This window comes from Ailuropoda melanoleuca, chromosome 15 (genome assembly GCF_002007445.2).
Source record: "Ailuropoda melanoleuca isolate Jingjing chromosome 15, ASM200744v2, whole genome shotgun sequence".
In the NCBI taxonomy this organism is placed as follows: Eukaryota; Metazoa; Chordata; class Mammalia; order Carnivora; family Ursidae; genus Ailuropoda; species Ailuropoda melanoleuca.
The window spans coordinates 68,169,627-68,241,715 of record NC_048232.1 but is presented as its reverse complement, the minus strand read 5'-3'; the positions used below and the strand labels follow the sequence as shown (position 1 = coordinate 68,241,715).

At 37.7% G+C, this 72,089-nt stretch overlaps 1 protein-coding gene, 1 long non-coding RNA gene and 2 other non-coding genes across 8 annotated transcripts in view; all 4 read right to left on the bottom strand.

Annotated features, from left to right (window-relative positions):
- Positions 1–490, bottom strand: part of LOC117796354 — a 5,883-nt gene extending 5,393 nt beyond the window's left edge. The window contains exons 1-2 of the long non-coding RNA XR_004620774.1: positions 260–490; positions 1–174 (exon numbers count right to left, since the gene is read on the bottom strand). The exon at positions 1–174 is cut by the window's left edge and continues 94 nt beyond it. This is a non-coding gene — a long non-coding RNA (uncharacterized LOC117796354). The remainder of the gene's footprint in view (positions 175–259) is intronic.
- A 23,226-nt stretch (positions 491–23,716) lies between these two features.
- TMPO (thymopoietin) lies at positions 23,717–52,873 on the bottom strand. Of its 5 annotated transcripts, none has more exons than XM_034644474.1 (8): positions 52,204–52,792; positions 45,552–45,678; positions 43,018–43,176; positions 37,170–37,267; positions 36,919–37,134; positions 28,956–29,066; positions 27,894–27,982; positions 23,717–27,099 (listed from the first exon to the last, which is right to left on the bottom strand). In XM_034644474.1, exons 1-8 carry the CDS (start codon positions 52,480–52,482, stop codon positions 26,814–26,816), a joined length of 1,365 nt encoding a protein of 454 aa, XP_034500365.1. In that variant the 5' UTR covers positions 52,483–52,792; the 3' UTR covers positions 23,717–26,813. The 5 variants fall into 5 exon arrangements, with proteins under 5 accessions (XP_034500365.1, XP_034500366.1, XP_034500363.1 ...); XM_034644475.1 differs by lacking the exon at positions 36,919–37,134 and adding an exon at positions 29,488–29,583 and having other exon boundaries at positions 52,204–52,789; XM_034644472.1 differs by lacking the exon at positions 36,919–37,134 and having other exon boundaries at positions 52,204–52,788.
- A 9,462-nt stretch (positions 52,874–62,335) lies between these two features.
- Positions 62,336–62,407, bottom strand: TRNAW-CCA. The gene has a single exon. It is a non-coding gene; the product is annotated as a tRNA-Trp (tRNA).
- A 636-nt stretch (positions 62,408–63,043) lies between these two features.
- TRNAD-GUC lies at positions 63,044–63,115 on the bottom strand. The gene has a single exon. It is a non-coding gene; the product is annotated as a tRNA-Asp (tRNA).
- Between the last annotated feature and the right edge of the window lie 8,974 nt (positions 63,116–72,089).

The following is a 72,089-nucleotide window of genomic DNA, read 5'->3' as shown; positions in this document are numbered from 1 at the left end:
GCTTTTAAGGGAGGCCCGGTCATCACAAGTTAGAAGTTCCCAAATATGGTTTCTCATCAAAGCACCTGGGGAGCTTTTTAGACACAGATGTTCTCAGGCCTCAAAAGATTCTGCTTACTAAGTTTGATGAGGACTCCTGGAATCTGCCATTTTTTAAAGATCCCTGGGTGATTCCTGTAAAGGAATTCAAAGCATGAGCCCATAGAACAAGTCTGACACAAGTTTCCTATCTGTAAATTGAGACAACATCCTGACTTACCTGGTTTGCCATGGATGTGAAGTGCTCAGTTACTAGAACGGAATCCTGGCTGATCTGGTTTGCTTCCAGCTGACAATTCACATTGTTATTGCACCTGCAAGAATAAGGTGCAAGGCTGTGGTGTGTACCGTCGGTACGCCATACGAAACAGGGCAACTGCTTGAGTATGAAAGGGGACAGGGGAAGATCAGCCACTCAAAGATGGACATAGTCACAGATTTGGTAACAATACAGGCAATTTTTAAAAAGATTTTGTTTATTTATTTGACAGAGAGAGGGGCAGTGAGAGAGGGAACACAAGCAGGGGGAGTGGGAGAGGGAGAAGCAGGCTTCTTGCCGAGCAGGGAGCCCGACGTGGGGCTCCCAGAACACTGGGATCCTGACCTGAGCTAAAGGCAGACGCTTAACAACTGAGCCACCCAGGCGCCCACAATACAGGCAATTTTAGGGAGAAATATATACACCCAGAAAACAGCAAGTATGAGAAGTAATGAATATAAAATGAAGGGATTAGGTTTTACTAAAAGGAGTAGAAATAGTTCCATTCAGCCTTAGAGATGTAGGACAGAGTATATACCTAAGTTTCTGTTTATGCCCTGGGTCATTATGAACTAAAATGTAATTTGTTGTAATTCAAACCTCATGTCACTTATGATATTTTGTTGTACCTGACTAAGGGGCCTACTCACAAATGAATACAGTGCAATTGCAGTCAACCCTGAATGAAATTAAAACTTGCATACATAATGAAACTTCAGAGAAAATTCTTGAATTCTGCTATTATATCTCTAAACTTGGAAGGTAGTCATTTGGGAAGGAATAGCTTTAGGGAATCAAAAGCATTCTTTAGAGAGCAGTAACTTCAAATGTTAGTAGAATTAACTGACTTTATTCTTATGAAAGGAACTGAATGTTGCTGATTGCTACACAATTACAAGTAACCTACTAACACTAGCAATTTCTCCAATTTTCTATAATTTGTGCTGTTTTAAAACAGGTGGAAAAGAAACATATTTTTCTTTTGATTTTAAGAATGCCAATTTGAAAAATATTTAGGGGCACCTGGGAGGCTCAATTGGTTAAGAATCTGCGTTGGGCTCGGGTCATGATCCCGGGGTTCTGGGATAGAGCCCTGCCTCCGGCTGCCTGCTCAGTGGGGAGTCTGCTTCTCCCTCTCCCTCTGCCTTCCACTCCCCCTGCTTGTGCTAGCTCTCTCTCTTCCTCTCTGTCAAATAAGTAAATAAATAAAATCTCCCCCCCAAGACTTTATTTATTTGTCAGAGAGAGAGAAAGAGAGAGTGTGTACAAACAGAAGGAGTGGCAGGCAGAAGGAGAGGGCGAAGCAGACTCCCTGCTGAGCAGGGAGCCCGATGTGGGACTTGATCTCAGAATCCTGGGACCTTGACCTGAGCTGAGGGCAGACGCTTAACTGACCGAGCCACCCAGGCATCCCGAATAAATAAAATCTTTAAAAAAATATTCTTCTTTTTTTTAATATTCTTCTAAAAAAGAAAAAGAAAAATATTTAAAGCATCTATAATTTAAATTACAAAGTAGGAAAAAATCAAAATAGTGTTTTGTCAACTATTTAATTTACTCGCCCAAGGAAATTTATAGGTCAGAATAACTTGTTCCTGGGCGTTTGAATGATCAGACTAGCTGTCTGAATTAAATAATCAGTATTATTAAAAATAAATAAATAGGGGTGCCTGGGTGGTTCTGTTGGTTAAGCGGCCAGCTCTTGATTTCAGCTCTGGTCATGATCTCAGGTTTTTGAGACCCAGCCCTGCATGGGTCTCTGTGCTCAAGGCGGAGTCCGCTTGTCTCTATCTCTGTGCCCTCCTCCCTACCCTTCCGCCCCGCTCACACACTTGCTTACATGCTCTCTCAAATAAATAAATAAAAGTCTTAAAAAAATAATCAATATTATTTACTTCATTATTTAAGTGGTATGGCTGAAGCTTGGGACCAATTTTTTATTTTTTAAAAAAATATGATAAAACACCTTAAGTCTGTGTAAATGGAAATGTAATTACTCTTAAAAAAATTTTTTTTAACTTATTTTTTTTAGTAATCTCTACACCCAATGTGTGGCTCAAACTAATGACCCTGAGATCAAGAGCTGATTGTTCTTCTGACTGAGCCAGCCAGGGGCCCTGGAAATGTGATTATCTTAGAACGAAACTGCTATACATTCTTTGGACATTCGTGGAGTCCAGGATTCCTTACACTGTGTTCTTGCACATGAACAATATTATTTGCTCCAATATCACTAGTGTCTTTTTTTTTTTAAAGATTTTTATTTATTTATTTATTAGAGAGAGAGTGCGCGCGCGCAGGAGCACAAGGTGGGGAGGGGGATGGCCAGAGGGAGAAGGACAAACAGACTCATTGCTGAGCAGGGAGCCCTACCATGCGGGGCTCCATCCCAGGACCCCAGGATCATGACCTGAGTGGAAGGCAGACACTTAACTGACTGAGCCACCCAGGAACCCTTTACTACTGTCTCTCAAACAAATTGTACCCAACCCGAATTTTCTTTATATATTACTGCTTTCATAATTTTCATTACATGAACACATCTCCTTCTGAGTTATGTCAACAAGCTTCAGTCTTAAACATTAAGAACTTCTTATACCCTATTTTGCTATGTCCCAATTTGTTGGCTACTTGTAGATATTGTTTTTCTGTTAAGACAATCTCCTAGTTAGGTCCAATCTTTCAGAAATATCTAAGAATCCTCCCTTCTTGCCCATTTGTCAATCTATATTGAAACTGCTCAATGTAACAATAATCTAGACAACTTAAAGGTTTTTGGAATACCATTTACTCTAAGAAATATAACTAAAAAAAAAAAATAAAAACAAAGAAAGGTAACATCACCTATATTAAAGAATTGTTGAAACATTTGAGATTTTGCCTTAACATAATGGATTCAAGGGTAATTTTAAAAAGTCATAGGCATGTTTTGACTGTTAAAATATGTAAGGTAGCATGATTGTTATAATATGTAAATATAGGGCACCTGGCTGGCTCAGCTGATAGAGCATGTTACTCTTGATCTCAGGGTGGTGAGTTCAAGCCCCACATTGAGCACAGAGCCTACTTCAAACAAAACAAAGAACAAAAGAAAAAAACAACCATAAATATGTCTAGGAAAAATAGAAGTATCTTAGTACACTAATTTTGAAAAATGATACAATGGCTAGATTAGTCTAGGCTATCTTTTTTTTCTAATAAGATTTTATTTCTTTAGTTGAGAGAGAGGGTGAGAGAGCACAGGGTGGTGGCAGGAGGGGGGAGGGGTGGGGAGGGAGAGAGGGAGAAGCAGAAGCTGAGCAGGGGTTCTGACTCAGGCTCCACGCCACGACCTTGAGATCATGACCTGAGCCAGAGGCAGATTCTTCTGAGCCACCTAGGTGCCCCTAGGCTATCTTTTAAAATTATCTAATATCTAGGGTACTGTGAGTATTTCCAAAGTTCTGTCTTTGGCCTCTCTTCTTTTACATTCTCTTCCCAAGACTCTCCTTTACTCCCATGGGATTAGCTTTCATTATTTATGGGAAAATTCTCAATATTTTATTCTTCATACTTTCTGGCTTTGTGTACTTGTTCACTTTTTTAAATTTTGAAGTAATTTTACAGAAAAGATGCATGACTAGTACAAAGAACTTCTATATACCCTTCACTCAGTTTCCCCAATTGTTAACATTTTGCTACATACACATATATAATACACTTATATGTATAGATATATAGATCATGAATATGCACATAAATATACATGCATACATGTATGCACATGCAAAGACATATTTTTCCTGAACCAATTGAGAGTTAGGTTAAATACATGATCCCTCATTACTCCTAAATACTTCAGTGTTCATTTCCTAAAAGACAAAGCACAGCCATTGAAATCAGGATATGAGCATTGGTATAATACTATCATCCAATCCATAGGTCCTATATCCAAATTTCCCAATAACATCATTTATAGCTTATAAAAAAGAAATCAAAACAAACCAAAAATATTTTTTCTTCTAGTCCAGTATCCAGTCCAAGAGCACATTCTATGTAATTTTCAGGTCTCTTTAAGCATCTTCCATCATTTATAACCTGGGCATTTTTGAAGAGTATAAGACACTTATTTTGAAGTACAAGACAGACAATTTGGATTTCTCTGGTGTTTTCTCATGATTAGATCTAGAGTATGCATTTAGGGCAGGAATATCATGGATGTGGTCCTTTGTTTTTTTCAGAGTATCATACCAGAAGGCACATAATGTTGATTTGTCTAATTACTGGTGAGATGAAATTAAATATGTTATTCTGGGGTGCCTTGATGGCTCAGTCATTTAAGCATCCGACCCTTTTTTTTTTTTTAAGATTTTATTTATTTATTTGACAGAGAGAGAGACAGCCAGCGAGAGAGGGAACGCAAGCAGGGGAGTGGGAGAGGAAGAAGCAGGCTCCCAGCAGAGGAGCCTGATGTGGGGCTCGATCCCAGGACTCTGGGATCACGCCCTGAGCCGAAGGCAGATGTCTAACGACTGAGCCACCCAGGCGCCCCATAAGCATCCGACTCTTAATTTCAGCTCAGGTCACGGTCTTGGGCTGTGGGATCCAGCCGTGCCTCAGGCTCCGTACTCGGCAGGGAGTCTACTGGAGATTCTCTCTCCTCCCTCTGCCCCTCCCCCCACTCACGCACTCTCTTTTTCTCTCTCTCTCAAATAAATAAATAAGTATTTTTTTAAAAGATTTTATTCCTTAAGTAATCTCTACACCCAACATAGGGCTTGAACTCACAACCCTGAGATTAAGAGTTGTGTGTTCCATCGACTGAGCGGGTCAGGTGCCCCTGGGGAGGTGAACTTTGATCACTTGGTCAAGGTGGTGTTTGTCACGTTTTTTCATTGTAAAGTTACTCTTTTTAGCTGTAACTAATAAGTAATTAGCATCTATCGTTGATTGTTGCCTGAATCAATTATTATTGAGATAATTGCCAAATGGCAATTTTCTAACTCCATGGGTCCTACATTTATTATTCTACAGTAAGGAAGTGCTTTACTTTCTCTTCATTTATTTAGTTCATTCTTCCTTCGGACTAATGGATTCCTACTTTATTCAATGAGTTATAATCTAATACAAACATTCTTTCTTTTGATTCTTATTTTAACACAGATTTGGCCAGTAGAAACCTCTTTAAACTGATCCTGCATTCTTTTGATAAGTCCCCATCAGTTTTTGAGCACTTTGTAACTTTCTGGTACAGCAGATGTTTCAGACTCATCTTATTTATTTATTTATTTATTTATAATGTTTTTTACTATTTTTTTTAGTTTTTTTTTTTTTAAAGATTTTATTTATTTATTTGACAGAGATAGAGACAGCCAGCGAGAGAGGGAACACAAGCAGGGGGAGTGGGAGAGGAAGAAGCAGGCTCATAGCAGAGGAGCCCGATGTGGGGCTCGATCCCGTAACGCCGGGATCACGCCCTGAGCCAAAGGCAGACGCTCAACCGCTGTGCCACCCAGGTGCCCCTATTTTTTTAAGTTTTTATTTGAATTCCAGTTAGTTAAAATACAGTGTAATATTAGTTTCAGGTGTACAATAGAGTGATTCAGCACTTCCATACAACACCTTGTGCTCATCACAAGTACACACTTTAATGCCCATCACCTATTTCATCCATCCCCCCCCCCAAGTTCCCCCAGACTCATCTACTTTCTCTCCGCCAGCTCTGGAATCAGCCATTTCTCAGAAGAGCTCTGGTTCTCTTTAGGGGAGAATAGCATTTGATCTGAGAGCAAAAGGTGCTTATTGCTCTGGGGTATTATTGCTTCTAGGCTCTCCCAGCATAGATACATACATACACATACACATCTATCTCTCTCTCTTCTTTTAAAACCATGAGTTCAACTAACACCTCCAATTCCAAATTAGAATACCGCAGGACTCATTCTAGCTTTTTTTCCTGTCCACGTTTGTAACTCCTTTCTCTGACAGAGATAAAATTGGTTTTCATTATCTTCGATATACTGCCCGCTGCCCCCTTGGCATCAACCTTACAGATCCTACTGGCCCTGGCTACCTGACGTGAAGAAAAGAAACCAATAAACCAGAGGAGAGAAACCAATCAATATTTTTTGCAGAAAAGAAAGAGAAGGAGAAGAGAAAAAGGAATCGAAAGTAGCTCTTGCTATTTCAACATAGCAGATTAACGTCTTATCAGTACAACACAATAAAAGTTTGCCTCTTGCTCCTATAAAGTTTAGTGCTGATCAGGTGGTTCTCCAGAGAGTTCTCCTCCCAGGGGTGACTCAGGGATCCAAGCTGCTTTCATCGTATGGTTCTGCCATCTCAACACGTGACCACTCTAGGTTTGGCCAAAGGGGAAGAGATGATTGGGGAAGGCACACCCACATTCACCTGCCTCAGAGTGAAAGCGACACATCCCTTCTGCTCGTGTTCCTTGAGTGAGAATTAATCTCATGACACCACCCAGATGCATAGGACTGAGAAAGGGAGAGGAACATATGGATGGACCAGTAACAGTCTCGTTCTTAACCAATGTAGACACATTTGAATAGATTCTGTTTTTATCTAGATGACAGTGTAGCTTCCTGATAAACATTCTAGGAAGGTAACAAGGAGGTTGACCAGGAAACAATGAGTAGACCTATTATGTACAGCCCTTAGATATACACTAGTAAAATGCAGTTGTCATCTATGAAAAATGACTAGGTGTTGGATTAGTTTATTTAAAGCCACTTTTGGGATGCCTGGGTGGCTCAGCTGGTTAAGCGTCTGCCTTCGGCTCAGGTCATGATCCCAGGGTCCTGGGGTCGAGTCCCACATGGGGCTCCCTGCTCTGCGGGGAGCCTGCTTCTCCCTCTGCCTGCTGTTCCCCCTGCTTGTGCTCTCTCTCTCTGACAAATAAAATCTTAAAACAAACAAACAGTAGTCCAAGGTACAGCTCTGTGCTTCCTCCTTTAATTATAATCACTTTTTTTAAATTCTGAGATAAGGGGCACCTGGGCGGCTCAGGGGGTTAAAGGGTCTGCCTTAGGCTCAGGTCATGATCTCCAGGTCCTGGGATGGTGGTCCACATCGGGCTCCCTGCTCAACAGGGGGAGTCTACTTCTCCCTTTCCCTCCCTCTGCTCGTGCTTTCTCTCTCTTTCTCTCTCGCTCACTCTCTCAAATAAAATCTTAAAAATATAAAATTCTAAAATAATTTCAAATTTAAAAGATGTAAGAATAAAGAATTCTCATATATACTTCGTCCAGATTTACCAGTTTTTAACATTTTGCTGCAACCACTTTAAGTTTCTTTGAAATCTATCCATCCACCTATCGATCAGTGCACCTGTCATCCATTCATCTATATAATTTGAACCATTTGAGAGTAAGTTGCAGACTTATGTTTTACCCCTAAATACTTCAGAATGTCTTTCTTTCTTCCTTTCTTTCTTGTTCTCTCCCTCCCCTTCCTTCCTTTCTTTCATTCGGATTTTATTTATTTATTTGCCAGAGAGAGAGAGAGAAAGAGAACAATCAGGGGGAGCAGCAGGCAGAGAGAGAAGCAGACTCCAGGCCGTGCAAAGAGCCCAACAGAGGGCTCAATCCTGGGACCCTGGGATCATGACCTGAGCCGAAGGCAGATGCTTAATGGACTGAGCCACCCAGGTGCCCCTCTTAACATTTTCTTAAATATTTTATTTATTTATGAAAGAGAGAGAGAGGGAGAGTGCACATGTGAGTGGGAGGAGGAGTAGAGGGGAAGAGAATCTCAAGCAGACTCCATGCTGAGCATGGAGCCTGACGCAGGGCTTGATCTCATGACCCTGAGACAATGACCTGCATGGAAATCAAGAGTTGGCGCTTAACTGACAGCCACCCAGGCGCCCCTTAACATTTTTTTTTTCTAGTTGACCATTCTACTCTAAGAACAAGCTTTCCATTATTTATTTATTTATTTATTTATTTATTTATTTATTTATTTATTTTATTAGCAGTGTAGTCTCTGGATTCTATTGCAGTGGGCTCTGGTTATAATATGTCACTGTTATTTTGATGTTCACTTTAGCTGGGACAACCCCTCCAAGCTGGCTTTTGTGTTCTTTTAACACGTCCCATCGCTTTTTGAGCACATCCTTACTTTCTGATGCAAGATATTCCTGGCTCACCTGTTCTTTCCATACCCTGGTCCTGGAATTAGTCATTTCTCCTTGCATCCTACTTATTTTGGGCATTCTGAACTGCAGAACTGAGTTAGTCCCATTCACTAAGGCTTGGGGGGGATCCCCCTCCCTTACATTATCTAGAAGCTCACACAAGGAAGGGTCTGTTTTGCTCATCAGTGCATTCTCAGCACCTGGTGTCAGCTGTGCATATGAAACGTTCCATGAATATTTGCTGAACAGTTTACACGCTGCCAAGCCTGCTGAGAGAAATTTATTGGAGATACGGTTTCAATTTTAAGTTCAAGGATCACCTCAAAGTAGTTATGTTCTTTGCATTCATTTGTTATGGCTGCTTGTCATGCTACAGATTCATAGCTTAAAATAGACTATGTGTCCTACCATTTACCTTGATGTTTTTATATTGTATTATAATTTTTTAGAAGGCAGCAGTTAAATCTATAAAAACTTTCACTGTCCCTTTTTCAACACAGTCCTATGTTTAAGATTTTCTAGATAGCTAGGAGTGATTTCAGTAAATGTCCTTCTTTTTACGGAGAGTGAGGCAGTATGGACATTCTATAAAGACTGAGGTGTTGGGGTGCCTGGGTGGCTCTGTTGGTTGAGCTTCTGACTCTTGATTTCAGCTCTGGTCATCATCTCAGGGTCTTGAGATCAAGCCCTGCATTGGGCTCCATGCTGGGTGTGGAGCATACTTGAGATTCTCTCTCTCCCTCTCTCTCTTCCCCCACACCCCCACCCACTCACATTCTCTCTCTCTCTCTCTCTCTCTCTCTCTCAAAAAAAAAAAAAAAGACTGAGGTGTTCATTGATAAACTGAAATTACAGTCATTCTTTAAGGAAAAAAAAAAACACACTATTTATTTTAACCGAATGTTTAATATGGAAATTGGGTAAACAGGTGCTGGAGAACTGGAAAGGCACAGAGAGAACGCTGAAGTCACACAGATAAGAATTACAGAAAGCAGTAACTACCCCTAGTGCTGGAGAAACACATGGAAGAGGGAGGGGTTATCGGAACTTAGTAGCGAGGAGGAGGGGCCTTCTGGAACTGGGAGCCAAACTTCTGAGAAGGCTCGGGCCTGGCTGTTGCTGGTGTCCCTGAGGGGACTCAGTGAGGCTCGTTCGGGAAATGCTAGGAAATAACTGTTGCTGTCAGAGTGAAGGAGTGAAGATGTGAAGGATTCCATTCTGTTCTAGCACTCCCTATTGGTGGAACCTAAACGAGTTTGTTGCTTGTCTCAGCCCTATTACCGTAGAGAATAGAGAAGGGGATTTGGAGCCAAGAGACAAATCACTTAAAACCAGCATAGCAATTACAGAAGCTCTGTTTTTAAAGCAATCTGTTATGTCGATACACTTGGACTCTGAAATACTACGCTATAGACAGAACATTTGAATGTATATTTGATGGATTTTACATATACATGTATATGACTGAACCACCCAGGCGCCCCTCAATTTGATGTATTTTTAAACTCAATTCTTTGTGTTCAATGTTTGTTAAAGTTATGTCAAGATTTATATCATTGGAGAAGCCTGGGTGACTCAGTCAGTTAAGCATCTGACTCTTGATTTTGGCTGAAGTCATGATTTCAGGATCCCGGGACCAAGCCCTACATGGGGCTCCCTGCTCAGCGGGGAGTCATCTTCTCCCTCTCACTCTCCTCTGTGTGTGCGCTCTCTCTCTCAAATAAATAAATAAATAAAATATTGGGGCACCTGGGTGGCTCAGTCAGTTAAGGGTCTGCCTTCGGCCTAGGTCATGATCTTGGGGTCCTGGGATCAAGTCCCGTGTCGGGCTCCCTGCTCTGTGGGGAGCCGATTTCTCCCTCCCTCTGCTGTTCCCCCTGCTTGTGCTCTCTCCCTCTCTCTCAAGTAAAATAAATAAAATCTTTAAAAAAAATTATCTTGTCAGTGGAGGGTAAATTAACCTAAACTGATTTAAAAACCTTGATAGTCAAGTTATATTATATTGGAAATTATAAGTCAAAATTAAGGTTGCTTATTTCCTATTTACTGACTTTCTATTACTCTACCTTTATGCTAATTTTAGTGTAATGACATGAACATAATGATTGGACTCTAATAGCTTTTTTCTTTTTTTAAAGTAGACTCCTGGCCCAGCGTGGAGCCCAATATGGGGCTCGAATTCACGACCGTGAGATCAAGACCTGAGCTGAGATCAAGGGCTGGACACCCAACTGACTGAGCCACCCAGGCACTACTGGAGCCTAATAGCTTAAAAACAAAAACAAAAACGAACAAAAAAAAAATAAATAAATTGCAGGCCACATGTGGGGCTCGAACTCACGACCCCAAGATCAAGACATGCACACGCTACCGACTGAGCCAGCCAGGAATCCTCTAATAGCATTTTTGATCCAGCATGCAATAATAGCAACTTAACATTTTTTTAAAAGATCTTATTTTTAAGTAATCTCTATACTCAACACGGGGCTCAAAGTTACAACCCAGAAACGCTGAGTTGCATGCTCTACCAACTGAGTTGGCCAAGAACCCCTAGTGATTCAACATTTTAAGTGTTATTTACAAGTGACAGACTCTCTTAGTAAAGTTCTCCAATAGTAAGAAATACACATTTTCCCTGCTACCTGAAAATTCCCCTTAGGTCACTTCACTTCTACAAAAGAACTACATTAGTACCTGTTTTTCACTAACCAAAAGAAATCAAAAGAGGATTTTTGTTTTTACGAAATGCTGAGTGCTTCTTTATTTTATGCCATATTGGCTTATGAAAGGTTTCATAGGAATACTGTACTTTTGGATGGGGTGGTTGTCGGGGGAGGGGGAAGCTAGATTACAAACTACAGTGAGTTCCACAGCGACATCTAGTGGACCCTTTTTGTAAAATTGCTTAGACTCGGTATTTCTGATAGTAGGCTGCGGACATATGACTCGTCACTATTTTTTAAAATTCTTAGGTAAACAGTTTAACCAAAGTCTGCTTACTGATACTTAGATTACGGTATAAAATGTGGTATTGTTTGGGGTTCTCAAGGTACTTATCTATTTAGTATGATTAAAAGATCCAAATAGCTTCAAAATGACTCATTTACAAAAACAAAACAATCCATGAAGTGACTCTTTACTGATAATGTCATATAACTTTTTCCTGTTACACTGATTTGGAATAGTCTTAAGAAAAGTGTCACTACTACTATGATACCCTAGAAACAAATACTTTAGTGTTATGTCGCCAAACCAATTAAACTGAACAAAACGCCCTTGAAGCCCTTCTGGCCGCTTCACCAAAGAAAAACTTGAATTTACTCTGTTCTCTGATTATGACAGCCCTCATTTTATTAATCAAAGCTATCCACCAAATCCTCACTTAACTAACTGCAAACTGAGTGTTTGCAGTTACTTGATTGTGCCTGGTTTGACATTCCTTTGTTGCTATCACAAGTAAAAAGATAACCCTTTGGTCAGCTTTGGGTTCAAAACTTCCGTTTTGATTAGTAGCTCTGTGGCCTCTTGGAAATTACTTAATCCATTTGCACTTTAGTTTTCTTAGTGGCAAAATGAGAATTTTTTTTTTTAAGATTTTATTTATTTACTTGACAGAGATAGAGACAGCCAGCAAGAGAGGGAACACAAGCAGGGGGGAGTGGGAGAGGAAGAAGCAGGCTCCTAGCGGAGGAGCCTGATGTGGGGCTCAATCCCACAACACCAGGATCACGCCCTTAGTCGAAGGCAGACGCTTAACCGCTGTGCCACCCAGGCGCCCCGCAAAATGAGAATTTAATCTGCTTCCTAGAGATGAGCAAGTAGTGATGATAGTAAGCATTCTTATTTAGTTCCTAAAATAACTATTTAGCAACTATTTAAAAATTCCCTTTGTTTTATTGTTTTTGTTTTTTGAATAAAGCGATTGTCTTTTTTTTTTTTTTTAAGATTTTTTATTTATTTATGTGAGAGACAGCCAGCGAGAGAGGAACACAGCAGGGGAGTGGGAGAGGAAGAAGGAGGCTCCCAGCGGAGGAGCCTGATGTGGGACTCAATCCCAGAACGCTGGGATCACGCCCTGAGCCGAAGGCAGACGCTTAATGACTGCACCACCCAGGCGCCTCATAGCGATAGTCTTTTGTTTTGTTGTTAAGTGGAATATATCACTGTAGGTTTTTGATAGCTAACCTTTATCAATTAAAAACCGTCCCTTCTATTGTTAGGTTGCAAAGTTTTTGTTTTTTTAAATAATGAGTGGGCCCTGAATTTTTTTAAAGTTTAAATTTAATTAATTAACATATAATGTATTATTGGTGAGTGGGCACTGAATTTTATTGAATGGTTGTCCTGCATCTTTTGAGATGATTACATAGTTGAAATTATAAGGAGCAATATGTTAAAAAAGACACAGGATTATGAGTACATGATTTTTTGACCATAATAAAAATAACTCACAAAACCAGATGAAGCTTGAAAACAGAGTGTGTCATTTGCGATTAGAAAAAAAACTGCATAATTAATACAAAATAACTATGAGAATATTTAAATAACATTTTCTATGTTTGCCCCATTCATTTTACTCAGGACACAATTTCGAAATTCATAGACTCAGACACAACTGACTTAGTTTTTTTTAGAATTCTTAAAAATAAACAGAATATTTGCCGACTTAACCATTTTTAAGCATACAGTTCAGTAATGTTAAGTATATTCACCTTGTTGTGCAATACAGCTTCAAAACTGTCTTATCCTGTAAAGCTCTATTCCCGTTAAACAATTCCTCATTACTCCCTCCCCGCAGACATCCACTTTCTGTTTCTATGAAATTTGGCTACTTCAGATACCTCATATAAGTGGAATTACACAGTATTTGTCTTTTTGTGACTGGCTTACTTCACTTTGCACCATGTCCTCAGGTTTCATCCATGTAACAGGATTTCTGGACTTTTCAAGGTGAAATAATATTCCATTGTGTGAACATCACATTTTGTTTATTCATCTGTCAGTGGACATCTGGGTTTTAAAATTATTAAGTTTTTAATTTTAATTCCAGTATCGTTAACACAGTGTTGTGTTTGTTTCAGGTGTACAATATAGTGATTCAACAATTCTAAACTTTACTCAGTGTTCCTCGTTAAGTGTACTCTTTAATCCCATCCCTGTTCCCACCTCCCCTCCTGTAACCATCAGTTTGTTCTAGAGTCTGTTTCTTGGTTTGTCTTTTTCCTTTGTTCGTTTTGTTTCTTAAATTCCACACGTGTGAAATCATTTGTTGTCTTTCTGATTATTTCATTTAGCATTGTACTCTCTAGATCCATCCATGTTGTTGAAAATGGCAAGATTTCAGTCTTTTTTATGGCTGAACAATATTCCAATTTTTGTGTGTATATATACCTCATCTTCTTTATCCATTAATCTATGGACACTTGGGCTGCTTCCGTATCCTGGCTATTGTAAATAATGCTGCTATAAACATAGCACAAATCCTTTCAAATTAGTTTTTGTATTCTTCAGGTAAATACCCACTAGTGTGATATGGGATCATATGCTAGCTCTATTTTGAACTTTTTGAGGAACCTCCGTACTGTCTTCCACAGTGGCTGTACCAGTTTGCATTCCCAGCAACAGTGCATGAGGGTTCCTTTTTCTCCACATCTGCACCAACACTTGTTTTGCATAGTGTTTGTTTGATAGTGGTCATTCTGATGGGTATGAGCTATTATCTCATTAGATTTGCATTTTCTGTAATGAGTAGTGATACTGAGCTGCTTTTCATAGGCTTCCCGGCCATTTGTACATCTTCTTCGGAGAACTATCTATTCAAGCCCTTTGTTCATTTTTTAAAATTTTATTTCTTTCTTTGACAGAGAGAGCACAAGCAGGGGGAGCAGCAGAGGGAGAGGGAGAAGCAGACACCACTCTGAGCAGGGAGCCTGATGCAGGGCTCGATCCCAGGACTCTGGGATCATGACCTGAGCAGAAGGCAGTTGCTTAACCGACTGAGCCACCCAGGCGCCCCTGCTCATTTTTTAATTGGGCTACTTGGGGGTTTTTTGTTGCTGTCGAGTTGTAGGAGTTTTTAAAAACATATATTTTGGATACTAACTTATTAGATGTATGATTTGCAAATATTCTCTCCCATTCTCTAGGTTGCATTGAGTAGTACTGCTCATTCTTTGGGTGCACTTGTATTCATGTAAGTCATGTACGTCAGCTTGTTTCTCAAAGTTGTACCAACCTAGTCTCACTAGTAGCCCATGGATATTCCCATTATACTCCATATGCTGTTTTGGTGTAATGCCAATTTTTGGCAGGTTGGTGAATGTGTAATAGCTTCTGTGGTTTTGCTTTACATGAGCCTAATTACTTACCAATGAGGCCAAATACCATTTTATGTTTATTAGTGATATGTGCACTCCCTGTTAAAGTCTTTTGCTCCAAATTTTTGGCAAAAGATTGTCTTTTTATTTATTTGTAGGAATTCTTTATGTTCTGGATTGTCTTTTGTCACCTATATATGTCATAAATATTTTCTCTCATGTTCTGTTTTCTCTCTTTTTGAGGTCTTTTGATGAAATGAAGGTCTTGATTTTAATGTAGTCAAAATTATGTTTTTTTGTTTATGGTTAAAGTCCACATATATATAGGAAATTTGGGCATATTGCTTTGTGAAATGACTTTTGCCCATTTTTCTATTGGTTGCTTTTTTTTTTTTTTTTTGGTTTTGTTTTGTTTTTGAGAGAGAGAGAGAATCTTAAGCAGGCTCCATGCCCAGCACGGTGTCTGACAAGGGGCTCGATTTCAGGACCCTGAGATCATGACCTGAGCCGAAATCGAGAGTCAGCTGCTTAACTCACTGAGTCACACATGTGCCCTGGTTGCTTTTTTTTTTTTTAAATATAGATTTTTACAAATTCTTCACATATTCCAAATACGAGCCCTTTGTCAGACACACATATAGCAAATATCTTCTCTCACTCTTTGGCTTGCCTTTGCACCTCTTTAAATGATGTCTTTTGGTGAATAGAAGTTTTTAATTTTACTAGAGTTCAGTTCATCAATTATTTTATGGTTGGTGCTTTTTGTGTCTTATTTAAGAAAGCTTTACCTACTCAGAGTTCATAAAGATATTATTCTCCTATATTTTATTTCCTGTATTTAAAAAAAATCTTTATTGCTTTTTCTTTCCAATTTTAAGGATAATCCATCTGGAATTTTTATATGATTGTGAGGCAGGGATTAAGCTTAATTTTTTTTCATGTGATATTCAGTTGACCCACACCAAGACCATCCTTTCTGCACTACACAGCAATACAGTCTTCATCATCTACCAGGTGACTCTGTTCAACCTGTCTGTGAGCTCTCTTGGCTTATTTGTCCATTGTTGGTACAAAACCAGAGTCTAAATTTTCACAGCTTTGTATCAGGTCATGTTATTTAGCAGTGTTATTGTTCAGCTTTGTTCTTCTATAAAATTGCCATAGCTATTTTGTCATCTAAATTAGAATTGGCTAAATCAAAATTGTGTGTCAATTTTTGTATCAAAAATCTGCTGGGGTTTTGATTGGGATTACATCGAATCTGTGAGTTGGGGAAGAATTAACATCTCTATGTTAACTTTTGATCTATGAGCATGATATTTATTTGATTTCCTTTAACTTCTCTTAAAATTAGTAGTTTCCAATGAAAGGTCTTTCGCATTATTTGTTAGATTTACTTCCGTCTCTTTGATGCTTTTTGTATCGTAATAAGTGGCATTTTTTCAAAATTTCATTTTCTATTTTTTTTGGTTGTTTATGTACACCATACACAACTGATCTCAGTGCAATACCCTTATATTTGGAGGCCTTGGTAAATAAACCTATTAATTCTAATTATTTATCTGTAGGTTCTTTTGGTTTTTCTACATATACAATCATGTCATCTGTGAATACTGATAGTTTTATTCCTTTCCAGCTTTTCCTTTTTATTTATTCTGCCTTCTTGTTATTTAAGCACTCCAGTACCACGCTGAATAAAAATGCTGATGGTGTAGACTGCCTTACTCTTGATTTTAAATGTAAAGCTTTTAAAATAGTAGCAGGGTATGTTTGCTCTAATCACTGACGATACCTCACGAATGTTCAGTTGTATCTTTAGTATCATTCAGGTCAAAAAATTTTCTAGCAGGGGCGCCTGGGTGGCACAGCAGTTAAGCGTCTGCCTTCGGCTCAGGGCATGATCCCGGCGTTATGGGATCGGGCCCCACGTCAGGCTCCTCCGCTATGAGCCTGCTTCTTCCTCTCCCACTCCCCCTGCTTGTGTTCCCTCTCTCGCTGGCTGTCTCTATCTCTNTTAAAAAAAAAAAAAAAAAAAAAAAAAAAAAAAATCTTTAAAAAAAAATTTTTTTTCTAGCATGTATTGTATCCTTCTTTGATTCAGTTATTTGAAGGTGCAGTGTTTAATTCCCAATAACAGGTTTTCTTAATACTGTTCTTTATTGATTTCTAGCTCAAATGCACTGTCGTCAGAGAACATGCTGTAAAATATTTCAGTCTATTTATATTGGAGGTTTGAGAGCACCTGGGTGGCTCAGTTGGTTAAGCTGTCAGCTCAGGTCATGATCTCAGGGTCCTAGGATTGACGCATTGGGCTCCTTGCTCAGCAGGGAGTGTACTTCTACTCTCCCTCTGCCCCTTGCCTCGTGCTGTCTCAAATAAATAAATAATCTTAAAAAAATATATTTGGAGGTTTTGCTTTATGGCCCAGCATATGGTCAATTTTGATTAATGTTCCAGTTCCAGTTGAACATGTGATAGGCAGAATTTTGCCTACAAACACCTTCATCTTCCTGGTGTTGACTTGTGGATATGTTACATTATATGACAAAGGGACTTTGAAGATGTAATTATTAAAATAGATTATCCTCAATTATCCAAATGGGCCTACTATCATCACATGAGCCCTTAAAAGCAGAAGAGCAAGGCAGAAAGTCAAAATGTGAGGACTCTTCAGCCTTTGTCGGCTTGAAGATAGGGGCCAGGTGCAACGTGTAAGAAATTGAATTCCTCCACAATCTCGAAGGCATTTGGATGTGGATTCTTCTCGAGAGCCTCTCCTACTGAATCTTTGATTTTGGTGTTCTGAGACCCTAAGCAGCGAACTCAGCTGTGCCCAGACTTCTGACTCATGGAAACTGTGAAATAATAAATGGCTATTTTTTTCAAAATAATCTCTACATCCAGGGGTGCCTGGGTGGCTCAGTTGGTTAAACATCTGCCTTCAGCTCAGGTTGTGATCCCGGGGTCCTGGGATCGAGTCTCACATTGGGCTCCCTGCTCAGCAGGGAGTCTGCTTGTCCCTCTCCTTCTGCCCCCCGGCCCTGCTTGTGCTCTCTCTCAAGTTAATAAAATTTAAAAAAAGAAGATTATTTCCATTTTCTTCTAGAAGCTTGATTTAGCTTTCACATTTAGGTCAATGATCCATCACAAATTATTTTTTGTGCATAGGAGGAGTTAGGGGTTAATTTTTTCCTATTATATAGAAATCTTTCTCTGGCACTACTTTTTATTTTTTTAACTTGGCAATGCTTAGTTTGTTTTTACTGAACTAGCATAATGGGGGTGTAGGATCAGCCATATGAAATTCAGAAACAAAAATACACCGCATTTCTGGGTCTGTACTTATGAATATTTACAACTGCTCTAACAGAAGTGTTAAAAGGTTTTGCGATGTGCTAAACATAATACCATGTGGTTCTGTTGATGCTTGGGTGAGAAAAGTTTTTTCTGTATCTCAAATTCCACTGGGAAACTTCCTTCTAGGGATTTTTTTGTAGTTGACACACAATGTTACATTAGTTTCAGGTGTCCAACCCAAGTCTGTACGTATGCCATGCTAACTCAAGTGTAGCTACCATCTGTTATCATACAACACTATTACAATATCACTATATTCCCTATATTTGTTTTTAAAAAATCATCCCTTCATGGACGGAACTGCATGAACAAATTATGAATTAACTCATATATTTCTGCTTCAATTGCTATATCTGTATTACAGCATAATTATCATGTTACTCAAAATTATGTTACTCTTTCAGTTCCCTAGTTAATAACTTTGACTGGTTAATAATTTTTTTTAAAGTAATCTCTCTCCCCAACGTGGGGCTCAAAGTCACGACCCCAAGAGCAAGAGTCATGCTCTACCGAATGAGTCAGCCAAGCATCCGATTAATTAATTCTTTAAATTATTTCTGTTCAAATAACTGGTGTCATCTCTGCCTCCTGGTTAGAATCTGGCAGACTGACAAAGGGCTAGTATCCAGAACATTTAAGAATGATGAATTAATACAAAAGTTGTCACCAGTACATAAGCAGACCCTATAACCCAACAGACAGAAATACATATATACACACCAAAAGACACAAAAAGATGTTCGTAGCATTTTTTTGTTAATAGCCAAAACCTTGGAACAACACAAATGCCCATTAAAAGTTAAAAGGAAATAGGGACACCCAGATGGCTCAGTTAGTTAAGTGTCTGCCTTTGGCTCGAGTCATGATCCCAGAGTCCTGGGATCGAGTTCCGCATTGGGTTCCCTCTTCAGCGGGGAGTCTGCTTCTTCCTCCCTCTACCCCTCCCCTTTTACATGCTCTCACTCTCAAATATATAAATCTCTCTACATAAGAAAAGTTAAACATAAAAATAAAATATACTAAAAATACAACATAGCAATGACAATAAACAATCTACCACTACAAGTGAAAGCCACTCAAAGGAGTATATAAAATGTATGACTTTATTTACAAAGCAACAAAAGAAAAAAACCCATGTGCTATTAATGCAGTGGTTACTGCAGGTGGGGAGTTGTGGAGGGGTAGAAACTAGAAAGGAGTCTGGGAGATTGGTAATACTGTCTCTCAAACGGTGGGGCTATATAGTCTCATTTTAGGCACAAATCAAAATCCTTCCTTAACACACCGCCAACTCTTCAAACCACTGCCCTATTCTTAGAGCTGTCTATACTTCTGTCCCTGCCATAACACTGAAATTCTCACCAAAGTCATCTGATGGTAAATTTAGTAGACATCATTTCTCTCTCCACATTTACGCAGCAGAACTAGGGAGCACTCTTCTTAAAATGCTCTCTTCAGTGACACTGCATTCCCCTGGTCTCTACCTCATCCATTCCTTAAATACGGACATTCATCCTTAGCTCTTTCCCATTTCCAAATCTGTGGATGGTATTATATATTCCCATCACTTGGAATTTATAGATTTCTTATGGACTCCCAACTATTCCCAGTTTCTCTCCTAAGCTTCAGATCCTAACTGCCAACAGATGATCTCCATTTGGATTTATTCACATAGTATCTGAGTGCTTACTATGTGCTAAGTATTGTGTTAGGTGCTAGAATTTCTCATAGGGATATCGAATTCAATGTATTCAAACCCAAAGTCTATCTTCTTTCTCCCATATTTAGTCTTCCTTTAGAATTCTTTCAGTGACTGGCACTACCTTCCACTAGGCCAATGAAGACTTTTATGTAATTTTGTAGTTATCCCTCTCTGACCATCTTATTAATCAGTCTGTTGAACTTATCTCTGAAGGATAAATCTACTTATCTCCCCAGTCTCATTGCTGTTCATTTACATTTAATTTTGTAATGAATTTTTGGAATGATGAACAGATGAAAGCAAATAATGTTCACATGAACCCCAATCATCCCTTCCTCCTGGTACCCAATCTTTTATAGAACCTTCTCCATTTTAATAGTTACCAGTATCTGTAAGACCAATACATAAAGCAAAGTGATAGTGTGTCACTTCCAAGATTAGGTTATGTAAATGCTGTGTCTTCAGGGGCGCCTGGGTGGCACAGCGGTTGAGCGTCTGCCTTCGGCTCAGGGCGTGATCCCGGTGTTATGGGATCGAGCCCCCACATCAGGCTCCTCCGCTATGAGCCTGCTTCTTCCTCTCCTACTCCCCCTGCTTGTGTTCCCTCTCTCGCTGGCTGTGTCTATCTCTGTCAAATAAATAAATAAAATCTTTAAAAAAAAAAATGCTCTGTCTTCAACCATGGGTGAACTTTCTCTCTTGGACTGCTCTGGGAGAAGCCAGCTGCCACGTCATGAGGGGACTCAGGTAACCTATGACGTCTCTCCCCAATAGCTGCAGGAACTCAGTAAGGAACCTCAAAGGCCTACCAACTATACTGGGGGCTTGAATAAGATTCTGCCCTAGTCAAGCTTTTAGACGATACTGCAGCCCTGGCTGACAGTTTATCTACAAAGTCAAGAGACCTAGAGTCACAACCACACACACAGCCAAGTCACTCCCCGATTTCTGACCCATAGAAACAGCAATAATTAAGTTGCTAAGTCTTGATTACATACCAACAGATAACTTATTTCTTCTAATTAAACCATAGCTGTGATAAACTATCATTTCTGTTACTAGGACAAATAAAACAGGTATACTTTACACTGCCTCACAATTTCAAATTATGACAATCACAAGATCAGTATGTTAAATTCTCAGCTATAAAGTCCATAGTGGTCTAGGATATTAGTGTTTGATTAGAATTGTATTTTCATAATTTATTCCCAACAAGCTCTGACAAATTTTTGGTTCTTTGACTTAGAGGGTTAAACATTATTAATTTGTCTCAATAAGGTAAAGAAAATTGGCAACAATATTTAAATTGCTGAAAAACCTATATCGCTGTTAATGGAACAATTTTTTTTTAAAACTACTTCTCGTAAGAATGCCCAAGACAAGTTCAAAGATATTTCTAAAACTGCATCCTGCACTGCCGCAAATTATTCCTGGCCACAGACATCATCAAATAATATTTGTTCAAGTGGGTGGTAAAATTTTACAAGCAATTTCAAAACATCGTGAATATAGCATAAATGCCACCAAACGTCAACTAATGATTCTATACCAGAACACAATGGAATCAATCCGTTGGAGTCACCCTGTACTTAAGACTCGGGGTCTCCTCTGCTTCCTTCCCAAATCTTTGGTGGGAGGATGGAAGATCAATTCTGAAAAGCAGTCAGTGACTGCTAATTCAAGGTGACAGCCTGACCACATAGCCTCTTCCTGTTGAGACTCTATTACTGAAAAGGGAATATGTTTACCACAATGACAGAATGGGAGAGAAGTGAGATGTCAAAGACAATGTATTTCAAAAAACAGTATGAAGATGGAAAAGAGATTAAGAAACAGAAAATCCTTAACAAAAAAGGTAAGAATATGCAATGGGAAAAAGACAGTCTCTTCAACAAATGGTGCTGGGAAACTGGATAGCTACATAGAAAAGAATAAAACTGGACCACTTTCTTACATTGTATACAAAATAAACTCAAAATGGATTAAGAACCTAAATGTGAAACCTGAAACCATAAAAATCCTAGAAGAGGATTATTATTATTATCTGACATCAGCCATAGCAACATTTTTTCTAGAATGTCTCTTGAGGCAGGGGAAACAAAAGCAAAAATAAACTATTGGGAGTACAAAAAAAAAAGGCTTCTGCATAGCAAAGGAAACAATCAACAAAACTAAAAGACAACCTACTGAATGGAAGAAGATATTTGCCAATGACATATCCAATAACGGGTTAGTATCCAAAATAAAGAACTTATGCAACTAAATACCAAAAATTAAAGAAAATCCAATTAAAAATGGGCAGAAGACATGAACAGACATCTCTCCAAAGGAGACCTAGACAGCCAACAGATGCATGAAAATGTTTAAAAAGAGGAAATTAATCACTCATCAAAATGCAAATGCAAATCAAAACCACAATGAGATATCACTGCACACCTGCCAGAATGGTTAAATTAAAAATTCATTTAAGTATTGGCAAGGATGTGGAGGAAAAGGAACCCTCATGCACTGCTGGTGGGAATGCAACTGGTATAGCCACTGTGGAGAAAAGTATGGAAATTCTTCCAAAATTTAAAAATAGAACTACACTATGATCCAGTAATTCCACTACTGGGCATTTACCCAAAGAATAGGAAAACACTAATTTGAAAGGATATATGCACCCCATGTTTATTGAAGCATTATGGAAACAATCCAAGTGTCTGTCGATAGATGAATGGATAAAGATGTGGTGTATACATATACACAGGGGAATATTACTCCAATTATAGGAAAGAATGAAATCTTGCCATTTGTGACAATATGGATGGATCTAGAGTATAATGCTAAGTGAAATAAGTCAATCAAAGACAAATACCACATGTAGGTGCCTGGGTGGCTCAGTCAGTTATACGTCCAACTCTTGATCTTGGCTTAGGTCTTGATCTCACGGTTGTGAGTTTGAGAACAGCACAGCGCTCCACGCTAGGTGTGGAGCCTACTTAAAAAAAAAAAAAAAAAGACAAATACCATATGATTTCATTTATATGTGGAATTTGAGGAAAAAAACAAGTGAACAAAGACAAACCAAAAATTAGACTCTTACCTATGGAGAACAGATTAAGAGTACAATTATCTTTTTTTTTTCTTCAGATTTTATTTATTTGATGGAGAGAGAGACAGCCAGAGAGAGAGGGAACACAAGCAGGGGGAGTGGAAGAGGAAGAAGCAGGCTCCCAGCGGAAGAGCCTGATGTGGGGCTTGATCCCATAACACCGGGATCATGCCCTGAGCCGACGGAGGACNTTGATGGAGAGAGAGACAGCCAGAGAGAGAGGGAACACAAGCAGGGGGAGTGGAAGAGGAAGAAGCAGGCAGCGGAAGAGCCTGATGTGGGGCTTGATCCCATAACACCAGGATCATGCCCTGAGCCGACGGCAGATGCCCAACGACTGAGCCACCCAGGCGCCCCAAGAGTACACTTATCTTAATGAACACTGAATAATGTATAGAATTGTTGAATCACTACATTGTACAACTGAAACTAATATAACACTGTATGTTAACTATACTGGAATTAAAAAAAAGAAAACGAAACTTTATTAAAGAGGAAAATTAGGGTGTGCAAATAAAAATCAGGAAATAACGTATTTGAGAAAATTAATATAATCACAAGAATTATTTTGAAATCTTTGTTTCATTTATTATTTTTAAAGTTTGTGTTTATTTATTTATTTATTTATTGTAATCTCTACACCCAACATGGGGCTCTAGTTCACAACCTCAGTATCAAAGAGTCCCATGTTCCACCAGGTGAACCAGCCAGACGCCCCTGAAATCACTGTTTTAAATTTTTAAATTTAAGGAGAAAAAGTGATAGTATTTATGCATTTAAAAGTTGGTACATAATTCAAGATAGGACGGGGTGATACTGATCAAGGTATTTTAATGTACTATGATTATGCCGCCAAACTAAATAGAACTTTCAGCAAAATCTGGATTTTGAACAGAGATCCTATTATTTATAAAGAATACTTGGTCTTTAGTATAAACAATATTACACCATAATTATGTGATACATCACTACAACAGCAATCATATTACAATAAATGAATGTATCAAAATAACACGTACACATTAAATTTATACAATGTATTATGTCAAATTTATTAAAAAAAAAAAACCTTAAATGGCTACAGAGAAAGATTAAAACTAGAAGCGGATCTTAAAGAACCCCTAATGAAATTGGAACCTGGAGGCACCAACACTGGACGGAGAAAGGCTGAACAAGAGAACGGGTATAGAGTACACATGTGGGACACTGGTCTTTCATGTCCCTTCTGCCGTATCACACATATATAACCAGACCCATCATTTCCCAGCTGTGCAAACTTCAACAAGTTTCTTAACCCCTCTGAGCATTAATTTCCTTATTTGTAATAAGACAGTAAGAAAATACCTACTTCATAGGATTTTCTCAAGGATTAAGTCAGTCAATACATGTCAAGGGCCCAGAGCAGCATCTAACACATGGTAAGCATGCAATAAGCATGGTAAGCCTTTGCTGCTATGTGCTTCTAATTAATTACAGGATACGTATTACTTTAAGAACCACTAATTTAAATAAACTCACCTTTGGGGAACACATGAATGATGGAAAGAGAAAGCACATTCATCTTACGAACACCGTTCCATGATAATATACCTTGGCAACATCTTTGCTTAATCTCAAAGCAAGACTAACAATGAGTGTCAGAGATAAGTACTAAGACAGTAAAACTGGGGAAAAAAGGAAAGGGAGACTGAAAAAAGTATATTATATTGTACTATATTACTGTATTGTAGAATGGGAGAGGTGCCTTTGAAAGCTTTCCTCTATCATTATGAGTATAATGGCTGTACACTGCTTATCCATGAACAAACGAGGAACTGATTATGAAATGATTAGAAGCAAAACATAAAGGAGTAGACTGACATGAGAACTAAAACTCAACAATCCATACAAATCACCTAAGAAATGTCACTGGGTGTCTTATGATTTGTGCTATTTTGAAAGTATTTATTACAATGACAAAACTAGAGGTTAATTACATTTTTATTATTGAATTATATTGTAAAGTCTACATCTACAATTTAATCAGGAAGAAATGCTTTGCATTTACATCAAGGACACATTTATTCTAGTGGAATAAAACAGACACAGACAAAAGACAAAGTACACATTAAAAGAAAAAAAAAAGAATACATGTTTCAACTGGTCCTTTTTTTTTTTTTTTACAATTTTGGACCATACCTTTCTATTAGAAAATTGATCTTACATACATATAAGTTCAATTTATCTTCCCATATTTTTAAACATTAAATGTAGCTTCTTATAATTTCTAATAAAAAAGACAAGACTGAAAACTATATGGGAAGCAAAGTTTAAAAACAAGGAAAAAGTAGACTGCTATTACCGTACTGCAGAAAAGAGTAAAACGTGCCCCCTCTGTGGCTCATCTCAAAGAAACACTTTTACTCAGGCAAGCATTTCTGATCTAGGAGTAAGTTTCCCACTCCCCCATGGGACGAGACCTACAAAAGTTTCTGATCAATTGCAAAGTAAGTGAATAATGTCTACAAAATATTTCAAAGCTAAACATCAGAATACAGCTAATGAAATCAAAATTGCGTGCTGGTCTAAATATACATATTAAGTTTTTGCTTTTTAAAAAGTATCTTTTTATTTCAGATGATATTTAAAATAACATATTTTTAGTGTGCTTTATGGTCAAGGACTGTAAAGCTGAAATTCAAATGTGTAAGTTTAAATTTTTGTTTTACTTGATTCTACTAAAATTTCAATTACCTACTACTTTACTTAACCAAGTTATACATGAGGTAAGTTTTAGCTAAAAAATAAAATAAATCAACCACAAAGATAAGTTAACCATTTCAAGAGTATACAAAAATCATAATGCCCACTTCATATTCAGAGTTTATAAATTTATGTAATCACTACTTGGTATCTAAGAAAAGTTTATGTAATTTTAAAGTAAATACTTTTTGTACTTTTAAATCAAATTCTGTTGGAAAATATAGCCCCCCCCCCAAAAAAAACCTGGCAAATTTTGGTAACAGAAGACAATGAAAAAATGAATCCAAATGGAACCTCAGACCAGTGTTTAAAGTTTCTAACTTCTAAAACAGACACATACTCATTGAAAAAATATTTTGGTAGCAAACTGGATTGACAGAATAAATGTTTTGTTGTAAATAAAAAGTACAAGTTTCCAATTACAGCCTTATAGCTAGCGAAAGTTTCTAAAAACATGTACAGCCAGCTAACGATTCTCTAAAACATGTATATGTCGCACTGAAGATCCCTGCTAAAATACCAATAGCATTTAAATGGGTCTTACTGAAGTAGGACATTCATGATACTAGAAATCTTTTAAAAAGTCAGTACAATAGGACTACAATAATATTACTATTAATAAAAGTTACAGAAGAGATTATTGCTGTATGTTCCCCCATAAACACATCAAACCACCAGTGGCAGTTACAAAAAGTACAACCCAAGTTATTTTTTTCCTTACCAGATTTCATGTTTCACATATCTCTAAAGTTTTTATACAGCAGAGAATAATTCTTAAAATCTTTTCTGTAAGAATTCAAAGTATTTAAACATGTAGCTTCACATTATACTACCATGTTTCGCCCTTGTTTTCCAAATACACAAAAACAATATACATTTTTCTCAAAAGTGAAATAAGATGTCCACATTAAAAAAATAAAGCCTACAAAAAAGTTCCATAGCTAAAAAAGATTATTCATATGGCACGAAGTGATCTCCTATTAGTCCAAAGCCCAAAACATTTAAATGAAGTCCATTTATATAACCGGTTTGCTTTAGAATGGAATACTACATTTACTGAGGTGAAATCACATTATTTTTAGTTCTTGAGTCAACAAGTGTACATGTTTTTTATACATTATTAGAAAAAATAGGAGACCAAATTGAGTGTGCCAAAGAGATTTCATTCAGACGGATTTTCCAGAGTCATTAAGAAGAAAATGAATGAATGGATTTCCTTGGTTGGTTTCCATAGCTTGATAGACCAAAAACAAAAAAATGGCCACAACAACAAACAGCAAAATTTTTATCCACATGGGAATAGAGCGTCCCTTTTTCGTCTTTTCTGACTTGACATCTGCCAAGGGAACATACTTAGGAATATATTTAGATGAAAAAGATTCCTCCATCCTGAAATCACTGAGTTCTAATGGCCGGCCTGCAGCCCCTTTGATTGGTCTGCGGCAACTAGCACTGTTGGGAGTGAAAACGGGGAAAAAAAATTTAGATAAAAGTTATGATTTCAATATATAATGTAAAATATAACATGTCATTACCACTCCTAATTTCAAACACATTCCTTGAGATAATAGTAGAAAATTGTCACATGTAAATAGTAAGGTCAGCCAGCCTATTTAAAATCTCTACACATTTGTCATTTAAAATGTTGGATGCTCATTCTATTAGAAAATAATATTCAGAACATTGATAAATATTCACTAAACTTGTCTTCTTTTCAGGGCCAGTATATTTAGGAAACAGGATGAAAAAAATAAGGTAGTTTGGTCATGACTCTTTCAGTCAGGAAACAATTCAGCTGTCACCTAAACAGTCTTTTCAATTAGAAAAGGGAACCCTTCAGGGAAAACAAGTATTTCCTTCTCATTATGTTTTTGTTTAGAGAAAAATAAGAATTAGATAGCAGGCAAATTATTTATTTATAACATTTCAACTTATCAAAGTTAACTCTGAATCTGACTCAACTTTCAAGAATATGAACTAGTGACTTAGAAGAATTAAACTGCTCTCAAAAGAACAGTTTAATTCTGAGAACACATTAAAATTCTTATTATATGCTAAGTACACTTCAATTAAAAATTAAAAAATTAAAATTCCTGTATACGCCTATTGACTAATCATGTTGTACATACTAAACAGATACAATTTTCACGTGTCAATTACACCTTAATAAAAGTGGGAATAAATAAGTAAATAAATAAAAAGCCCTAGTAGAATACACTAATTCTCGTTTTAATGTATCTGAATACCTAATTCCTGTTGGTGTAGATGCTTCAAAGGGAAACATTTCCTTAAGAATATCCCTTTCTATTCTTCTTTCTTCTGTTTTTTCTCCCACCTAATAAGAAACAAACAACCACAAGTTAACATTTAGTATAAATGTGCAATTAAAACATAATTTTAAAAAGAATCTGCCCCAACTTTTACCACTGCCCTTTCTAAATTCATCATTACCAAAAAGTATCCATACACTTCCAAAGCTCTCTTCCAATTTCCTCAATGTGGAGATACGTTAATGTGGTAATGGGGTCAGGGGGATTGCCACACATTCAAGCAAGTTTAAGAAACCCCTCCCAAAACTAAAATTCAGTACAGCAAATATGGCAGAAAAAGTTCCCCCACTGGATTTTCCCATGCTTTTCATTAATATCAAGAATACACTGTTTCTTCTGTTAAGAATTTTGTCAATAAAATGATGAAATATGGAAGATATCAAATTAACATGGATCTTTAACAAATTTTAGTTTATCTTTTAACTACAGAGTTAATTCAATCTTCCTAACTTAAAAAACCAAAAAATGATTTTTTAAACAACTCTGATTGTTTTGCTGTTTACCATTATGCTCAGATCAAAACAACCTTTGGTAAAAATTCATTAAAATTATAATGCATCATGCAGTTAGTACTTTAAAGCTTAATTATACAGGAGTTAAGTCAAGCATCATACAAAGTCACATTAAAGTCCCATTATTTGACCTTTTGGTCAAAGACTGTACAGCCTCCCCAAAAGCCCAGTAACACTTTCAACCCACAAAGAGAACATATTAGAAGCAGCACACAAATAAATACTCCCTTGAAAAGCGGAACTTAAGAGGCACACAGTAGCAAGCAGATAGTATTAGCATATCACATACTACATTAGTTACTTTCAACTGTCACTAATAAAAGTATGTCTTTAAAATAATACACATACACACACACACCCCACCCAGTTAAGAAAGCTCTGCTCCCTCCCACTGCAAAAAACAAATATAAAAAATTTCCTCTTTAAAAGATCAATGATAGCATCGATCTAAATTTTATGCATTTACTTCAGCTCTTGTCAATGGTTTCTTTGGTGTTCTTCTGGGTATGTCTGAGAATTCAGTGATTGGCAGAATAGGAGCTGCATGCTTGAAATTTCCAGTCACCCTATTGACAACCTGCCAAGATTCAAATTATTCAGACTCAGAATTATCCAAACATAACAAAGACATGTAAAAAGAAAAAAAGATACTCTATTTCTATAATATTTGAAAACTTTCCCTTAATAAAAATATAGGCAAAAGAACCTGGAAATGAACATATTCAGTGCTTCTCATGTGAAGCCTTAGCAACTCTTTAAATATTTTAGCAAAAAAGTTTCCTTAGAATACTCAGAAGTAGGATTCTTGTACAAATTTATATATGTAAATTGGCTACATTGAAAAATTCTAAAATTCAGAATTATATGGGGAAAATGAGTTTAAAATATAATGTTTAAAACGTAAGTTTGAGATCTGCCAAAATTTACCACCTCCCCAATTCTAGTTAAAGGGTAATTTACAAAGAACACCACTTGTATAGTTTATGAAACATATTTACTAAGGTTTCGTTGCTTGAAGCCATTATAGTTTCAGCTATGGGAGTACTCTCTGAAATTATTGCACCATCTATACGAAAATGTTCTGAAGTTTCCACCTGTTAGTTTGAAAACAAAACAAAAACAATAAATATAAAATAACCACTAAAACCCTACCAATCTGAAAACCCAATTCTAAGCAATAAGCCTTGCATCACCCTTTTCCTTGGAGTTCTTCTTGACCCTCTTGTGGATTCCCTAGTTAATGCCTGCAGAGGTCCGCCTTTTGAAGATCCACTGGTCCATTCAGTCTCAGTTATTCCAGCTTGAGAATAGCTCTATTCAAGCATCGACACATTAAAAAAGTCATATTCTAACATTAAACACCTTAATAATGGCCATTAGCTAGCACACCAGAAGTCACGAAAAATCTCCAAATGCCAGCATTTGCAAACAATGCCATGCCCTCAAAGTATTTCTTAAATGTATTGACTGAACCAGTAGGCAGGCATCGGAAAACACTTAAACTATGGTAAAATACACAGGAGCTCACAAATTGTAATAAAAGCAAGAAGAAAAAAAGGACATAATTTATCACCAGCTCCTTCTGTGACTTGCTGTTTGCTATTTGGCTCTCGTATCACAACTGCATCTCTTTGGCTGTCTAAACAAAAAGCAGGCTGATCATGACTTATAAGAAAGTCATTTATTATAACAAGTCAGTTTCCTTTAAAAACAAAATTTTATGATTGTTAGCACAAATTAAATGTTATCCTTTTCAAGTAGTTATGATTATTTAAATAGGTTCAGTTTAAATTATAATCTACACACAGCTATCTGAACTTAAAAGTTCCCAGGTGTCAACCTTTTCTTAGAAATAAACATTGAGCAACAAAAACCTGATGGTCACCTCTCTCACAAACAGGTGAGCCTATAACGTCAATGCCAAAGCCAAGTGCTTACCCACTCCTCACTACAAAAGGATAGAAATAGTGATGGGTCACTGGTATCTTCCAGTCCCAGATTCCTGTCTCCCTGAAAAGGCAACTGATTTTTCCTCATTTAAAAAAAAAAAAATTTAGTAGCTCTTACATAATTGTTTGAAAACCACTAGACTAGTACTTCTCAAACTGTAATATGCATTATCAATCACCTGGAGCTTTTGTTAAAATACAGATTCTGATTCAGCAGCTCTGGGGTAGGGCCTGAGATTCTCCATTCCAAGTAGCAAGTTATCACCAGAAAAATTAGCCAGAGACTATCCACCAATGATTAGTATTATACTAGAGTGTGCATATATTGTCACTTCTGCTTTCAAGCTAATATTTTATCTAAATAACTGATCTTTTTGTATTCAAGTGAGTGCCTATTAATTTTAATACATATTTATTTTACTCTTACCCTGGGACAAGAGTGCTTATCCAATAAGAATGCTTATTTCACAGGAAACATTACTACCAGAACCCCACAAGGTACAAACATGGTCTCATATCTAATTTTGTATTTACCTATATCTGGGATTAACACTATAAGAGTTTCTCTTCAACTCACAATTGGAAACTCTGGGTTCCTTTTCCTTCTATCTATTAAGAAATATTTGCTGAATGCAAATTTAAGGTTAGTCAAAAGACAAATCTGTTAAGCTACATACAAATATGACAAATGTTCATTAATAATTAAATTCCTGATTATTTGAATAGAAAGGAACAACAGTTTTAATCTGAGGTTCTCAATCCTGGCAGCACAACAGCAACTGGGGAGCTTCTGAGAAATATCAAATGCCTGCAACCCTACCTTAGTCCAATTAAGTCAGAATCTCTTCTAGAAGGGCCTTGGGCATAGTTAATTTTTACAATTCCTGAGGGGATTCTAAAGTGCAGTCAGGGTTGAGAACACCTGGTTTAAGATATTATAACTGAATTGTGATGCATCTCAAAGTCAAGTATTTTCTTTTCTTTTTTTTTAAAGATTTTATTTATTTATTTGACAGAGATAGAGACAGCCAGTGAGAGAGGGAACACAAGCCAGGGGGAGTGGGAGAGGAAGAAGCAGGCTCATAGCAGAGGAGCCTGATGTGGGGCGAACCCATAACGCCGGGATCACGCCCTGAGCCGAAGGCAGACGCTTAACCGCTGTGCCACCCAGGCGCCCCAAAGTCAAGTATTTTCTTAAAACTACTTTCAATTCTGCTTCCTCTTTCATAGTTAATTGCTCAGCCAGTAAAATTAATTAGAAACAGTATTTTAAAAATATTCTGGTTTGACAGTATATCTGGTATTTTTAGTGTATACTAAGTATTTTAAAACACTTCAAAGAATTAAAAACTACATTTCTTTTTTTAAAAAGATTTTACTTATTTGAGAGAGAGAGAGAGTGTGCGCAAGAAGGGGGCAGAACGAGAGGGAGAAGCAGACTCCCTGCTGAGGAAGACCCTGGGATCATGACTTGAGCTGAAGACACACGCCAAACCGAGCCACCCAGGCATTCCTAAAAACTACATTTCTTTCTTTCTTTTTTTTAAAGATGTTATTTATTTGAGAGAGAGAACACGAGCAAGAGAGAGCACAAGCAGGGGGAGCAGCAGAGGGACAGGGGGAACCAGGCTCCCCACTGAGCAGGGAGCCCAATGAGGGGCTTGATCCCAGGACCCTAGGATCATGACCTGAGTTGAAGGCAGACACTTAACCGGCTGAGCCACCCAGACACCCCTATATTTCTTGAAAGGGGAATAAAACTGATATAATATAAAGACCAGATATTTTATCTCTGTCCATGAAGGTGGGGGTGAGGGGAAATATTGCTCTTCCTTAAAACTGGTTATCTACCAAATTCCAGGATTTTCCATTTGTTGTATTTTGAACTGAAATAATCATCAAAAATTTTACCAACATCTACTGAAACTATTATGGTTAATAAAAAAATAACATTAACATTTCTATTAGTCATGTTCGACATTAAAGTCAAGTTCCATTTAAAGATTCTTTTATTTTCTTCTGTGGAAGGAAATACAAAAAACACACTGGGTGCCTGTGGGAATAGCTGGGAAGGGGCAGGAAAGAAACTTTTCACTATAAATCATTTATACTTCCTTTTGTCCAGGTTTACTAAATTCTCTGATTAAGAACTGTCGACTAGTTTCATTAGTTCTTTCACAATTATCTAATTCAGAAATAATCATCTTCACAGAAAACTGACAACTCTTCACACACCAGAAAAGATATTTTGAAGATTTTTTTCTACCAGACTCCACTATAAACAAGTGAAAATTATTGACTGAAAGAAATTCCTTGCTATGTAAAATTAGTAATTAATGTGATTGCTATCTACTCTGTGTCCAAAATTCTAATCACAGCGCCATCTATTTTCAGCAAGATGTTCTGCAGCAACTCCTTAATTTATTAGGAAGCCAACAGAAGAAACAAAAACCTTCTCGCATTGCCTTTCAATAAGCTATCAGGCAAAAAAAGACAGTAGGCAGTTGAGGCATAAGAGAATGCAGGAACTGCCCTATTAAAGGAGGCTATAGACCTGTCAGTAAAAACACAAGTTCTAAACAAAAAGTTTACACAAAACTAAGTTATAAAAAAAAATAGTATAATTAAAAGCCACCTCACTCTGAAGAACTACCAATTTAGTAATCTGGTTAACTCATATTAATTTTTTCCCGCCAAAAAGTGTCCTATTCCTCCATTAGAGAAATGTACTTTCATACATTGCTGGTGGGAATGCAAAATGCTTCAACTCTAATGCAGGGGATTGGATAACATCTAGCAAAATTACCCAGTAATTTCAGTTCTAGATTTCCCCAAGATAAATCGGCTAAAATATGAAATGATACATGTAAAGGGCTGTTCATCAATTCATCTTTGCATTATCTAAACAGTATAACTGAAAATAATCAAACTATCCACCAAAAGGAAAGTAGCTGAATAAAACACAGTACATCCATAAAATGCAATGACACGAGGTGGTACAGAGAAATGAGGAAGATGGCTATACTGTATTCTGATATGGAGTGACCTCCTTGTTTAGATTACCAGAAAGGGAGAAATGTACAAAGTTCACTGCCTTTTATGTAAGGAGGGGAGCAAAAATAAGTGTACAAATCTATGTATTTACTTATTGTTTTCAAAAAGAAAATATTAACCCAAACTTAATACAAACAGTTACTATAAATGGAAGGAACAAAGATAAAAAGCAGATTTCTGACTCCATCTTATTTTGCCTAAATAAAACTATATACATATTCTCAATAATTAAAAAAGTTATGAAAGGAAAAAAATTCACTGAAGTGATTTTAAGCACAGTATTTTGATTTTGTGCTCAAAAGACAAGAAAAACTGCAAAAAACCCCCCAAACTGCCATTTAGCAGCCTTACGATTAGGAGTACTGTATTATTTAGAAACATCTATATAGTGATAACTATAAAAGTCACATTACTTTAAGAACCAAGATATTCAGCATAAAAGAGATAAAGGTAGGACACCCAGAAGTTAAGTAGCTTGCATTCATAAATTTGATGAACTCATGATTTTCCCTTTCTAAAAAATAAGTACTCCTAGCTCTACTTAGTAAAAATGCCTAGAAGCAATGACAACCTAGCAGAAATGCATAACCCAGGACTCTGACTGTAGGTAGCCTCCAAATAATATTTTCAATGCAAAGGATTAGGGTTCTGGGAAAATGGCTGATGTGGTAAAAGGCAGGCAATATACACAGGCCTGGGACATCTTACTGTGGCAGAAAACAAGAAACTATCAAAGACAAACAGGTCAATAAAACGACACAGGAACCAACACAGAATGACACAGGAACCCAATGGCTAAAGATGGCACAATTTGAAAAATGGAAGAAGAATGATGAGTGTAACTGATCATAAATTAAATATATAAAAACCATATTAGTTAAAAAAGATTTTATTGATCACCTTTCAAAGTCACTAGGCTTTAACTTGAAAGTGGGCAAATTATGCTGGCTCTCCCGTGTGAATTTTATTTCAAGGTAACTATGCAGGTCATGAGGGAAAAGTTCTTTATAAAAGAATTCCAGTTGTAACGGAATGAGAGAATGAGAAAAATCACTACCTTACGACCTCAAACAAAATAGTGGATCTAAGCAATAATCATAAATGGCGGTCATTTACATCACCATTAAATGAAAGGGTGATGCGGAACTTTAAAACGGATGGATCATGCTTTCGATATCTGAACCTATTACTAATTTAGCATCATTTGCCTCCTGAAATGATGCAATATGAAAGCCAGGACACCATTTATGAAGTATTCGTGTCAAAGAAACTGAACCTGAATCTAACCATAGATCTAACCTTCCTCTAGGTCTATGCTGTTCAATATGGTAACTACTAGCCACATGTGGCTATTTAAATTTAAGTAACATTAAAATTTTAGTTTCTCTACCACACAAGCCACATTCTAAGTATTCAATAGCCACATGTGGCTAATGGCTACCACAATGGACAGGAGATATAAAAAACATTTCCATCGTCACAGAAAGGTCTACTACATAGTTCTACCACAGGTCTAACTCCAGTCTACAGAAAATACAGATTTAAATGACGCTTGAAGAAGCAATCTGCCAAATCCAGAATGTGGGAAATTCTGGAGAGAAGTGACCTGGTTTCTTCACCAAATTAATGGAGGGGAAACTTACAGTGGAGATAGCTACGGGCTTATGAGATAAAAACAAAAAAAATACCAAACAGTATGTATAGTTTGCTTAGATCCTGATTTGAGTACTTTAATCATAAAAGAGGTATTTCTGAAACTGGAGAAATTTGAACAGATTAGACATGATAGAATTATTAATTTTATTAGGTGTGATAGTAGCACTATTATTATATATGTTTATATGAAACAGCTCCTATCTTTTACAGATATAACTGAAATACTGACATTTTAATGCGTGAAATGATGTCAAAGATTCACTTTAATATATTCCCCAGCAAAAAGCAAAATAACAAAACCAAAAGGAACTTAAAAAGCTGGAGGGTATGGGTGAAGATGAAACAAAACTAGTAAAATGTTTAAACTTGTGAGGCTCTGTGACTAAGGGTCACTAAACTCTTCCCTCTGATTTTCTTGATGTTTTAAATTTTGTGTAAGGCCATCATCATCTCCAAAATCTACCATTTATTTTGTCCCTCAGTTTGGATTCCCCAACTCAATTAATAACATCTTTAATATCATCCTTCATCCCATCTTTAGCCCATTATCTGACCAGTCCAGCATTCTTGATGGCACTATACCATCCTGCTTTCATACTGTGGACTAAAATTCTCCATACTTGTCTATTTCATTGTCCTTCGCAGGATTTTCCTAGTTTCTCTTGCTCTATTATTTCCTTATTCTTCAGTATGACCCTGTAGCTCTTCCCTAGTAATACTAGATTAAAGGGCAATATCTTTATTCCAGTATTTGGTTCTATATCAAACAAAATCTTTCACTGAGTGCTCTATACATTCTCCATAATCATCAAGTTTATTTCTAACAAATAATTCTGAAATTCAACTTATTAAGTACATCAAACCAAGACAGACATGGCTTAAGAAATCAGGAACTTCCTCTAAGGATGTTAAAATGACAAAGAGAAGATGGAAAAGATAAATAACCAAAAAGACAAACCTTTCCAGCTAGACAAAATAAGGGTAAGGAAAATGACTCCAGGGGTAGCTATCTTGTAAAGGTCAGCTAATCAATGCTACATTAGTCAATAATTTGTTCTCTGTGAATTAGTTAATTTATACCTGTGCTTATTAGTTCTCCCTTAGTTTCCTACATTTTCCTTTCGAAAAACTGTATCCTGCCTCACCCACAATGAAAAAGATAAATTTTCACCTCAGATAAGGAAATAAAAGTGTGGTCTTAGGAACAGACTAGCTTCAGAGTTGAGGAAAAGCCACAGAAGATAAGCAAAAGTAAAAGCGAAGTTAGAAATCTAGACAAAGATTAAATATGAAATCCTCTCCTTCCTTTAAGAAAAAATATGCTTAGGCATTTATTTCAACCTTTTAAAATATTTCCCTTAAAAGGCAGTATGACTGGCTTTGAACCATGCTTAGCACAGAATCAAACACATATGAGACATTAAACACTTGCTTTTGCAGTAAGCACAGGTTACACTACTGACAAAAAACATGAAGTTTAGATTCCTAATGCCATTTAATGAACAATGGAATGAACACTTGACTGAGTACGCTGGAATTTAACCAAAGGCTAGGACACAAGCAAATTAGTGTTGTCAGATTACTTATACCTGAACACAGTGATCATAAAACTAAAGATACCTGATTGTGTTNTTATATGGGGAAAATGAGTTTAAAATATAATGTTTAAAACGTAAGTTTGAGATCTGCCAAAATTTACCACCTCCCCAATTCTAGTTAAAGGGTAATTTACAAAGAACACCACTTGTATAGTTTATGAAACATATTTACTAAGGTTTCGTTGCTTGAAGCCATTATAGTTTCAGCTATGGGAGTACTCTCTGAAATTACTGGACCATCTATACGAAAATGTTCTGAAGTTTCCACCCTTTTCCTTGGAGTTCTTCTTGACCCTCTTGTAGATTCCCTAGTTAATGCCTGCAGAGGTCCGCCTTTTGAAGATCCACTTGTCCATTCAGTCTCAGTTATTCCAGCTTGAGAATAGCTCTGATTGTGCNCAGTGATCATAAAACTAAAGATACCTGATTGTGTTCAACTCTTCTTTGCTTGAGTGTTACTGGAGTCTTTGCTCTGCCCTTTAGTGGTTCTCTCTTCTCAAGCTTGAGCTCTATTTTAGAGTCTGGAAATAACATCGGAGAAACATTACTATTTGAAATACAGAATAAACTACAATGTCATTTTAACGTTACCCTGGAACCTTGGTTTTAGGCACATTCTTACGTAAAACAAGTTTGTCTATCGGTTATTACCTCAATAGACCATGACTCTTCAACTGTAATTTCTGTCTTTTAAAAACTTTACTTTCCCATTCTTATTTTATTCCATTTTTATCTCCCCCACTCCTTAATCTGATCACTGCTTCTTTCCATTTATTCTTTCCTTTTTCTGGAACTAATAGCCTAAAACATAAAGTGAATTCAAATTGCCCATGGGGGCTTTTCACAAAACTACTTGGATGTGGGAAAAGGACATTAAAACGTTGTTAATATTCTTTTGTCCATACAGTGCATTACTACTATATAAACAAAGGTTAGTTATTAAAATTCGAAATATGGAAGAAAAAAAGCTATAGGGAATTTTAAGACTGAAAACACCTGTATGGTATCAAGCCTCTAGTAACAAGTGCAGTGACTTTGATACTTTAGTGCAGTTTAAAAGTCCTCACTTCTGTTTTGACAGGATTATAAAAAAAAAAAAAACCCTTGGTACAACTGAGGAGGTAAGGAAGAATCCTGTTCACAGAAAATAACACTCACAGGTCACTTGCCTTCCTCCTCTCCATAATAAAAATAGCATTTCTTTGAAGAGAAGCTAGTGCATATATATTAATTAGTGTATCACCATGATGCCAAACAACTCAAATATATCTTTTTATTGTCTTCAATATTCCACATTCTCCTAGCCTTGATTTTTATCACCATTTGAAGAGCTAGCTTTTTTTTTTTATTTAAGTAATCTATACCCAACGTGGGGATTGAACTCATGACCCCAAGAGTCGCATGCTCTACTGACTGAGCCAGCCAGACGCCCCTGAAGAGCCAGATTTTTAAAGACTTGTAAAAGTTTTAATTTTTGTGGACATTTATCATAGTATAACAAAATGAATGTCTGTTGTGACTACTAAAACTCGTATTACCAAAAATTCAAGTTAGATTACTTTCCTACCAGAGATAGAAATGGAGTCAATTCTTAAAAAGCTTAGTTTTTCGTGAAATTGATGCACTGGTGCTAAAAAGTAGTCAGGACAGTTAGGTTTTGCTAACTATCTAGTCTAGTACTAGTCAGTCCAGAGTCTACTTGCAATTTTCCCCAAACAGTGATTTTTACCATGTTAGTTCAAATAGCTCAATTTTACTTAGGATTAAGGTATCACCTCCACCCCCAACTCCTGAAATGTCTATTAATAAATGTATTGATATACTTATGCTTCGGACAATCCTTAGCATTATATATAAACCTTATGTTTTATTAACTCAAAATCTAAGAATAAGAAATCACAAAGTAAGGAACCCAGTAGTAATTGAGCAGAAATTGACTAAACAAATAAGGTATCTGGTTATACATTAATTCCTCTCAAATTTAAATTCCAACAGCCAATAAAAACATAGTCTTTAACAGAAGAAAAACTATACAGTGATAATTAGAATATTTTCAAATATACCACTGGAATCTAAGCAAGTTTCAATAAAGAAATGGAAAAGGGATGTTTATGCACAAATACCTAACTTGTTGCAACTCCAAGAATAAAACACACATAAAACATGTTTCTGGAGACCACACAAAACTGTTCAAATTACAACTTTATTGAATTTGCAGAAGCATTCTACAGTAATACATTAAAAAAAGTCACACAGCACTTAGTAGGTACATGTATACATGTACATTCCAGAAGACAAATAACAAATAAAATTACTCCCAGGAAGCTGCAAAGATGAACATGTATAGTAAGAATATAATAATGGCCAGGAGGACCAAAGGGACTGTATTTTGCTGATACTTAATACTACTGTTTTCCATAATAGGAGTATTACTACAATAGACTCATCTTACAATCTACAAATAGACTCATCTTACAATCATAGAAATGAAAACACAGAATAATATACTGCTTTATACAAAGGAATATAGTATGATTTCTTATGAATTTTTAAAAAACTAGTAACTTAAATTTGCTTTTAGAATTTAGATTAAACCTAATCATCCATAAACCACAGCATAACTTGAAAGTATTAAAAAAAAAAAAAGCCCCACTTTTCCAGTGTCTAGTTCATCTGACAAACTACAGTGATAGTGAGAATGCATTATTCCAGAATTATATGGTTTAGAGCAGATTCTGTAAGGTGTGGTCCATGAACTGTTTGCTACTAGTCCTTGAAGAAATGAGACACTTGCACCAGAATGTAAATTGGCACATGGTTTTATCAATAAAATTTTGCCACAAAAATAAACCCTGTCATTGATCTAAAATCTCTAGATCCAAATTCTGGTGCATACTTATCTTGTCTGTGGATCAGTTAACTGTCTGTAGACTGGCACTTTGAATTGCATTGATCTAGAATATTATGAAGGAATATAGAAGTAAAAAACAAAAGTGAGAATAAAAGAAAACAATGTAGACAAGTTCTAGAAAGTGAAAAGATATTTAGTAATATTTCAATCAGTGAAGACTCCACTTATATTCTAGTTAATAACATTTTCTTAGTTTTAGAGAATTATAAAATCTTAATAGGAGAGAGTGAACTGTATGAGGCAAAAATGTGACCTAGAAATCTTTAAATTATTTCTATCAGGCCTTTTCTATCTGTGCAACTTAAAAAATAAAAAAAGGCAGTTCTATGTAGTCAATTACTTTTATACTATAATTTGATGGGTAGAAGCTTGACTGTGAAAATAGCACTATCTGGAGACTAAAAAGATCTACAAAGAAAATTCTGGCATAAAAGCACTTGAAATTCTTAGGGAAGCTGCTAAGCTCCCCATATTGAAGATCAAATAGGTGTCTTTATTCTTAACTTCATTAGCGTTTATTTCCACGCTTTTTAGTTACTTTGCACACTTCTCCTCCAAATAATGTTCCACCTTTAAAGGGAGTAACCACCAGCTTATTCTTAGAAGCTGGATTAATTTTACAATCCTTCAGCCAGAGATAGCGGCGACCTAAAGTGGAAGATCCCATGCTATGGGCAGCCATCTTTACTTCATCAAATGCAGCTTCACAAAGAAATGAGGCTGCATCATATGTTTTGCTCAGAATCCCAAGTGCCTGGTGCATATGACTAGGGTCTGAGCTAAGAATTTGTGCAACCTGACTAATGTCTGCCTGCAGAGCCTTAACTACAAAGGCAGTATGGGTTGCAATTTGCAATGCTGATGCTGCAGCTTCATACGTTCTACAAAGTACTAAGTCTAACTGTTTATCACAGGACTCTGTGGAAGCTGCCTGAATACCTACTGGTGGAGTGGCTTCAGAAATAAACTCCAGTATTTCATCATCTACTTTTGGAACTGATAATATCTGTGTTGCCTCTCTGGAGGAAATTGGATACTTGCATGCCAGTGAAGGCAGCTGCCTGTCAATCTGCTGCCACTCCTCTTCAATTACTTTTAAAATAGATTCATGGAAGGGAAAAGATAGTTCTGAGGCATCTATTTTCTCATGTTGTGATTGCTTAGACATTTCTATGCCTAAGGTAGTGAGTGAGTGAGAGACAACAGTTTTGGCAAAAGATGACATCAGTTCAGATCCAGGTGTATTTTGTAATGTCACAAAGGAACCTGAATCCTTTTCCTCTACTGACTTTTCACTGAGCCTAGGGAATTTTCGTGGAGGAGACAGGGATTCAGTGTCTTGATAATCAGATTGATCAATTCTCTTCCATCTGTTTTCTACATCCAGTGGGGGTGTAGAGTTTGAAGTCCCAGGCAAACTACCTACTCCACCCTGGACCAACAAAGAATTGACATAATCTCTGATCGCCTGAGCAAGTGGTGGAGAAATTACTTGTGATCTCTCAAACTCTTCTAGTGCTTTCCTTTCACTGGAGAGAACTGACTGATCTGAAACACGGGACCTCTCAGTACACAATGGTTGAATTCCACTTTTCTCTCCACGATAAATATTTTCTACTATATCTTTATAGCAAGTAGTGGTGGTTTCTTTAATCAGTGAAGGAGAAGCTGCAGCAGAGACCAACATGGCAGCGAGTTCATGCTGAGAAGATGCCGAAGAACTTTTCTCTAAACATCTATCATGGCTAGACTTGGAGGAAGTAAACAAATTCCCTCCAGAGGCTAACTTCTGCAACTGTTCCCTGCCAGGCAAGGTTGTGGCAATTAGAGGTTCCCTAGGTGGGTCTCCCTTAGAAGTATGAACTTTCTTAGCTGCCTGTAGTTCAGTCCTGCCCAAAGGAGGACGGGTGGAGATTTCAGGAAAAGAAATACCCTGAAAAAATCCACCAGAGGGAGTAGTTGGAAGTTCAGAAAAAGGAACAAAATCCCTAGTGGACTTCACTTTCTCGTGTTCTTTCTTCTTTCCTGTAGAGGCAAAAGAGGCAGGAAGTTTAAGCATTACTTGTGTTTAAGCTGATTTTATTCTTTGCCTCCTTGCTAACATAGTGCTGTTGAAGGAAAACACTACATTTTGTATTCTGAACAACCAATTCGACACACTGTGCCCTGGCAGGCAATGCTTACGAAGATATAAGCAATTTGGGTCAAATTAAATAATCATGAAACTGACAAACAAGTCATATAAATTAAAACTTTATAAACATCAAGTTGTTCTTATTACAGAAAGGTCCTTAATTTCATGTACTAGTTTCAAAAAATACTTAAAATATTATGGTCAAATTTTCTTAAAATAAGTCTACTAAAAATATGTCAAAATATTTGCTTCATAGCTGCCTTGAAATCACATTACCTAGCAAAAACTATAAATTTAAATATCAATACAGAACAGAGAATATATGCCATATTATAAATACTACCACTATATATTAATTATAATAATAAACTGGACACATGTAATTTATCAGTAGAATGAGGTCTCAAAAGGATAAAAGAATAAAGAAAAGCAAGTGATAAGATTTGGCATGGTATTTATACAGATTTTTTTAAAGTTCAAAATAATATTATGTTTTAGATACATATGAAAAAGTATTTAGGGGCGCCTGGGTGGCTCAGCTGATTAATTGTCCGACTCTTTTTTTTTTTTTTTAAAGATTTTATTTATTTATTTGACAGAGATAGAGACAGCCAGCGAGAGAGGGAACACAAGCAGGGGGAGTGGGAGAGGAAGAAGCAGGCTCACAGCAGAGGAGCCCGATGTGGGGCTCGATCCCACAATGTCGGGATCACGCCCTGAGCCGAAGGCAGACGCTTAACCGCTCTGCCACCCAGGCGCCCCTGTCCGACTCTTGATCTCAGCTCAGGTGTTGATCTCAGGGTTGTGAATTCAAGCCCACAATGGGCTCCAAAAAAAAGTATTTAAAAATGGACTGGAAAGATTAGCAACAAATTAATGATAGCGGTTGCTTCTGTGTTAATAATACTTGGAAAGGGTAAGTGGGGGAACTTCATCTTTATTTTTAATACTTTATTCTTTTAGAAATATGAAATTTGAAGTAAAAAAGATAAAGGTACCTGGCAATTTTAAGTAACAAAAAAAATCAGACATTTGTATATTTCCATTTCTTAGAATTCTCAACAAAAGGTATTTAAATCAAATTACTTTGAGGATTACTGATGTTATGAACAAAAATTACAAATAACTTGGTAATATTTAAAATTTTATCTTCTTCATGGTTACTGTATCTTATGAGTCTGAAAAAAATTACATATTATTTGACTAATATCATTTAAAATTTTTACCTTCTTCGTTGTCACTGTATCTGTCAGAGTCATTACTTCCATTCTGTCTTGTATTTTCTGCTGATGAAGAAATTGTTGGCAGAGGAGTAGATGATCTTGACTCTGTGCCCTGTTCCCTCAATTTCAACAGTTTTTTCTCATATAGCTTCCTGGTCGTTCCTGTATTAAGGCAGAACTTGCTTTAGCATTTGTAATGTCTTATTTAAGATCCTGCTCACTGTCTTTAGCAACATTAAAATGTTACACTCACTCTTTCTTTTTCTACAGTTAAGTGCTTTAAAAACTAAATAAAGGATTCTTTTCTAAAATAGGTGTTTTGCGGAGATTTTATACATGATTACAACGTTTCTTTTAGTAACATGGAATACATAGTATACTGATATAAATCTTACCACAGATCACCTACTAAAGAGCTGTGTGTACGACCAAGTATTTTTGACTGAAAAGTCTTAGAGTTTATTTTTTCCTAGTACAATGTTACAGTATTTGCCTTGTAGAAAAAAATCATTTTTATAAAGACTGTATTCCTCTGAATACTATGATTAAAACCCCACGACTCTCAGAGATTAATATGCCTAAAAAGAGCTGCTCAGTTATGGAAAAAGAAAAGTCATAAATAATTTTTTTAGTTGAATACATTTTCATATAATATTGTATAAATTTTGGGGGGCACCTGGGTGGCTCAGTGGGTTGGGTGTCTGCCTTTGGCTTGGGTCATGATCCTGGGGCTCTGGAATTGAGCCCTGCATTGGGCTCCCTGCTCAGTGGAGAGCCTGCTTCTCCCTCTCCTTCTGCCCTCCCTCCACCCCTGCTCGTGCTCTCTCTTTCAAATAAATATATAAAATCTTAAAAAAGAAAATTCTGTATAAATTTAAGGTGTTAAATCACATTCAAATAAAACTACTTTGTGACTAAAATGACCTTTTATGGAAAATGTGTGCCACAAATAGAAATTATATACCAATTAGATAGCAAAGTAAAATGGATTATAAACACATTTTTAACATATTTCAGCATGAATGACAATTTCAAGCCAAAAATAGCTTTTATTTTCTATTTTACACTAGCTGTATGTCTCCCTGGTTTCTATAAGATGAATAAAATAATAAATATACCTTTTTCAGAATCAACACATCTCAAAATGTTATATAAGTAGTGGTAAGATGAACAGCTAGTAAGGGGGAAGTAGAAGATGTTGGTCAAAGGGTACAAAATTTCTGCAAGATGAGTAAGTTCTGGAAATCTAACATATAGAATGACCTATACTTAACAATACACTTGAAATCTGCAAAAGTGGATCGTAAGTGCTCTCTCAACATACATTCATACACAAATAAAACTGTGAGGTGATGGATATATTAACTGGCTTGATCACAGTGATCACTTCACAATATATAATATGAAAACATCAAGTTATACACACTAAATATATATCACTTATCAATTATACCTCAAAAAAGCTGGGAAAAAATGAACAGCTGGTATCCCAACATGTAACTTAATATTATATTGATATATAATACATATTTTTGCAGCATCTCCCTTTTGGAATTTTAAATGAAAAATTAAAAAGGGTATAAAATGTCTGTTGATAATTATATTCACGGGCTTATTACTGGCTATTTGGAAGTAGTGTGCTAAACAAAAGATAACATTCTAAGTTTTTGTTTGCAACTTCACCCTATAGGAAAAAAAAAAAATCCTCAAATCTCCAATGTTCAATTTTTTAAAAAATTTGTTTTATTTAAATTCAATCAATTAACGTATAGAGTAGTACTAGTTTCAGAGGGAGAATTATAGTGATTCATCAGTTGTATGTAACACTCAGTGCTCATTAAATCACGTAGCCCCCTTAATGCCCCTGACCCAGTTACCCCATCTCCCCGTCCTCCAGCAACCCTGTTTGCTTCCTATGGTTGAGTCTTTTATGGTTTGTCCAGTGTTCAAAATTTTACATAACTTAGAAGACCAAAACAGACGTTTCTCATCTTGAGCTTACTCTCAAGACCCTAAAAATTAAGGCAAAAATCAATGGTAGGAACCAAATGATGGAAATCCAGTGTATTTAGTTCCAAGTTTTCTTCTTTTAGTTTGTTCTTTAAGGGATCATTCTTGAATTCCAATCAAAACAAGACTTTAAAAACGATACTTTCAATGATAACTGAAAATGGGTACTATGCTAGAAATTGATTATCTTGAGTATATTAGTAAGTCTGTCACCAATTTACTGACTTGGATGAATCTGGCCAACTGTGTCACCTCAGATTTTCCTCAATTGTCATGTAAGATCCCTGTCTCACCAGGTAATTGTGACATGAACATTATAAGAAATAATTTTAACAACAGAAATAATCTTGGAGATTATCCAAGTTCATTTCTCTCATTTTATTTTCCTCATTTGTAGTTAAGGAAACTGTGTCCGGTCATATAAATAATTAATGACACACTTTTCCTTAGAACTCAAAGTCTAACTGCTAGACAAGACAAGAAAGTAACGTGGGGCACTCACAGAAAAGGAAATTTTACCAACTTACCCACAATAGGACCAGGATTCACTCCATATTTCACAAGCTGATCCAGAAGATCTTCATTAGTGAGCTCTGTAACATCTAGATCATCTTTATCTTCTAGTCTGGGTTTATCAGTTTTCTTTGTGGCTTTCTGTAAACAAAGTCCAGTTTTTATTTCCACATGAGTAAAAAAATGTTCACCTACTATATAAGTAAGACTGTATACAATAAACATGCAAAGTCACCCTCCGTCGATTTATAGCTTTATTAGGCCATAGCAATTTAATTAAATTAAATGCAACTCATTATTTGAAAATATATAACAACTCATATTTTAAAGATATTAATATCAAAATTGTCAGTTTTGGCTAACCTATCTAAAGAGGAGGTGATAGCATAAAAAATTCAAGAGTAACCAGACTGGTATTAAACATTTTCACCCAGATAATCAGAAATACAATTTACTACTGATCTCTTTTAAAAATCCTTGTAAGTTTAAATTATTCTATGAAAGTTTAAGACTTTACCATAAAGATATTTCTTAGGTATATTGAAAAATGATTTCCTTTAAACAAGCGTATCAGATTTAAGAAGCCCAAATGAATACTGAAATACAGTGACTTTAGTGGCCAGTTTTTGACCCATGAAGGAAGTCAAACTTCATGGCTATCACCTTTGTGACACAGCTTTGTCACCACGCTTAGTTCTATATGGCCGCTTTACTTAGAAAAGGTGAAAGAACACGGAATAAGCTTTGAGAGAAATTTCAAAGGAATTTTTAAAATTAACTTAAGCAATGGCAGTATTTACTGAAAAAACAATCTGAACTATATAAACTTCCAAGGCTAAACAAGAGAAGAAAGCAGAAGAGTATGGGTGCCTTCTAGGGTTGTGACAGAGCACCTTACAAAATGCTTCAGTAACCCCAGAAAGCATCACAGAACTGAACAAAAAAAATGGCTCTTTAAATAATGGCCACAAACATCAAAATCAATTTAGGCCCGAATTGCTATTTAAAGCAAATGAGTCCTAAGCATTCAGAAATATTTTATGTGAAATGGTGAAAACCATAGTTGAATGGACTGCTTACTTTCAATGACTCTGATGAGGGGAAAGAAAAATCAGACGTGATTTGGCCATGTATTAGAATTTCTTATTTTTTAGCCAAATAAAATTTTGAAATATTTTATATAAAGACTGAGAAATTATTTTTTAAAGATAACTGCTAATAAGAACAATGACATCAATTCAAGAGAATTCTTTAATATAACTAAAAAATGGCCATGAAAGTTAGTGAGGGTACTTTCAGAAGGCTTTAATACACATATTGCACTGACAAAGGATCAGGCTCAAATCTTTAAGCAACTTACACATTAATGTCAAAGTAGTTGCCAAGAGTCTAAGAGCTCTATATATCATAGCCTTGAATTCTTTAAAGAAAAAGACTTTTAAAATCAAACGGACCAAATCCTGTGTTAATAACCTACTTGAATTTTCCAAAAATTGTGGGAAGGTTGGGAAGAAAAACTCCCTTGTATAACATAAATACTTTAAATAAAAGAAAATCAATCAAATACAGATTACTGGTAGATAATCCCTCCGACCTAAGACTTTTTATTATCAAGAAAACATCCAAGAATCTTAATTTCTTAGACAGCCCGAGGTTTTCAAGAAATCTCTTTCTTTGGCACTCACTACATTCCACCTATTTGTAAACATACTTTATCTTCTCCAGATGGTGAATTACTTGAGCAACAGTCCCTAAGTCAGGTTTGTTATTAAAACTTCAAAACTTGGAAAAGTTAACCCCTATTTTAAAAAGTCTTACCCCAGTCTGAGTCCTAATCTTGGGCCTGAGAATCTGTATTTTAACGTGTATCTCAAGCGTTTTGGATGCAGCATTTAAGAGGGTAGCAGAAAGAAGAGGCACTGTCATATTCATATTGTATCCCAAGCATCTAAAATAAAAAAAAGACTGCCTGACACAAGAGTAGGTATCTGACAGATGTTTTGTTGAGTGAATGAATGAAAGTGCCATCTAGGGAGGGAGAAATGAGTCACTTACTTTTAAAAACCCATTTCTTATTAGGAAATAACAAAAGACTTGGGGCGCGGGTGGCTCAGTGGGTTAAGTGACTCTTGATTTCGGCTCAGGTCATGATCTCAAGGGTTGTGGGATTGAGACCAGCATCAGCTCCGCGCTCAGTGGGCTGTTGCCTCAGATTCTCTCCCTCTGCCCACCCCCACTCTCTCGCAAATAAATAAATAAAAAATAATATTAAAAAAAAATAACAAAGGCTTAGCAAATCAAAGCAGTACCCAACAGTCTTATATTTTCTTAAAACATAATGAAAGATTACAGCCGCACAAAGAAATCTTAAGTATGAGGTCAATAAACTAGCGTAAGGTAAGTCAAAGCAGAAATTCGTAACAAGCTACCTGATTTTTATCTTTAATTTGCAAGGAGAAATGTTTCGGAAATGTAATGCCATTTTTATGAAATAAAAATAACAGGAACACAAACTGGGAGACAGGTAGTCTTCTACATAATTATCAAGCCAGCAGTTTCAATCAGGAAGACGGAACCATTATTTGTACTGATTTCTGCATCCAGAGTTTTGTTCCTTTGAGTAAATCACATAACCTCAGTTTCATTCTGTCAAAAATACCAGGTAGCCACTCCGTGCCAGGCACCATTCTCTAGTTTCTTCCCAACTACCAGATGATCTCTAATGTCTTTTTCAACTTTAAAATCCAAGAGTTCTTTGATAATATCACGTATGAGCTACTATCATTTATTATTTTTTAAAACTTTAAGTAGGCCCCACAACCAACATAGGGTTTAAACTCACGACCCTGAGATTTATAATAAGAGCTGTATGTTCTACTGACTGAGCCAGCCAAGCGCCCCCAGCTACTCTTATTTTTAAATTTCCACCATTAGTAGCAAGATGATGATTATTATTATTATAACATACACTGAGCACTTAGTATATACCAAGTTGTGTTCTGGATTACTTCCTACATGTATTAATTTACGGATTCCTATGAGACAGATACTAACATCCCCATTTTAGGAGAGGAAACTGAAGTCCGAAGTTGCACAGCTAACTGCAACAATACAGTAACATTTGAACAGACTTTAAGCCTTTCACAAACTTACCTCATCCATTTCTGAAAAAAATATTATGGTAACATTGTATTGCTCTGGAGCTAAGTAAACACAAAAATTTCAGAAAGCATATGTTGTAACAGGTATCAACTGCTGAGCACTAGACGCGGTAACAAATGCAACCTCTTATAATTCTCATTAAGTAGCTACTAGTTACTAGATTATTCCTATTTTCCAGATGAAAACTGAGCATCTGATAGACAATGTTCATTGTTCAAGGTCATTTGAATAAGCGGCAGACCTGGAATTTTAATCCCTACTGTATAACACTCTGATTCAAAAGTATCCACATTCAACACCTTACTGTAGAGTATGGCAGTCGATGTGTGATTTAATTAACACCATTGTTAACATACTTTTTATTGTTCTGTTACATATCTTTAAATATTTCCTGTTAAAAATTCATGATCCACTGGATCAGACCATTCAAGAATGCTATGCTCCACTGGATTCCAAATAGCTATACCTGCTCTTTGCACCTTGGAATGATAAGGCAGATTGCCAACTTTGTGATTGTTTTTGTGTCAACAATATAGATAATTTCAACACCTAAAAACACTGGTGTCATCAAGATGCATAAAATAAAAAGCTCAGAGTCAAGAGGGGCGCCTGGGTGGCACAGTTGTTGGGCGTCTGCCTTCGGCTCAGGGCGTGATCCCGGCATTATGGGATCGAGCCCCACAACAGGCTCCTCCGCTAGGAGCCTGCTTCTTTCTCTCCCACTCCCCATGCTTGTGTTCCCTCTCTCGCTGGCTGTCTCTCTCTGTCAAATGAATAAATAAAATCTTTTAAAAAAAAAAAAAAGCAGAATCAAGAAAACTGAAAACCAAAACCGAATTTTGAATATGCAAATATTTTTGTCGGATCACACCAAATCAATCTAAGAGACCGTGGCCATGGCTAAATGTAAAGTTTCTTCTTTAATTAAAAACACTCCTCATAAACCCATGTTTAAATAGAAGGTATATGCTCTGTCCTTGGCCAAATCCACAGTAATGTTTCATTTGTTTTAAAATGCTAAAAATTTACCACGTAGAAAAAATCTGCCTTATCTACAACTCTCAAACATAATTTTACTTTCTGCTAGATTATATTCTTTAAGAAATGTGACTACATTATTTTACATATGGGGATTAACAATGGCCACAACATAAAATTTTGTACATGTAAGAGTAATGTGCCATGGAGAATAATTTTACCAATTATTATAAATGCCTTAAGGCTCTTTTCCTGTAAATTCAAGATTATTTTTCCTATGCTTGATAAAGCCTATCAGATTCCTAAGTTCAATTGTAAGTCAATTCTACTTCATGAGCTTTAAAACAGAAAATGATGCTACTGCCCAGCTACCACTATTAACTTTTTCAAGTTTTTGACACCATTGAGTCTGGCATTTGAGTTTTAAACACTCAAGGCAGGTAAGACTTGAATCTATGGCTATGAAATAGCTTTTCTTTATATGGATTAAAACACTAAATGAGATATAAAGGGCTTAGCATAACACTGGACATTGTAGATTCTCTTAAAATATTAATTCCTTCACCCAAAACTTATTTGCGTGGTGCTGACCAACTGTGATAACATGGGAAATTTGAGATGAAATGTGTGAGTAACACGATCAATTAACATACAAAAAAATCCAACAATTATGTAATTATGGTAGTGGGCAGGGTCTGCAGAAATCAATCTCCAGTAGTTAAGAGAACTTGGTAGGAATTAAAAAATGTTGGATAACTGAAATTTTTACACCTCCAAGAATACAGAGTAGATAGTGACATACTTTAAAAAAAAAATTGAAGTACAATTCACATACAATGTTATATTAGTTGGGACATACTCTTAAAAAGTTTCTGAAGGAAAAACATCAAAACCAAGGTGGAAGTTTCTGTTGAAAACGAACCATAAAAATAATAACGAACAATCCTATTATAAACACAACCAAGTACTTCCATGGCTCAAGAATAATACATTTACACAAAAGAAAATACAGGGTTCTACAGAAGACTTTTTTTTTAAGTGTGCTGATTTAAATGGATTAAAAGATTTCATTTCCACCAAAATCTTTACTAAAATCCTTTGCATATTTTTTTCATAGGGGTTGGGAAAGCAAATAACGAATATGCTTTATTTTCTCTTTAAGAAATCTCTTAAATTTCTCCTTATTATGGAGAAGTAAATTGGCTTTCGTCAAATCCACAAAGACATCAGAAGCAGTAAGATGCAGTTGGTCTTTCATTCAACGAACAAATATTTGACACTCCTATTTGGCAGGCACTGACTTATAAAAGAGACATTAAGATTTTCAATTTCTCTAAAGCTCAGGTTAAAGATTTTCAGTTAAATCTACATTACATCTTTCTTTCATTTCCACCCGGCAGTCCAGAACACATCAGACAGATTTCTTAAAAACTAAACAACACAACTTTGAAAGACGGAATACTTTTGAGTTATCAAAACTCAACAACTTTAAACTCCACAAAGTCTTAAAAAGCAATGTATATTACATCAAACACTAATTTTTACTACAGTCTGTCATGACTTGAAATCTGAGAAGTAGACAGTTCACGCCAACAAAACAGTATATAAAAACCCGCAGAACAAAGCCCCAACTATTCTCAAACAGAATATGCATCTGGTAGAACCAATCTGAGATTTAACCGAGATTAGATATTCCAAATTGCAATCACTGATATGTCAGAACGTCAAGCAATGAGCATCTCCTGGTTCCGAAATCTTTCCTTTTCTTATGCAAAATTTACCAAAAAGAAAAAAAAAACACTAAAACACAACCCCAAATATTTGAGCCTACAGGATATAACCGCTTAAAGATGTCATTTTTAAGTGCTCATTTTAATTTAGAACAACACTACCCCACCAAAAGATGGCTTGTTGCTGGAAAACTTAACACAAACAAGAAAAACATAAACGGTTCGAAAAGCCCTCCATATGCAAAACCATAAAAAGGCGGGAATTTCTTTATTTCAAATTTTGGTTAGAAATTAGTATGTCACAAATTGCCCTCCAGGGAGCGCTCTGAGACTCGGTTACCAGTCATTTCAGTTAATAAAGCGGGAAAACGGTCGAATGTAACCTACAGCAATTTCAGGCTGACCCCCCATAGAAGGCTTTCGAATCCGGCACCGAATTCCCCACTCCCGACGGTCAAGGAACACCAAGCTATTCGCGCGCCACAGAAGAGCAAACGCCAACTTCACACCTTCCAGACACACAACCGCTAGTCCTGCGGCCCCAACTTCGCGACGCTCCCCTCCAGCGGCCTCCCCTTCCAGACCCTGCAAGCCCGCGGCGAGGGAGCCGAATCCTGCGTCCGCAGACCCACAGGCCAGCCTGCCGGTCCTGCGCGGGGACAGCCCTGCCGCCGAGGAGGCCCGAGGGGGCGCCAAGGAGGGAGGGCTGCGAGCGCGCGCGGGGCGGGGGCGGTAGGGGCGACAACCGCCAACCGCCCACCGCCCGCCTTTGTGGCCCCGGCCGGGCGTTCCTTACCCTGCCGACGGCGGCCCGGCTGCGGCCTGAAACGGCGGCCCCGGAGCCGAGGACCGGGGTGGGCTCGCGCTCCTCGTCGCTGGAGAAGTCCGGGGGCCCCTTGCTGTTGGCGCCGGCGGCGAGTGGCGGCCGGTTGCGCGCCGTGAGGTGCTGCAGGTAGAGCTGCACGTATACGTCTTTGCGCTGCTCCCCGACCGGGAGCGTCACATTGTTGGCGACCAACTCACTCTTCAACTTCTCTTTCGTCAGGACCGAGGGGTCTTCCAGGAACTCCGGCATCTCCGCGGCGAATCCCCTTCCCGCAGACCTCACACCCGCAGCTCACGCCGGCGCGCTCGCTCTTTGCCCGGGGGGGGGGGGGGACCGCGCTGCCGCCTTCGAGCCTCACGGCTCCCACCCGGGAAGAGCGCCGCAGAGCAAAGCAAAAACTCGCACACACAAAGCAAAGCAAAAGCCGACACAAAAGCCCCCCGAGCACAAGTGCGAACCAAGTGCGGCCAAGATACGAGCCTCCACCAACCCCAGCCCACACACTACACAAGCAAGGAGAGAGCAGCCTGTTTCGCCCACGCCCCAAGAACGCGCGCCACCATTGGTCCGCGGTGGGAGGAAGCCGGGCGGTGATTGGTAGGAGCCCTCGCGCGGGTTCCATTAGCCGCGGCACGGTGCGAGAGGTTGTAGAAACGCAGTTTAAAAGCCGATCGGGCGGGAGCCCCGGCGTCTGGTCCGTTTCTATTTCCCTTTTCTCCACCCTTCCCCTAAGACGCTGATAAGGGACAGGTCGTAGTACTTGTGTGTGCAGTTTCTTTTCCTCCGCTCTGCTTGAGAAGAAGCTTTCCTCTCCGGGGTCGATCGCCTTCGAATGGGCCGAATTTCACGCCAGCTGCGAGGACCCTGGGCTGGGCCTTTCTTAATCATAAGGCACTGATTTACCGAAGAATGACCGCAGCCTTTCCTTCCCCAAACGCTACCCCTGAAGGGAAAGAAAAGGAGCAAGACATGCTTGTTGGCACGCATCTTCCTTCATTTGGTTTACCTGGGGGGAGGAAAGGGGAGGGCAAGCAGTTAAATCCCTCTCCTTGCGAATGCTTCTTTTGTTCCTGAAATTCAGGAAAAGCTAGACCTCAACGACTGGGCACTTTAAAATGCACCTGAATTTGTGACAAAATTGTATCGTCAAATATTCCATTCGTATTTTACCCTAGAGGTCGGGAGGTTTCTAAATTATTTCATTTTGAACATTGGGGCACAACTGCATTTTCGTTGAGAACACCTCTGGGTTAGATTCTTACACCCATAAGTATCTTACCATAAACTTAATCAAACGTTATGTTTAGTAATACAACAGGATGCCACAAAAGATTTAGGAATGCCTTATTGGGCAACTTAAGATAACTGAGATGGTGCATACCTAGATTTCAATCATAGAAGAGCCTGGTGACCTATAATCAGACTGGGAACCCTAATCAAATCCATATTACTGACCCAAATTAAAAAGTCTCAGAAATTTCATAAGATTAAAATGCCTTCCTGAAAAATACCCCTGATGACAAATATTTGCGTTTCCCATGAATATATATGTTCCAACATGCTTTTTCCTCCGAGAAAGAGAAGAAACTGAGCTTGCATGTGGGGTACTTGAATCATTTCCCCAAAATTCTGACCTCCAAACTGTTGTTTATAAGCTGCTTAAAATTTTTAAAAATGTTTATCTGATTTCTGCATGGTTGTTTAAGTTTAGGAAATTTTTAAAAAATGCCGTCACTAAAAATGTTCCCTATGAGTTAAGTCATTTTATTTTGTTCAAATTGAGGAGACACTTTAATGATGGATTCTTTTCCTAGGGGCAATTTTATATTTAAATTATTTTCTAAAACTCTCAGTGTCACACATATTCAGCAATAGTAATAAGGTAGTAATGCACATTAAAAATATTCAGCAATAGTAATAAGGTAGTAATGCACATTAAAAATTGTGTTTTATTTTATTATTTTTTTTAAAGATTTTATTTATTTATTTGACATAGATAGAGACAGCCAGCGAGAGAGGGAACACAAGCAGGGGGAGTGGGAGAGGAAGAAGCAGGCTCATAGAGAAGGACCCTGATGTGGGGCTCGATCCCATAACGATGGGATCACGCCCTGAGCCGAAGGCAGACGCTTAACCGCTGTGCCACCCAGGCGCCCCCCAAAATTGTGTTTTAAGTGGCAAATTGTTTTGTACATTTTTAGGATGCCTTGTGAAATTTACCTCATTTTTCTCCCCACAGCTTCCCTGGGCACATAGGCAATTGCTTTTATGTTTATACAGGTGACTGAGCTGAGAGGCAAAGGATCATGATTTTGCACCGCAAATGTAATTACTGCATGTGGGATAGTCCCAGTCTGCATAATCTTGGCAAGACTTGATGGGTCTATCTACCCTATTTGAGTTAGCAAATTATCCTGCTAAATTGTTAACTTGTTAGTTGAAGAATTTGGCACCAGCCTGATTATACTAACAATTTTTAAGAGGTAGGTTTTGCTGCTGTATCTGAAAAGGGTCAGAGTTACCAAGGTTATATATGATCTGACCAGGTTGGGTACATAGAAGTGTCTCCGGGTTCTGACAGCTGCCCTGTGGTCTAAGGATATGTGAGCATCTTGGTCCCTGAAATGGATCCATAGAGAGGGAGGCATACAGAGAGGGAGGCATCACTGATACCTGAGGATAATATTCTACCTAAATTTGATGTGAGTAGATACGATGATGAAGTCACAGAACCACCCAAGGATAGCGCAATGACTTTTCTCATAGGGCCCTTGCACCAGAGAGTTTTCCAGTTTCCAGGCCATTTAATCCTTAGAGACAATACTTCAACCTACTTTTTTTTTTTTTTTGAAGATTTTATTTATTTATTCGACAGAGAGACAGCCAGCGAGAGAGGGAACACAAGCAGGGGGAGTGGGAGAGGAAGAAGCAGGCTCATAGCAGAGGAGCCTGATGTGGGGCTCGATCCCATAACGCCGGGATCACTCCCTGAGCCGAAGGCAGACGCTTAACCGCTGTGCCACCCAGGCGCCCCACTTCAANTTTTAACCCAAAAAAAAAAAAAAAAAAAAAAAAAAAAAAAAAATCACCTATTGAGTTTGTAAGGTGTTTGTTTTTTGCAAGTTGTTTTAAATCGACATAATATGGGGCACCTGGGTGGCTCAGTTGGTTAAGTGTCCAACTTTTGATTTCACTTCAGGTCATGATTCATGGCTTTGAGATCGAGCCCCAAGTGGGGCTCTGAGCTCAGTGTGGTGTCTGCTTGTCCCTCTTCCTCTACTTCTCCCCATCCCCACTCTCTCTCTGTCAAATAAATAAAATCTTTAAAATAAATAGATAAGTACTATGTCCCACAGGCCAACAGTAAAGGTAGTATAATTCACAAAGAACTGCATTCTAGATGCTTGAATATTCCTTGAGCAAAAACATTTTCATTCTCTTTAATTACCTCTCCTTTCTTATCCTTAGACACTATCAACTGGAGGTTACTTGCAGATTCTACATTTTNTAGATAAGTACTATGTCCCACAGGCCAACAGTAAAGGTAGTATAATTCACAAAGAACTGCATTCTAGATGCTTGAATATTCCTTGAGCAAAAACATTTTCATTCTCTTTAATTACCTCTCCTTTTCTTATCCTTAGACACTATCAACTGGAGGTTACTTGCAGATTCTACATTTTTCAGGAGACATGGTTGATGATATAAGCTATCAGAGAGTGAGATGGCCTTTCTGCATCACCTACAAAGTCATGACTTATCAAATTCAGACTTGGAAGTGTCCTAGATGCATCCAGCTATATCCCCAGCACTATTAATTTTTAGTGATGAAGGTAATTTTTGGTTTTAACTCTGCTGTAGAGCTCCTAAGTAGGAGTTATTTTTTTCCTCGTACTCTGTGTACCTTAAGGCCAAGATGTTGGGCTACAGAGTTTGGGTGGCTTCTTTGTTCCTGATTACTGCTTCAAAACTATTTCTCCTCTTTCCTCCTTCGGAAACATTTGAAGTTCATATCATTGGCTAAATTACCTTTTATCATCTTTATCATTTATCAACCTTCTGGCCACTCTCACTCAGATATTATAGGCTGTTTTTCCTTGCTCTAGTTTTCCTCACCATCCCTGTCTATATTCTCTGTGAATTTAACATTTTTTTAAAGATTTAATTTATTTATTTGACAAAGAGACAGCAAAAGGGAATACAAGCAGGGGGAGTGGGAGAGGGAGAAGTAGGCTTCCCGCTGAGCAGGGAGCTCCTTTCAGGCTGGGATCGTGACCTCAGCCAAAGGCAGATGCCCAACCACTGAATCACCCAGGTGCCCTGTGAATTTAGTATTCTCATAGATGGGCCATGCAACACCAGCACTTGGCCTTTTATATTTATTTTTTTTTAAAGTTTATTTAAGCTGGGGCACCTGGGTGGCACAGCGGTTAAGTGTCTGCCTTCGGCTCAGGGCGTGATCCCGGCGTTATGGGATCGAGCCCCACATCAAGGCTCCTCCGCTGTGAGCCTGCTTCCCTCTCCCACTCCCCCTGCTTGTGTTCCCTCTCTCACTGGCTGTCTCTCTCTCTGTGTCGAATAAATAAATAAAATCTTTAAAAAAAAAAAAAGTTTAAGTAATCTCTACACCCAACGTGGGGCTCAAACTCATGACCCCTGAGATCAAAAGTCATGTTTTTCCAACTGAGCCAGCCAGGCACCCTCAGCCCTTGGCCTTTTAGATTTGTAACCTCTTCATCTCCAACAACTTGTTCCTCTATTCCATATCATCCATCCACTCCAAGTGGATTTGAACCTTGTCATCAATAACTGTTTTGCCTTCTAAATTTCAATTTCAAGCATCCCAGTTGCCAATCACTAGCCTTTTTCCTCAGCTCATTTATTATACTCTCACTGACCTATTAACACCTTCAATCCATTAAGCCCAACACTTAAAAAAAAAACTATTACTATACTTCTGACATCATGAACACTTCCAACTCACCCAACTTAGATACCTCGATCAATCCTTGTAATTGCGTTTGCAGACATTTTCAACTCTTTTACCTCAATGTCTCTATTGTTCTTACTTGGAGGAACCTCAAGGTAGAATCTTAGTCTTGTTTGGACTGAACCCTACTGAAACAAACATTTCCATTCCATTGCTGGCATCCAAGTAGCAAAGATTGCCATGAAAAATCATACTACAGGGCTGACTTGTTTTGGTTCATGACCTCAGACTTCATGGGAGCACTTCATGCTGGCTGGCAAAACTATTCTCTGGATTAACCATTCATACCTTGGCTTCTCTACTCAAGTCTTTTACATTCATTCCCCCCACCTATTCCCCCACATTCAGGTAGTGAAGTTGAATCATACTTGAGGAACTGGAAACCATCTGCAGGGAATGCCCCAACTTCGGAAGGTCATATCCGTGTTCATTTGCTTTTGCATCTTTCTTGTTTCAATGGAAAAGAGAGAACTTCTATCAGAAAGAACTCCACCCCTTGTACTCTGATCTCATCCTTCTCTCCTGCTCAAGTACTTGATTCTTTGAGTCATCGCCTGTGAAATTTCTTAAATCTTTTTTTTTTTTAGTATTAAGTAGGCTCCATGCCCAACATAGCGCTTGAACTCATGACCCTGAGATCAAAAGTCGCATGCTCTGCTGTGCTGTGAAATTTCTTAATTGGAAAAAAAAAAAAAAGACTTATTTTGTTATATTCATAAAATTTTTTTAAAATTATCTTTTATGTTTAAACAGGTTTTATTTATTTAGGTTTTAGGTTTAAAAAAATGTTACAACACTGATACATAAAACCTTGTGAAACAGTGGAAAGATAGTCCTATGTGAAGCTACACATTAAAAAAATAAATCAATGGAATGACTTTGTCAGAAAACTGTTCTGAAATTTTTTTTTCCATAAATCACTTGGATAACTGCCTTCATTTTCCTTTTTGAAGTTTCTAATGTTATTAACATACAGCCAACTTTTTTGTTTTTCATTATTCTGTTTTGCATAGAGCTTGGTTGTGACTGTCACCTCAGTCAAAAGCAGATGACCAAATACTACATGGTCATAAAAAAATCATGTTCTTGACTTTTTTTTTAAAAAAAAATGAAAGGATTTTCACAATACAGCATTAAGTAAAAAAATAAGTAGAAAAAAATAGAGAACCATATTAGAGTAAGATCTCAGTTCTGTAAAGAACAGTGTGTATGGATATGTGTTTATTTAAAAATATATACAAAGAAAAAAGACTAAATGGATATAGACCAAAATGTTTGTAGTAATTTTGTTTAGGTTGTGGGGAACAAGTAATTTTTATTTTCTTATTTTTTCTGTATTTATCAAGATTTCTACGATGAACACATGCTTTTTTTTTAACCTTTTTTTCCTTAAACATTTTATTTGAGAGAGCGAGCTAGCACAAGTGGGGGAGGGGTAGAGGGAAAGGGAGAAGCAGACTCCCCACCCCAGCAGGGAGGCTCATGTGGGGCTCAATCCCAGGACCCTGGGATCATGACTGGAGCAAAAGGCAGATGCTTAACTGACTGAGCCACCCAGGCACCCCTAACATGCTTTTATAAACATAACTACTTTTCTTTTGGAATTAGTGTGAGAAATTGGGAAATTACTTGGCTTATTAGAATTCAGTCTCTCAGTTTTATATTTCCAAAGGCTCCATTTTATCAGTTCAGCAGTCTTACGAAACTGATTAAAAATAATCTCAAAAGAGAAACCTCGTTTATTAAACAGGTGAAATAAATGCTGAGAGCATTCAGTAGTAGTGGATAAATCCACTCGGAAGAATAAATGCCTGGAAAGCTTTTAGAGGAAAAGAACAAAATCACAGATCTATCAAGTGGGAATTCAGATATGGATCTGTATGTCAGAGCTTCTTTCCTGACATCATTCCTATGTAATGGTTGTAGAAGTTAAAGTTAAAATGAAGTGTTGGATTTCAAGTTGTTTCAAAGTTATAGCAAGTCAGCAAATGGGCTATTCTAGGAAAGTACAGATGTCCAAACTTGGAAAGAAGCTGGAACCTGTGAAATAACAGTTTTAGAGCTACAGCAGTATAAATAATGACATGTATATATATACTGCTTTACAACATTTTTATGTATATCTCATTCTTTTTTTTAAAGTTTTTTTGAGTATGGTTGACACACAATGTTACATTAGTTTCAGGTGTACAACATAGTAACTCAACTTCTCTTATATGTTATGTTGTGCTCACCACAAGTGTAGCTAACATCTGTCACCATACAATGCTGTTATAGTATCACTGACAATATTCCCTATGCTGTGCCTTATTTGATTGTCTTAACAACCCTGTCAGGTAAGTGGGACCTCCATTCTGGCCTTGCTCTATGGGCCCGTGGTTCTCAAACTTTAGCTGGCATCAAAATCACTTGGAAGGCCTGGTTAAAACTCTGATTGTTAGGCCCCATCCCCAGACTTCTGAGTCTGTAGGTATGGGGTGGGACCTGAACATTTGCATTTCTAACTTGTTTATAGGGTACTGATCTGGAAACGATAGCTCTAGGGTTTTTGTTTTGTTTTGTTTTTTTTACATTCTTTGTAAAGCCAGAGCTGACCTTGTCATAGTCTTATAGTCTTGAATAATAGCTTTGCATTGCCCTCAGAATAAGATCCAAATTAGTTAGAAGGTCCTGACTGATCTGACTCCTGTTTTACCTCTGTAACCTTTCCCTCTCTCTTCCTTTCCAACCATGCTGGAGAACTAGCAATTCTCCAAAGAAGCTGCATTAGTTTGCTAGAGCTGCTATCACAAAATGATTAACAGGGTAACATTACCTGCTCTGCCTCATAAGAGTATGATTTTGTACAAATGAGATAACATGCTTGGTCCAAGCTAAGATCAAGTGAGTATTTTTACAGATAAATGCTATACATCCAAAGGTTGCAAGGGGAGAAGGAACATAACTTCTGTGATGGGCAGAATTGTGGCCCCTCACAATTCATATGTTGAAGCCCTAACCCCGAATACTTCAAAATGTGACTATATTTGGGGATAAGGACCTTTAAGACGGAATTAAGTTAAAATGAGGCCATTAGAGTGGGCCTTAATCCAAACTGACTGGTGTCTTTATAAGAGGAAACTTGGACATCAGCAGGGGTGTGCACATACATCATGTGAGGATACAGTGAGAAGGTGGCCACCTATAAGCCAAGGACAGGTCTCAGAAGAAACCAACCCTGCTGTCACTTGGATCTTGAGCTTCTAGGTTCCAGAACTATGAGAAAATAAATTTCTTGTTTAAGCCTCCCAGTCTGTGGTCTTTTGCTTGTGGCAGCCCTAGCAAATAGAAATAAAAAATAGAGAAAAAAAAGAAAACCACTACTTTTATAATTGGCAGCCCTAGCAAATAGAAATAAAAAAATAGAAAAAAAAAAAAGAAAGAAAGAAAACCACTACTTTTATAATTGAAGAAATCAGACCCCAGGGATATTAAGTGACAGTGCTTGACTCATGGAAGGCATTCATATATGTCTACTGGATAAATAAATGCCTTAAAGTAACATAGCAAACTTTTATTCTTGAAGATTCTCCTTTATGAGGCCTTCTTGAGCTACCCAAGGAAGAGTTAATTTTAGCATCTACATACCACTCTGTTCATGTTACTTTGATGGCATTTAGCCCAACATATTATGGTATTTGATTACTCAGTGTATCCCTCAGTGCTGAGCACGGTATTAGTCTCATCATAATTGGTGGTTCATATCTGTTGAAATGGATGGTCTAATTTCAATCCATCCAGATAGGAGAAAGAACAAACTACACAAAGTGAAAATATAATGTCCAACTATACTGACGTACTAGGTTAAATCATAAGAAGTTTGTACTTCATATTTTGAAAACACTGAGCAAAAAAAAAACCTCAGGGACTTTTATGGAACATAGCCAACAAACATCTAAAAATATTTCTCATCATCTAGCTATTCGTTTTTTGTACAACAAATGTTTGACACATGCCTGTCAGGCACTATACAGTACTAAGAGTCCTGGAGCTCACAAAGGTGACTAAGCTTTGCTCTCTATTAAAGAGATTAATTGAAAATGGTATCTGACTTGTCCTCACTCACATGAATTGGTGAAAATATAAAGGGGGCATCGATATATCACTTAGGTCCAATGGCTTCTGGCACGTTCTTTCATTTTCCCACCTTTATCATAAAACATTCAGTAAAGACAAGGATATGTAGTAAGTTACCTTGTGTGGAAATTTGGGTGACCCTTGTCAGGTCACACAGAGGAATAGGGACTGTAAAAATGGGGCACTAATCACACGTTGTAAGATTGTTTAATAGCACACAGGCTAAGATGTGTGAACTGCAACAATATTCAAAGTTAGAAATTTTACTTTATTGTCCTTGCTTTCAAAAGGGTCTAAAACCATTTTTGGGAAAACAGCTTGTACATTTCTTAAGGACGGTTGGACTGATATGCCCACTAGTGTACAGTAGTAACAGTCCACATTTCTGTGTATTATGCACTTTAATTAAATGACAAACTCACTTTACAAAGCCAAACAGAAAGATCAGCGTTAAGACTCCACGATCTAGCACTGGAGGAGATAATGCTAAGTGAAATAAGTCAAGCAGAGAAAGACAATTATCATATGATTTCTCTCATCTATGGGAACATAAGAACTAGGAAGATCGGTAGGGGAAGAAAGGGATAAAGAAAGGGGGNGGGGGGTAATCAGAAGGGGGAATGAAACATGAGAGACTATGGACTATGAGAAACAAACTGAAGACTTCAGAGGGGAGGGGGTGGGGGAATGGGATAGACTGGTGATGGGTAGTAAGGAGGGCACGTATTGCATGGTGCACTGGGTGTTATACGCAACTAATGAAGCATCAAACTTTACATCGGAATCTGGGGATGTACTGTATGGTGATTAACATAATATTAAAAAAAAAAAAAGACTCCACATCTAAAATCAGCCTTGTCTTTTCACACACTAAGGATTGCTAGGATTACATTTGAAAAAAGAAGATTTAATCCTAAAATTAAGGGTATTTTCAAAAAAATGGCAGAATACTACATCTTTAGAAGCTAGAGTTCTAAAAAAGTTTACAAAAGCCCATGACCCCGACGTGATTCGAACACGCAGCCTTCTGATCTGGAGTCAGACGCGCTACCGTTGCGCCACGAGGTCCTGCTGGGCTGTGCCTTATGCAGTTTCTTAGGACTCAAGTAACATGGCGTTTCTTCCGGACACGCACCTTTTTTCAATTCTCTCCTTGCCCCTCCACCCGATACACGTTGAAGCTGGAAACTGAGCACTTTAGCGCGCAAATTTTACTGATCGCTAACCCTCCACCTATCTTGGGACGGGACCAGTGGAGACGGGAGAACTGAATTATCCTTTCAGTCTGGTCCCCAGGGTCAAGGGAAACTGTTCCTTCCTCTTCTACAGCAAGCAATTTCCGTTCTTACGCCCCTTTAGGGGCGGAAACTCCGCCTTCTCTTTCCCCTCCCCCACTCGGGTTCCGCGCCGAGTTCGTGACCTCAAGTTGGAATTTGGCGGGTGTCGTTGCGCAGGCGCATGCTTGGGCCAGCTAGCTGCTGGTAGCTAACGCGGAGGCGCCTGTGGTTCCCTTTCTCTTTAACCAACAACATAAAGCTTTAACTGTCAGGGTAGGCTTTTATTCCAAAGTGACCGTGGAGCTTAAATTTCACCCACTTTAAAAGACACACTCATAAAAGATCTGCATATTGTATTTGTCAGCAGGTTTAGCGCCTCGTAGTTGTTATCCAGAAAAAGCGGTTGGACTAATAAAAGGCTACCAACCTCCCCGTCGGGGAATTGAACCCCGGTCTCCCGCGTGACAGGCGGGGATACTAACCACTATACTAACGAGGAGCTGCTAGGACGGTCCTTCCAACTTTCTCTTCAAAAGTAGGAAAGATTTCCAGGCTCGTTTCCCTTCCGCTTACCTCCCGGAAGTGTGAAAATCGGAACATTTGGACCGCTTCCCCTCTTACTGTCCGCTCTGCGCACCTTAGACTCGTCGTTGGTGGAAAGAGTAAATTATTTAGAATAATGAAACAAAATGCGCTTCCAGTTTGAGTAGTGATGAGTTGATGAAAATTGTTTTCCGGAGCTCTTTATGCTTTCCGGATGATTTAGGTTTGTGGCGGGTGGTTTTTAATTTAATAGTGACCAAGAGGATGTGACTTGAAGCAGAACTTCCTTCACAAATTTATATTCTCATTCTGAAGTCGAAGTTCAAGGATATCATATGGTCGCCAGATGTCCAGAGCAGTCAGTGTGGTCCCACAGTACAGTGCCTCTTCAAACAATTTGTAAGCTTTTGTGACACAAAAGGACTCATGCATTGGACCAGCTGTGGCCAAATGAAATTCTGTTAGCTGATTTTTTTTTTTTTTCTTCTGTATTTCGGTCCTTTCCTGAGGCGTCTGCAGTTTGCTTGAAAGTGATAAACATGTAAGTGGCAAAATAATAATACATTTAAGTAACTCAAAACAAGGATGTGCCATTAATTAAACATAGGGTTAGGAACGTATGCTAATAGAATAATTTGTACCATCCTTAGCCTTTTCATAAACAGGATCAAACCTGTTCCAAGGAGGACCTCCCACATAAACTTTTGACATTAAAAAAGCAAATTCGTAGAGTCACAAACTGACATGACTGAAAGTTTTCATTGTAGAACTTGAATTTATGGAATCCATTCCTTGTAGTGTAATGAATTAACACATTTTTGGGGGATCATAGGTTACATGGTGTTTTCCATCTGATGAAAGGGATTACTTAATGCAGACTTTTAAAAAAGGAAATTTTTGAGGCCTGTCTTGGCATTTTTTTTTTTTTACTCTTAAAACACCAAAGGCCTCAAACTCCATGTCCTGTGGCCTCCTTCTACTTCTAAGTCTCTTAGTAACTCTTACGAAGTCCAAAGGGCACTGTGATAACTATGATGATTTCTTTTTCCTTGGAAGAGTGAAAAAACTTCTCTGTTGGCAACACTGCAGGGTAGCGGGAACCCAGATTAATTAACAGCCTGTCTTCACCCCCTCCCCCACTCCCACTAGAAGAAGCTTAATCCTTGTCCCTTCAGAAGAGACATCATCCTCTCCACCTCAGCTGTGGTAAAGCTATGCCAGTGTTCATACATGTGTTTTTGCTTTTTTTTCCTCCCTAGGGAAATGAAGAAGCAGCCTGAGTCAGCAGAGCTCATGGAGCAGGAAACAGCACCTGCTGCCCATTTTCCTAAAATGGAAAGGAAGAGAGGATAATTAACCTGAACAGGGTAAGGGAGCTCAGAGATTCCTCACTGTCAGCACTGGGTGAAGTAAAGGTTAAAATCTGACTGGCAGTAGAGAGGGCCCAGAACTCTCTTTGGAGGTGAATAGCATGATGACAATCAATGTTATTGAAAGTTTCCAATCTTACACTACCTAAATTACTGGTTGTCTAGCTTATCACAGCTCGCAGAACCATTCACATTCATTTCATCTTCTCCACAGTCCTGTGAGGTCAATAGGGGAGGTGTTTTATCCCTATTTTACAGGTGGAGAAAGAGAATTTTGTAGAGTCAAGATAGGAAGTGGTGAGAAGCCAGAAATCACCCGAGCCTTGACTGCAAATCTTGTACAAAATTCACCCTGCTGTATAGTTCCACATACTTGTATATTAACAAATCATACATTAGGGAGAGAAAATCTTTAGTATCAACATAATGTGTCACACTCGTTCCTGTATTAATATTTACTCGTCTCTAATTCCTTAGGCACTGTAGTTATTCATTCACTATTGAACCTACAATGTGCCAGACATTGTTTCAGACATATGGGGAGGTTTTAGTGGATACGTTTTGTTCTTGTGGAGCTTATGTTCTAAGAGAAGGAAGGTAGACAATAAACAAGGAATATAATAATGAACATGCTAGATGGTGACAAGAGTGGAAATAGAAAAAAATAGCATTATAAGGGAGTTTAGAGAGTGGCAAATTAAATACAATGGTCAAATAGGCCTCATTTTAATAAGGTAGCATTTGAACAGACTTGAAGTAAGGGGTGTGGTCATATAGGTATCTAGAAGACCTGTGGGGCCTTAGAGGCTATTGTAAAGACTTTGACTTTTATTCTGAGGAGAAATGAACTGCTGTAGGGTTTTGAACAGGGAAGTGACCTGGTCTAATTTATGCTTTAGAGTTTTTGGCTATTGGGTTGAGAATAGGCTGTAGGGGGCCAAAAGTGAAAGCAGGGGGACCAATGAGGTCTATTGTAATAACCCATGTAGGAGGTGAGGTGGTTCAGGCTAGCCTGGGAGTTGTGGAGAATGTGAGAGGTGCTGACATATTTTGAAGGTAGAGCCTTCCTGACAGAACTCCCTGATAGCATGAATGTGAGGTGTAAGAGTAAAAGAGGAATCAAAGATGCTTCCAAACTTTTTGGTTTGAGCACCTGGAAGGATAGAGTTCCTATCAACTGAAGTGGAAAAGAGTAGTGCACAACTTCAGAGGGCACCATCGTTATTGATAGTCTGCGTGAAGGGAGCAAGAATTCCTGTTTCTTTTAAGGCCCTTCTAGCTAGACTAAGAATCAAATTGACACAAGACAGATTTCAGGATTGTGAGATCAAGCCCTGCGTTGGGCTCTGTGCTGGGCATGGAGCCTGCTTAAGCTTCTCTCTCTCCCTCTGCTCTTCCCCGACCCTCTTAAAAAAACAAAACAAAACAACAAATTGACATGAGACATGTTAATAGGAAAAAATAAAATTTAATAGCATACATACAGGGAATCCATACAGATATGGAAATTCCAAAGACAGGCAAAATGAGGCATATATGATGTCATTAGGAACTGAAGAGAAGGGGGTAGGGGTCTTGGTCTTCAAAGGGAAGGAAAGCATTCTTCAGGAAGAATGAAAAAGAGTAAATATTTGGTAAACAAGTGTTTGCTGGGCCACTCGGAAACAATGGGATGAAGAGAGGACTTTAATTAAACAGGCCTTGCTAGGTTCCTTCCTGTCTACCATACTTAGTTCTGTCTCAATTCTTTTAGGCAGTTGTGGGTTAGCTCAAGAGCTTTTTCTGAATCAGCTGGGTTTGGATTGCTTTTTAACTCAAAATAACATTAATGCCGAAGTGGCCCATTTTGGGGCAGCCTACCATTGGCCCCCAACAAGAGCACACTGGGGAGGAGGCAGGGCACCATTCACAGAGATGCTCTGTGGTTGGCAGTCCTTGGAAGTGTGCAACATGGCAGCTCTGCATGTGGAGCGGTATTTTGGGGGATAATCAGCATTCAGTTTGGGATGTGTTAAGGTTGACACATTGAGTCATGGTTGAGTACTCATTGTAAATAAGCCAAGCATTGTGCGTAGTGCTGGAGGTGCGCGTGATGAACAAAGACCCTGACCTCAGGGAACTTTCATTTGAGCAAAGGAGACCATATCATTAATCAAAGAATAATAGCAATAACAACAACAAAATAGTTAAAAGAATTTTTGATTTTATCAGAGCATGCATGACCTGGTTTCTTGTGTTCTTCCCTTTTTTCCTCTATTATTTTCACTTCCTCAACTTAATCTTTGAACACAATGTAAACAAGAGCTTGGGTCAGCTCACTAGTCAGCATTCTCTTTTCCCTTTCCTCTTCTTCCATAATTAAAGAACAGTCTAAATTGCTCCTGGGTAGTTTTTGGATTCTATAATCATTCATTCACAGAAACATGATTTACATTTATTAAAATGCAAAACTTCCTATGCAAATATTAAACTAACCCTACTTAAACATTAAAATTCAAATTCAAAGGTGAATGTTTATGATTTGGGCCTGGAAGACAGACCTAGCTGGGTACAAGTTTAGATTATTAAAGGACAAAGGTTTCTATTGAGGATGCTCATACTTCACTGTTTCCCAGCTGAATTTATCTAAATAAACCAGCGTCAAAACTGAGAGGCAAACATCTTTTCCCCTCCAGTACAATCAGCACTTTAGTCTTTTCTTCTCCTTCTCATTAAAAAAACCCAAAAAACAAAAGACAACAAAAAAACCCCAACTTTGTTCATCTATTCTTTGTGCAAGATATGGAGATAGACACTGGGGACAAAGATATGAGTAATATTTATTTCCTGCCCTCGAGGAACTCAGTTTTCATGGGGGAGGTGGACCCTTCTTACTGATAGTTTGTTAAGTGCTATGGTGGCAGCACTGTCCGTGCTTACTGAGAGCCTACTCTCTGTTTTAAGTGTTTTACATAAGAAAACTATTTAATGTTTGTTACAATCCTGTAAATTTAGTACAGTAATTCTTCCTCTTTTACAGATGATGAAACTGAGGCACAAGAAGGTTAAGGTCACAAAGAAAGAAAGTTACACATAGTAGTGTAAACTACTATGGGATTACAGAGAAGGAAGGACTGGGTCTGTGGGGGGCTGGGGGGTGCCAAAGAAAACCACTTTCAGCTGAGCCTTCAAAAGATGATGATGAGGTTTGAAAGAGAAGGGAAAAGATTTTCCAGCACTTCTGGAAGAGGGAAGCACTAATGCAAAGGCTCAAAGCTTGTGAAAGAGTGTGTGGGGATTTCCGAAATGCCAAATTAGAGGGCCTGCTCCTGGTGGGATAGGATTGCAGGAGGCAGGAAACGTCCTCACTGTCCATTATAATGCACAGTTGGGGATAGTTAAAAATCACAGACTTTGAGGAGCTGGTAAGAACCTTACAGATCTTTTTGACCCCCTCCTTTAAATAGGTAAGGAAACTGAGGCCCAGAGAGCTCCAGTGACTTCCCTAATTCTCAGGGCCAAGAATATCACCACTTTACCCTTAAATTGTTGCAGTGATGTGAGGGAATCCAGGGCGTCACCTTCCCTGTGGCTAACTCCTCCTGGGCTGGTCTCAGCTTCTTTTCCTTTGAGGAAAGCACCTGCTGTCATTGGCCACAAGCCTCAAGGTCATTGACCTTCCTGTTCCTGACTTTTTCCTGCCCTTCTGACCACCAGCTGGCTTGCTGGTGTTAGTAATGGTCCTCACTGATCTGTGAGGCCTGAAGGCAAGCACTGGCCCCACTGGGAGAACTACTGGGTCCTGTTCACCCACATTCTCCCTTGCCCTTTGGGGTCAGTTCTCAGCTGGAAGGACAAATTCATTCGGCTTATTTCGGGTGGGATGAAGTAGTGTCTACTTCTTTACTTTAGTCTTTACCTGTTTTAGAAGGTCTGAACGCAAAGCAACAGAAAAATTCCTGACTTAAATGCACACTACTTAGGTGTGGCATTGAAGTTGCCATCTTAGGAAAGCTGCCTGTTAACACTTCTGAAATTACTTCTCTTTGTGAATCACTCATTTGTGAAATTTCTCTGTTTGTGATAATCCATTAGCAAGGTTATCACAATTTATTGATAAAAATGAAGTTGATATTACAGTAAATGAGAACAAAACTAGCCCAAAATAGTATGCAGAGTACTATTTTTCTGTGCATTTATAAATATTTTAAAAGCTTTTTTAAAAAGTTTAATTATTTAAGTAATCATTACACCCAAGGTGGGCTCAAACTTAGGAGCCCCTCCCTCCCCATCAAGATACTTGTGCTCCGTGGACTGAGACAGCCAGGCGCCCCTGCATTTATAAATATTGAAAGAAGTCTGGAAAGAAAGATGTGAAAATATTAAAAGTAGTTCTATCTGGGTGAGAGCATGTTGATGATCCCTGTTCTTTTTCTTTTCTATATTTCTCAAATTTTCTACTATGTGCGTATGTTATTCTTGAATTCAGAAAAATAATAACTTTTAAAAAAACCTTAATACCAAGCAAAGCAAATAGCGTAAATGCACACTTGTGATAGTCTTCGCTAGAACTATAGTGACTAATCTATTCTACTCTGATTTTCCTTGTTAGTTGAAGATTTCATTTTGCAGTTTAAATTGTTTTACTTCCTTAAGGTAGGAAGGTGAAGGGATGAGGAAGCACACTTCAACGTCGTAAAACTGGGTGTGCAGCCTTTTTTCCTTGTCCCTTTGTCTTCCGGCCCCTGCGTTCCCAGTCTTTTGTTCTCGACGAGAATTTTGATTCAGGATTTAAAGAAAAACAAGCGCCTGCCCTCCGCGCGCCCTCTGGTGTCCCAGTGAGGTATAACTAGACAAACCCCACAAAGATCACGGCCATTTTCACGCAACGCTCGCCCCACATGATGATGCCTGGAGACGAGAATGTCTGGCATCTTTGAGGAAGTAATCACGCACCAAAATGCTTGGCAGGTTTAGTCTTGAAACTATAGGGTTGGTTATTGATTTTTAAAAAACACATAAAATCAGCATCTGCATATTTAAAAGAGATCTAATAGTAAGTCAATTCTGAAAGCAGTCAGCATAGGTTTCTGGCTTCTGAAACTAAGAAAGACAAATTTAGTTCTATAATTATAGCAAGTTGATACTTTGGAGTAATTGCCAACACATTAGGTGAGAGAGGTCTGGATACTTAGACATTAGCTTGACTCCTGATAATGATTTATGCCACTTTGAGCTTTATCACTATACTCTGAGAGTTGATACTGAAACTCCTTTTTTTTTTAAGTTTGTTTATGTATGTATGTATGTATGTATGTATGTATGTATGTATGTAATTAATCCCTGCACCTCACATGGGAATCAAACTCACAACGCTCATGCACTTCTGACTGAGCCAGCCAGGCACCTCTGAAAGTCCTTTTTGTCTGTAATTTATTCATATTGCATTTTTCATCAAACTGTGTGTTTTTAAAAATTACATTTCCACTGAAAAAATAAAACAATAACAGCAAAAAACCCCACAAAGCAAACCAATATAGGCAAATGATATTTTTGGTTTAAATATTTATGAACTGACAAGATCCCAGGCTTCAAGTTTTATTTGAATGGGTGTTGGGAAGGCAAAACTTTACCTCTGTTCTCTTAAGGAACTCCACTGTATCTGAGAATTAAACTGACATAAAACAGATTAATGGGAGAAAAACATATAGCTTTTACATGTGTGTGGGAGCCCCCCATAGGAAAATGAAGGCTGAAAGAAGTGGCAAAACCTAAATGCTTATATACCAGTTTGAACAAAGAGAGCCAATTGTGGACAAGGAACCAAAATATATGGGGAGGCTAGAGGAAGATAAGAGTTATTTTAACAAGATCTGTTTGTACAGAATTCTCTCAGCTTGACCCCCCATCTCTGGTGATAAGCATATTTCTTTTCTTTTGGTGTAAGAAGGATATCTTTCACATGGGAGTTTTATCTCCTGCTTTTAGGAAGGGAAAGGTTGGTCAGCGCTCCCCTCTCAAATGGGCTGTTTTCCAAATTTTTTTTCCAAAATAATTCTTTTGACAAAGTGGCATATTCTGCTACCTTTCATAGGAGATTCATGCACAAAATAGGAAATTTAGTAAGTACAAAAGTGTATACAGAAGAAAGTTTCTCTTCCATCCCAAGTTGGTTCAGTAGCTCACCAAGGTCATCAAGAGCTCTGTGTTCTTTTTCCTCAGATGTTTTTTCTCTGCAATCCGACACAAATTGACTTCTTTTCATGATTGTCACTTCATGGTTCAAGATAGCTGCTGCAGCTCCAGACTTCATGGCCACTTTTGAGGTTGGAGCATGAGGGAGGAGGCAGTTTGAGCAAATGCTCCTTTTGAATTTGTCCCTCTTAACAGGAAGAAAACCATTCCAGAAGCACTCTGGAGGTTGTTTTCCTATGTTTCTTTAGCCACTACTGGATCACAAGGAGACTGGGAAAGTGACTATCTGGCAAAAGGAAGTGAGTAGTGATTCCAGTTTCAGTTTTTAGTATTCTAGTCTTCTGTGCTATTTTTAAGAACTGAAATTTGTTAGCATAACACTGTTTTTCCTTAATTTAACATTAATGTTTTAATCACTTTATGTCTGGAGGTATGCCCAGAAAATTATATAATTGCATTAACATTTAAATCAAAGGCACATGTTTTGAAAGCATACTGATCACATCCTTTCTCTTTTTGAAATCCTTCCAAGGCTTCTTACTGTTGATTTAATTCCATTTTTCCTCATTTTTAAAGAGGTTGAGTATCTTTTCATATTTGTCTGTCATTTGTACTTTCTCTAAAGCTAGTTTGGGTTCTAATTTTCTTCCAGAGTGGACTGGAGGACTCCAGGTGGAGAATGGAAGGGCATTGTTTAGAACAGCAACTGAGACAGTGGTGGTATCATCTTTATTTCAGGATTACTAGAGATGACCACGTTTCCCAGTTTGCCTTGAAGAATCCCAGTTAGAACTTGTTGTCCCAGTGTATTTTAATAATAGCACTCCATTCACTCTCAAAAGTGTCTTAGTTTGGATGAAAATCATATAGTCCCCTCTTATTTGAAATATACATCAAAATACTACAGTTGGCTTTTTACTCTGGAATCTCTATTCGTTGGTGCAGGATTATCATTAAGACTAGGGTTTGGTCTGCTTCCTTCACTGTTGTATCCCCAGAGCCTAGAACAGTGCGAAGTACACAGAAAATGCTTAAATATGAATGAATCAATAAATAAACTCATTAATTGGAGTTTGGCACTTTGCCACCTGAGCAACTGGATTCTGTTAGCAAGGAATAGGGAGGAATGATTTTGGGGTCTACAACTAAGGGTGCCTGCCAAAATATGCATTTCAGATTTTGATAGATACTGTCAAATTGTTCTCCACAGGGGTTGAGCCAGTTTATACTCCCACCAGCAATATGCGAGAGCATCTGTTTTTCTAACCTTCATCTACATGGTGTTATCAAAATTTTAATCTGACAATCTGGTAGTTTTAATTTGCATTTCCCTTATTATGGAGAAGATAGAGTATATTTTCCTATGTTTAAAAGCCATTTGAAATT

Bases quoted from the DNA above. Each gene is read 5' to 3' on its own strand.
- TMPO (XM_034644471.1), bottom strand. From the start codon at position 52,482: ATGCCGGAGTTCCTGGAAGACCCCTCGGTCCTGACGAAAGAGAAGTTG. The intron at 43,177-45,551 runs GTAAGTTGGTAA...GCCTTAATACAG, and splicing joins GAATCCTGGTCCTATTGTGG to GAACGACCAGGAAGCTATAT. The intron at 41,683-43,017 runs GTAAAAATTTTA...TTGCCTCTACAG, and splicing joins ATACAGTGACAACGAAGAAG to GAAAGAAGAAAGAACACGAG.